This window comes from Lissotriton vulgaris, chromosome 2_1 (genome assembly GCF_964263255.1).
Source record: "Lissotriton vulgaris chromosome 2_1, aLisVul1.2, whole genome shotgun sequence".
NCBI lineage: Eukaryota > Metazoa > Chordata > Amphibia > Caudata > Salamandridae > Lissotriton > Lissotriton vulgaris.
This window is the reverse complement of record NC_141687.1, coordinates 1,656,088,089-1,656,160,177: the sequence shown is the minus strand read 5'-3', so window position 1 is coordinate 1,656,160,177 and position 72,089 is coordinate 1,656,088,089.

Here is a 72,089-nt window from a genome sequence, read left to right as displayed (position 1 = left end):
GTTGACTCGAGTGGTGGAATCGACCGCTAATATCACCGCAAGTGCCCTTGGTAACATTACAGCAGAGCTTTAGGCTGACAGGCTTATGACGTTACAAAATCGTATGGTTTTAGACGTTGTCCTTGCAGATAGAGGTGGAGTATGTAAGGTGATCCATTCGAGTTGCTGCATTTTCATTCCTGATAACGCTCCAACTGTCTATCAAGCCATCTCGAAGTTGCATAAGATCTCCGAGTCCATACACGTGGACGTAGGTGATTGGACGCTACTAGGGTGGTTTTGGGGTCTGATGTCGACGTGGGGTTGGAAAATTCTGATGATCATTGGGGTTGTTGTAGCATTTCTGTTCACGTGTTGTCTTTGTGTACAGTGTGGTCCTGCCTTATGTGGCCTCTGTGCTACGACGTGTATAAGACGGCCACCTGTTTCCAAGGAAGCACTGATGGATAGAATAATGTTGCAGCAACATCTGGATGGTCTGATGAATATCGAGATCGATTCTGATTTCGACTAGTGCTTGCCTACATGAGGGCAAAAGGAGCGTCTGAGGTTCCGTGACAATTGTAAGTGGTGTTTTCGACTCGCCCGAATATGGTCGAGTCTGGTATCTATGAACCGCAAATGACGAGTTTTGTGGGTGTGCGCGTTTTCGCTGTACTAACCTAAACCGTTCGTCAGTTTCGTGGGTTTCTTCATCTGAACCCACGGGTTCCATTTTAGATACAGCATCCATTTTGTCTCTTGCCCTTAAGTAGCCAGCGAACGGACACTGTCCGCTTCTTGACCCTGGGATTCCCAAACTCTTGCGGAAGACACGTGTTCCTTTGAGGACGTCTTTATGACGAGGGGGATGACACTGCAAGGCAGATGGCCCCGCTTGAGGCTCATCTTGCCGTGCCGGTCTATTGTCTCAGTTGTGCATTCATTAGGCGCATCTCCTTTGATCCTGCAATCGTGTTTCCGATATCTCCTCCTTACACTCTCTTCAATCTGTTCGCTATCCTTGTCTTCCTCTGCACCTGTTTCTGACTCTTCCTTGATTCGTTTACAGCCGAACGGAATGCACTAATGGTGGGAAGATGTACTTTTACAGTTGGGAACCGGTAATGCTACTGTAATTATGTTCCGGGCCCTGAATACATGAAAGCGACCCCCTATGAAATTTACTGTGGGAACCAGGTTGTAACCTTTTGTTTGTCATGTTGTCCTATGACGAAAAACTGTATAAAAGGAGCGATCCACAGATACAATTTGAAGCAGTCTCCTTGAACCTACATGCTATGTACTTCTCGTGACTTCTGTGTTCCCTGTAGTAAATAAACCTTGAATGTTTGACGCCGAAGGAAGTGTCCCGTGTCTCTGTCATTTGTACGCCGGAACAGGTAACCCACAAAGGTTTCAGGTGTTGTCCCTGGCACCGCTGGGTCTTAGCAAAACCCAGTCCTTCACCGGCAGCACCTTAAGCCGGATCTCCAACTTGCAGTGCAGCACTGAGACGCTGTTTCATGTGCCTGGTTCGCAGTCAAGGATGTGATGCCAGGTGGCCTCATGACTTGTATCACTGCTGTACATGAGTTGAGAAAGCAAAGTTTGTGATAAGTGCACTGCCAGAACACATCACATCCTCTAACCTCACATGCTGGAACTACATTGAAGAGACGCAGATTGTCCTAAAATTGAAAAATTCTAGACATATTGAAGGTTCAAGAGCAGGTGGCTGCCTCTCAACAATTAAACACTGGATGATAATAAATTACCTTGCACTCAGTTCTTTAAAAACTGAGATACTCACATTCAGAGATTGGAAAATTACTACCATTATATCTTCAGAAAATTAAGATATCCCCCAAAACGCCAACAGTGGTAGGAAACATGGGAGCCATCATGAACTCCCCCCTCTTCACGAACCCTCAAGTTAACCAAGAGATAAGAAATGTATTTCATACAATGTGGACACTACAATGTTTCCACATTTGGGATCCCCACAGAAGGTCCTGGCAACTACCTCCTTTGTTATATCATGTTAAATAGTCTTTATCATGTGTTCTCATGAGATACCTAAAGAATCCAGAATGCAGCAGTGAGACACTTCCACAAAGTAGAGATTGAAACCCCAGGAATTCAGAATGTAGCAGTGAGACACTTCCTCAACGTAGATCTTGGTACCCCAAGAATCCAGAATGCAGCAGTGAGACACTTCCGAAACGTAGATCTTGGTACCCCAAGAATTCAGAATGCAGCAGTGAGACAATTCCATAAAGTAGACCTTGGTACCTCAAGAATCCAGAATGCAGCAGTGAGACACTTCCTAAACGTAGACCTTGGTACCCCAAGAATTCAGAATGCAGCAGTGAGACAATTCCATAAAGTAGACCTTGGTACCCCAAGAATTCAGAATGCAGCAGTGAGACAATTCCATAAAGTAGACCTTGGTACCCCAAGAATTCAGAAAGCAGCAGTGAGACAATTCCATAAAGTAGAGATTGAAACCCCAAGAATCGAGAATGCAGCAGTGAGACAATTCCTTAAAGTAAACCTTGGTACTCCAAGAATTCAGAATGCAGCAGTGAGACAATTCCATAAAGTAGACCTTGGTACCCCAAGAATTCAGAATGCAGCAGTAAGACAATTCCATAAAGTAGACCTTGGTACCCCAAGAATTCAGAATGCAGCAGTGAGACAATTCCATAAAGTAGACCTTGGTACCCCAAGAATTCAGAATGCAGCAGTGAGACAATTCCATAAAGTAGACCTTGGTACCCCAAGAATTCAGAATGCAGCAGTGAGACAATTCCACAAAGTAGAGATTGAAACCCCAAGAATTCAGAATGCAGCAGTGAGACAATTCCATAAAGTAGACCTTGGTACCCCAAGAATCCAGAATGCAGCAGTGAGATAATTCCATAAAGTAGACCTTGGTACCCCAAGAATCCAGAATGCAGCAGTGAGATAATTCCTGAATGTAGACCTTGGAGACCCCATATTTTCTGCTTTCAAAGCGCATCACTGGCTTCTTGTCACCAGAAGCACCAGAGTCAGGATTCACTGCAATTAGGCTTAAGAGCATACATAGATAGCAATGGCCCAGTATTCCTCCAAATAAAACTCAAGAGATATTCTAAGAAAAGGACACTGCAGTGCAGATTAGCTCAAGACCTTATTGGTGGCCCGCACCACCATATCCATGCAAGGAAACTACAGTGGATCTCACTTCCAGCAAGGCTAAGAGCCGTTGACAACTACCCGCAATTCAGGAGGATGGTGAAGACCTGGGTTTTCCCTACATGAAACCCTCAGGAAATGGACAGAATAACCCTACTACATTACAGCTTCAGTAAACTAGAAACAATGGTGTCCTATATCAGCCCTGGTAAAAACCATGCTACACAGAACTTTCAGCCCCTCTCATATCCTCTAACCTAGAGAACAGAAGAGGCTACAAAGATATCATTTAGTTTGATCTCCCACAGAGAGCAACTTAAGGAGCAACCCCAGACATGGTTTAAAGAGTGCAAATCCTATGATTGGCACGAGCAAGACGAATGTATGGAAAGAAATAATTATACCACTCTATGAGAATAAGACTAATAGTACTGAAATGCAGTTAACTCTTCTATCACTCTGTGAGTGAATGTGAATTGTTATTACACACATTACACCCACATATGACCTTTGCGTATCCAAGCTGTATGATGACCCACAAGTTGACTACCTAAAGGTGATATGTTTTTAGATCTTCAGAAGAAAATATGACCCAGTTTTTGAAACACTAAACTCTCTGGTAAAGTGCAGGTGTTTGGAAATTTACCAACCTAAGCCAGGAGATCTAGTGGACTGTCACTCATGAACCTTTAACTCATTACTTGAGGATGGTGCATACAGGGTTCTGATCAGTCCTGTGAGACTACATGATTATTTGATGTATTTTGTGAGTTCCAAAACTACTTTCCCATTGATGGACGCAAACAAAAATTCCACACTGTGGGGGTTATTTACTAAGATTTTATGCCTGTTTTGCATTACAAAAGTCATGCAAATTTGCACAAAATCTTTTTTTTCCGATTTACTTTCCAGTGCAATATCTACTTCCTTTTCCGACTTTGTACGTATGCTGCACTGTACACCACACATAAAAGATGGAAAAGGCTTTAAATTGGACTAAGCATAGTATTGTATACTGGAAGGGGTCCCCTCTAGTACAAAACGTATGCTAGACTCATGGTGACACACTTGCGCCAAGGTGCAAAGGTGTCTCTGTGGCGCATGGCAGCTGATTTCAGCGCAGGCGCAAGAGGGGAGGAGCGTGCCTCATTTTACAAAATTGGGCACTCTCCTTTTCACGCAGTGCAGCAGTAGTGACTGCTGCAGTGCCCTATGTGAAAAAATTGTAAATCCCCCCTATACCTTTTTAAGCATTTATTGAAAAATGACTTAATTTACTGCAGATTATATGAATAGATGCAAATATATTATTTTTAAAACAGTGGCAATAAAAGTGAATTCATAAAAAATATATCAAATTGAATTGCAGCATTGTTGATAATATTCAATTCACAAATTACATGATGAAACCAGTCTTTGGTAACCGACTCCTCTCTTCTACCACCTAAGTAAACATTCATAGCGTCAAAGTGCCCATATGGCTTTTTTAGGTAACCTCTAACCCGCATATCGTATCCGAATAACAGTATTCTATTCAGTTGGCTTCTGTACTTTTGGAAGGGTGATCTCTGTACTATTTGTTGTGCTCCTCAAGCCCAGAAATGTACAGACAAGGAACAAGCTCCAGGGAGTCGAGGGCCTGCACTGAAGATGTTGTAGCACACAGCTCGCTCCACTCTTTCAAAGACAGCTGAAGATATCTCTCTCCGACTATAGGTCTGTGCTAAACTTAAATACCTTTTCTGATTAATTTGAAAATACCAGATCTTGTGATGAACGATGTGACATGCAAGAATTAGCATATGAATTCTGTTGCACCTTTATTAAAATATCCTACATGAATAATTGATGCACTATCAATCTCTACTAAAGCAAAAGGTAACATGTTATACATGTGCAAATAATGCTAAATGAAGCATGCATTAATAAATGAAAAAAGTGCACTTGAATACATGAATATATAAAATGCAATGGGGGTACATAAGCAGAAAACGCAAAGCACACATCCTACCAAGCACTATGAATTTAAATGACGGCATGAATTACTGCTCTACTGCAGTCTCCAGGAAATACAATTTAACTATGCATAGTCTAAATTACAGCTGGTAAGAGCCATATAAGGCTATCTTAATGGCACTTAATAACTTCCATGTACAACAAATTCCCCATAACAAATTGCATGATGAATGTTTACGAACAGCATGCCAACTGGATGACAAATAGCTCGCCAGACTACAATTTCCTTATGCATAACCAATTCAATAATACTGAGAGCATTTCCATAAACCTGCATGACGGACTGTAACTCCTTATGCATGACAAAGCCTCTAATACCTGGAGCAGCCCGTTGCCCATCCACAACACATTTCTGCGCCTTTTGAGTAAGGGAAAGTGCTATAAAAAAATCCCACCATACCCTGGGTGGTATCAAAGACCTCCTGATTTAGCAATAAAACCACTTTAACCGCATGAGCGCTAGTGGGTTTTCCCGCTGCGCACTGAAATTTGAAAATCGCGGCTTTCGTGACAAAGCCAGCTCGTCATGCGCGCAGCGCAGGTAACGCCCATGACAAGCTGGCTTTGTCATCTGCATCGAAGGGGTTAAAGGGTGAGGCGGCGTCCCTTGCGTGCCCAAGCTATAACTATAATTTTAGATTTAAAGTTGTAGCCAAATTGCTTGTGTTACAAGTCGGATCAGCTGACAGTGTATGCTTTTTAGTGAATGCAGTTGTATATTGAACGTCTCCTCTTTTTGTTATACAAAATTCAAGTTTTGCTAGTGATAGTTATCAAATCTTCTCAGTCAGACTGTACAAATTATTTTTTTTCTCAGTCCAATTGTTTCACCCAATTTATGTGCTTTAATAAAAATGCAGCGCCTCGAGGGCTTGCTGACCAAAAGTGTGACCCACTGGCCAGGAGACCTTTAATGGACCCACTTTAAGTCTGAATGGCTTATTAGTAAAGTATACATTTTCCCATTTTGCTGATTTTTTTTACACATACATGCAGACAAAAAACAATCTGTTTTCTTGTCTGTATTTAATTTTTTGAAAAAGCAAGTAATTAGGCATAAAAACAGAGCCTGCCAGTCAACAAGATCAAACGCTTTTTCTGCATCCATCATTAAGATTGCAACAGTATCTTTGTTAACTGAAAAAAAATCAGTCGCCTGCATGAAAAAAAGCATTAGCTGCCATTGATGTGCCTGGAAGAAATCCTGTTCAGCAGGAACCACGTGTTGTGCAAAGAAAGCAATCCTGTTTGCCCAAATTTTCATAAAAAGCTTATAATTAGTGCTCCTGGTTTTATGGTATTTATTTTTTTGACTTTTCCGTTTGTATTTATCCATATTTGTTTTTTGCTAAATTTATCTGTATTTATGTATATTTATGTGAGGTTTTGTGAAAAAATGTAGCTGAAACTAGTATATTTTCACATGGATGAATATTCACTCACGTATAAATGCCTGAGAGATTTCAAGGATATGAAAACCCAGACACGATAAATCCCACACCGGCGAATAAGCGGCTGAGGGCAGGTATGAATACGAGCTAGTAGAAGATCAATGTAACCTTATGAGACGCTTGTTTCTGCCGTTGAGGCATCCCTGGACAATATTTGAGGTTGTAACTACACGTATAAGTGGTCATTAACGATTGGGTTCAGATATACCACTACCACTCGCCTGATACAGGTCACATCAACAGGGTGTATTGTGTGACCCCTGATTCATGCTTTTTCTTTGCACTTAAACTTCTCCCGGTCCTGATGTGATCCATTAGGGACCAACAAGGCGTGAAACATGTCGACCTGATTATTACTTCACATCACCACTCACCATATCGAAAAAACGAACCAAACCTACTTATTAGCGAGAGGGTCCATGTGTTCCTTTTTTTCCTGTTTTCAACTATACCGAATGGACCCCAGAATAAGGTATACACCTGTTACAACGCAACTTTTACAACTACCTACCATTACAACGCAACTTTTACAACGCATACCATTACAACGCATTGCGCTGGGGGGCGCTCTAGGATAGGGAATAAGTTTAATTTACTATCCAACACCTTCCCTAGTGTCCACGGGGACTGGAGTTGGAATAGTAAATTATACTTACCACTATCCAGCACCTCTAAGCGCTATGCGTTGTAATGGTATGTGTTGTAATGGTCGCGTTGTAATGGTAGGTAGTTGTAATGGTATGCGTTGTAACGTCATACATCCCCAGAATAAACTCTACCTAGGGTACCGGCATGGTATTTTTATCCCACTTGCACTTTCCCCACATACCCACACTCACCATAGCGGTGTTCCTCTAAAAAGATCTCCATCAAAGAGCCCTCTCGCGGGACCCGTGGGGGACTGCAGCGCCACCCCCACGAGGAATATAACGCCTAATGACGAAGCCCTTGAAGGGTGTGTGAGGGCAACTCTTCAAATTTGAGGTTGTCCTCTGTATTCCACCGTCTTCCAGTGATTGAGACATGCTAATTCCAACCACTATTGCACTTTATCTACACGTTACGCTGCCGACTTGGCTAGCATTCAATCATAAGTACAGTTACCCTCTAGTGATTCAGACGTAATACATGGGAATATGGGTACTGGACCTCTTTTTCGAAACTCCTCCATCCCTCTCTGTGTATTGAACCCGACAGGGATGCCCATTATTTCCACATGTATTTCTCTCTTCATTGAGCCACTTGCAGTACAAATCAGTTCTAACCCATTAATTTTAGCCCCGGTAACTGGGATGAAAAAAATTAAACTCTTTGCAGATAACATGATTTTATATTTGAAGTCTGAAAGAGCAAACATTCAGGGTGCATTGGAGGAAATCCAGGCCTTTACAGACCTGTGTGGTTATGAAGTCAACCAGTCCAAAATAGAGTTGCTTTTGTTTAACCCTACAGAAGCCAAGTTGCCAGCAGGGCTATGGACTTTGCCACAACAACCCATACATTACTTTGGGGCTGTACTTAACAGCTGATTTTACTCAATTGTTTCATTTAAATTATGAGAACACTCTTAGAAAGATGGGAATTTGTATGGGCAAAGAAACAAGCTTGGGTAAATCTATCTATTCTTCACTTCGATACAGAGCAGGGGGTCCTAGGGCTATCCCATTTTCCCACATATTACCAGGCCTCTTTTGTTAGCCAGGCACTGCAATTAGCAGCTCCTTCATCAAAATAATTTTATTTTAAATCCTATGCTTAAAGAACGTGCAATTAATTTACTAGCTTTTCTTCGGTCAACAAAACTACCTAAGAAAACAAGATATAAGGTTATAATGACAATAGCAAGACGCACCCAGCGGCTCTATAAACATAAAATGTCCCGGCATGCCATGCATTTACCCCTCTCCAAGATGGTGGGTTGTAGGGCTTCCAGCTTTCACAAAGTGTGTTGCAGTCCTGGAGCAATCTAGGTTTTCTGAAGCTAGGTGACTTTTATAACTCTAGTAATCTGATAACTTGGGAATCATTTTTACAGCAATTTGGTAGCCAACATCAATATTAAAATGGTTAAGTTTTATTCAAATAATGTTTCCTTAAAAATAATTATACAATCATCAATGATGCGAGTGAGAATAATAACAATGGGGATTAATGCTATGAAAGAAAGTGGCATAGGAAACTGGTATCGGCTGCTACGCCAAGGTGTGAATAATAAGCTTACTGAGGAGATGCTTCCAAGAATATGCAGGAAATGGGCCGTAGGTTTAGCACTAAAGAATGGCAACTACTGTGAGAATGGTCATAAAGCTGTGAGAGTGGCTAATTTTAAGAGAATTACTTTTTAAAATCTAGATGGTTGTCATATTATATGCCTGATAGACTGCATAAAATGTTCTCATCCACTCTGAATCAATGTTTCAGATGTAAGATGGATGGGACGGGTGGGTGGGTACAAATATCTTCTTTACAGGCCCTTAGACAACAGCACTTTTGGGAGGAGGTTTTCAAGTTTATTAGTTATTGCATGGGTAGGGCCATTCTTTCATCTATTCTGCTGGTCCTATTTGGATTTTCGCATGCAGGCCTACAGCTATCAAAATATCAACAATAGTTAATTTTCACCGCAGTAGCGGTAGCTAGGTCCTTGCTGCTGCAGAATTGGAGATCATCTAAGGTAGCGACAATAGGTCAGTGGCTTCCTAAGGTGGATCAGACCTATTAGTTTGCGGAGGCATATGCAAAGAGGGTCGGGGCACTCCGTAGATTCAAGGCTCCGTGGGCAGATTACTCCTCTGTTTCTTCCTCAATATGAGTACGGTAAATCTCCGCTATCCGTGGAAAAGGGTAACATTTGCTTTATAGATTGCAGTAATGGCTCCATGCATATTTATTGTCATTGTCTTTTAAAGGAATTTGTTGAACTATGAGATTCGATAAAAAGTTTTAGGTGTTGCTATTATTTGTAATATGTATTTCTGGTATTGGGTGGTAAATGAACTAGATGCCTATGTTTTATAAAGTGCTTTGATCTGCCTTTTACTTGCAGCCTGTTCACTACTGTATTTATCTCATTTTTTGTGACCTGTCTCGTTTTCTTGCTAAAAAAAAAAGTAAAAATATTTTTAAAAAGTAAATAGGAATTTAGTCTTATATTGAAGTTCTCTCTATCATGTGAGTCTAGTCTGCAACGCCAGTCATAACTGCACAGAATGACAGCATGACACAGCAATGAACAATAAGTAAGAGATTTCAATTTAAAACCCAAATAGCTGTAGGATGAGTGTGCAATAAGGTCTGTGAATGCAAATATACGTTTTGCACAAGGACATCTACAGCACAGAAAACCTAAATGTGGAAAAAATAGCAGCTGCAAAGTATTATGATAAGCATAAAATAAATATACTTCAGTGCAGACCTAAATGTGAAAAATAACACAATGAAACATGGAGCCCTATTTACTGATGTAGTACATTGGAACCCTACTATTCTGGAGGAAAGTTTGCTTTACACTCTCTTTCACTGATTAAAGTCAGGTCAACAAAATCACCTTGTCTTGTTGTCTCTTGGAATGTAAACACCAACATTGTTCCATAGTTCTTCATTAATAAGAATGTGACTCGTTCAAAGAGAAGGCTTAATGCAGGGATGGCCACTGTCCACAAGAGGTAAATACAAGGCCAGTTTCAGGACTTTCTCAAAAGATACATGTCCAAGAAAAGAGCCTAAATGAGAATATCAGGCCTGGTCTCTGAGGTACAAGACTAGGGGACACTCATTGTGACAGGCATTGCCTGCTGTCCCTGAAACCTTACCAAAGTGACAAGGACCTCCCTTTTGGACTTTTCATTTCAGAAAGTGGCTTGCACTAGGATGTTGTTTATGGAGATGTAAACTCAGATGCACGAAACACTCAAACAATATACAATTAATAATGTTGCCCAGTCAGTTCTTTTTCTTCTAGAGGGATCATTTAGAGTTTAGCTGCACTGAGACGCGCAAGCGCGCGAACAAGATGGCCGCCGCTGCTTTACAGTAGCACGTTTTGCACCCGTCTTTCTTATAAAAACGCCGATTCCTGTCAGCATTTATCAACAAAGTGGATGGAGAGCCTTATGAATGCCTACTTGCAATAACTGGTGATTTTCTGCGATTTTGGTGCCCTGGAGGTCCTTCTTTCGACGGTATGGTTCCTGGTCCCAGTCCAGCTTCTGAGGTTCTGCAGGCCTTTCTGTCAGAGGGGCGGAGTGCAGTTCTAGGAAAGGGCCTGGCTTGGGCCTAGACACGCCTACAGCTCATTGTAGCTGCTGCACCAGTGATTTTTGCTGCATTCTCACAACATTTACAGTTTTTTGGGCTACTTTCTTATATTTCTACTGTTTTCTCCTTATTTTTTGACGACATGGAGAATAAAGCTGTGGTTAATAATAAAAGGAGGGAGCAAATTTCCCCTCCTCCTATTAAATCTAAAGTTGTGGAATCTTCAGAGCCTTCCTTATCTTTAATATTAGAAGAACTTCAAGCTTTAAGAGTCAACACTGATTCCATTGCATCTGAAATTAAAAATGTTCGCAAGGAGATGGCTAGTCTATCGATGAAAAGTTCAGATAATTCAATTAAAATTCAGGATAATAAGGCTAGAATTGACTCGTTCGCGCCTCTGGTGACAAAAATTTCACCTTTGTGTTCTCAGTTGCTGGATTTGGAAAATCGCAATAGACAAAACAATCTTCGCATTTTTAATTTACCCGAAGATGTTGAATGGGCCAGCTGCAGATTATACTTGGAAAATTTGCTCCCTGGTCTTTTGCAAATCACATTTCCTGAGAAATGTGAAATCAATAAGGCTCACTGAATTCCTTCACATCGAAATCCTCACCACACCAAACCACGACGAATGATCTTTAAGGTTCTGTGACACCACCACTTGGTCTTAATTAGAAAGGCAGCTCGAGAAATTCCTTCGCTGATGGTTAATGGAAATAAGATTTTTATTCACCAGGATTTTGCCAAGGAAACTGTCGCAATACGCAAAGAATTTTCTACTTTCCGTGCTCATCTTCGATGTCTTGGTTTCAAGTATGGACTTTTTGACCCATCAGCGATACGTGTCTGGAAGGATATTTTTTCCAAATCTTTTCAACGTCCTGATGACTTGAGAAATTTTCTTGATCAGCAGTCTCATCATTCAATGGATACTAATGATTCTAATACTTGAGTTATGATAATTCTGCCTTTTTTGACAGGATGCTGAGATTTTCTTCTGAGGGCTCCAGCGGTTCTGGCCATTCTTGTAACCGTGTGTGCGTTTCACATTTCACATTTATGTCTCTCGTTTGTCGTGTTTCCATGTTTCTTTCTCTCCTTCTATCCTTTGATCTGTTTTGGAGCTACTTTTTTCTTCTTTTTATTTTAGGACGATTTTTTCTTTGCTTTTCTTTTTCTTATGCCTGTCTTCTGGATCTCATTTCTTACCATTTTCTTTTTTTAAGTTTGATTTATTGAAGAAAATAAAGAGGGGGAGGGGAGGGAGGGAAAGAGAGGAATAACAGTTACAATAAGTACATAAATGAAATAAGCAATACATTAACGATTCTCATGAAGGCAAGCATAACAAGCATGAGGAATTATGAACATAGCATATGAATACAAATGAAAGGTACAATACAGTATGTTGAGACTTAAAAATTACAGCAATCGGGTAATAAGAAAATCATGGGGGTTTGCGTACTTCAACTGTGCTAGAAACTGGAGAGGGATGTACAGGAGCAGAGGAAGAAAGATATGTTACCAAAGGAAGCCAAATCAGGTCACGTTTAATGGCCAGGGAGATGGGAGACACATAATTGGTATCTAGACGATGATAAAAGCAGACCGCATTCCACCAAGATTGGTAGGAAATACTTGCAGCTTGTTTCCAGGTAGAAGTGATGGTATGGAAAGCTACAGCTATTAAAAGGTCGAGTAAAAGGTAGTGACGGGGGGATTGAGGAAGTTCTGGTGAAAGGGAGCCTAGAAAAACTTGTGAAGGGGAAAGGGGAACCTGGAACTGGAATTTTTTTGTATTTGCTTCCAAGCTAGCTGCCAGAACTGGGAAATAGGAGGGCAATCAAACAGCATATGTTTGAGATCGGCAGAGGGACAGGAGCATGACCAACAAGTAGAGGGAGTATTTGATGAAAAACGGGATAAAGCGAGTGGGGTAAATAAATTTCTCTTATAAATGAAATATAAAGTTTGGGTAGTATTAGCAGCTCTAGATGTCTTATGAAGTTTAGTCCAGATTTTATCCCAAAAAAGTACCGGCCAATTCTGAGAAAGATCCGATTCCCAAGCAGTCTCAATACAAGACTTTAGTCTATCGTTGGTATAACGGAAAGAATTATACAGAGCAGATGCAGAAGGAGAAGCCTCTAATAATAAAGAAGTGGATCTACGCTCCAAAGGAACATCGTTGGAAGATGATAGGGAGCGAAGATATAAGATCAAGACTGGATAAAGGGCAGCGTATTGTGACCCAGCAGAAGCGGGTAGTGAGAAACAGGATTGAAGTTTCTTGAAGGAGAAAGGAGTACCATGAGAAATTAATTGAGAAATCCAACAAATTCCTCGAGAATGCCATGTTTTCCAAAAGATGGTGCGATTGCGGATTTTGAGAAGTGAGTTGTTCCAGATCGGTTGTTCGTGAATAGAAAGGAGGGAGGGATAAGATGAAGATAGGTAGGGTAGAAGGAGATTACGAGAATGAGAAATAACAGGCGTACGAAGGCGAGCTAAGGAAGATGTAAAGGACAAGAATTTGCGAAAGGTAAAGGGAGAAATAAAGGAGGATTCCATACTCAACCAGACAGGAGGATAATGAGGAAGGTCAGAGGAGAACCAGCGGATTGATTGTTTCAAAGAAAAGGCTCGATGATACTCTTTAAAGTCAGGAAAGCGTACTCCAGAATGAGCCTTGTCCTTTCGTAAGGAGCCAAGAGCTATCCGAGGACGTTTACCGTTCCATAGAAATTTCAGTAATAAAGAATCAATCCTTTTGAAGAAAGAAATTGAAATGTGCAAAGGGAGCATAGAAATAGTATAAAGAAGAAGGGGGGATAACATCATCTTTATAGAGTTGAGCTGACCCCACCAGGACAAAAAGAGCGGGTGCCAACGTGTAATAGCCGTATCCATTTTCTTGGAAATATAATCAAAGTTTAGTTTAAGACTATCAGATAAGAAAAGAGCAAACCAAACCCCCAGGTATTTGATTTTAAGATGATTGCCATGAGAAACCCGTTTGAGAAAAAAGATGTTTCTGGCAGAGAGGATTCAAAGGCAAAATTTCACACTTATCGGCGTTTAAGCGATAACCAGAAACTGCAGAGAAGGAAGAGACCTGCTGAAGAAAGGATGGAATAGAGGAAATAGGATCAGAGCAATAAAAAAGAATATCATCAGCATAAACCGATAGTTTAACCTGACGAGAACCAAATTGGAAACCGGAAATACTGTTATCCAGACGGATTTTAGTAAGGAAAGGTTCCAAGGCTAAAACAAAAAGTAAGGGGGATAAAGGGCAACCCTGTCGAACTCCTCTATGTAAAGAGAAATAGTCTGAGGACATCCCGTTGACACACAAATGGAGGCCTGAGGATCGGAATAAAGTAAAGAAATAATAGAGATGAATTTGGAAGGGATGCCGATCCAACGTAAAGCCTGAAACATAAAGTCCCACCCAATCCTATCAAAGGCTTTCTCCGTGTCTAAAGAGATAGCCGCAAAAGGGAGAGCTAGAGAGGAAGCCTTGCTAAGTATGTTAAGGAAGACACGAGAGTTATCAGAGGAGAGATGTCCCTAGACAAAACCCGATTGTTCAGGACCAATTAGATCCGGTAAGAGGGGATCCATGCGTAATGCTAATATCTTGGCTAGAATCTTATAATCAGTATTGACCAGGGATATTGGTCTGTAATTCTTGCATAAAGAGTGATCCTTATCCTCTTTGGGGATCAAACAAATTAAAGCCTATTGAAAGAACCGCTTGAAGAACCCGCTCCGAGAAAGGATTGAAATAAGAGTAAAAGTTTAGGAAGAAGGAGAGAGGCGAAGTGGCTATAAAATTCAATAGTAAAACCGTCAGGACCCGGAGACTTACCGTGGCGTAATTTAGAAACAGCATGGGAAATTTCAGAGAGTGAAATGTCCTGTTCCAGGGAATGAAAATCGACATGAGAAACCGGAGGGGAGGGAAGAGAATGAAAGTAAGAAAGGAGATCTGCAGACTCCGGGACCTGTTCGGGAGTATAAAGGTTATCGTAAAATTTGACAAACTCAGTAAGGATGTCCTTATCCTTAAATGCTTCCATTTCTAACGATAATGGCATTACTCCTAGTCCTACTCCCTCGCCTTCCTTCAGTACAAATGAGGCCCCGCCTCCCACCCAGACCCACCCCCAGCATAAAAACTCTGCCCGCCCCCACCTCCACCTGTACACAAACAAGCCGAGCTAGCACTCAGTTGAACCGCACCGGGAGGGAGGGAGGGTCCTTGAAGGAAGGCGAGGGAGTAGGATTAGGAGTAATGCCATTATCGTTAGAAATGGAAGCATTACCTCCCGTCCCTCCCTCGCCTTCCTTCAGTACAAATGAGGACATAGCAAGCAGAAGAAAACAGGGACGGACAACTGAGTGACAAAGAACACAAAACAGTGCCCAAAACACAGCAGATCAACATCCCCGGCCTCGTAAAGAGGACAAGACTCTGAGGCCCGAACCCCCACCAGAGGAAAAGCCACCAAGACGGCGGACCGAAACCAACAACCCCACGGAGCGGGGGAAGGCAAACCCCGGAGTCGGACCAAAGCGAACAAACAGAGTCCACCACCCGGAAGGACACCACAACCAGCAGGCACCACAGCAAAAGAGGCCGGACAGCCAAACAGAGCAAACGAGACTCCACAGCCAAGGAAGGAGCAGGACAGAACACAGGCAAAACCACCCACTAACAGAGTGAAAACGCCGAGCCACCGGAGGGACAAGGGACGGAACCGGACCCAAAACCAGCAGAACCATACAGACCAGACAGAAGGGAACGCACAAGACAGGGCCCAAACACCCCCCAAGTGCCCCGCAGGGGCGGCAGCAACCAAAAAACAAGGCCCAAAAGCCGAGAGCCGCAACCCAAGTCCCAAAGGAGCCCAAAGGGCGGACCGGACAGGACATCCAACACAAGCAGCAAAGACCCCGAAGGGAAGGACACGACAGGGCAGGGAATCAAACACACCAGACCCGGTAAAGAAAACCAGGCAACAGACCCCAGGCAACATGCAAGGAAGCCAGTAGCACCAAGAAGCAGGAAAGCCGCCCCCCTGCACCCGCAGAGGAGCCACCGACAATCCCAGAAGAGCCCCAGAAGGAGCGAACCGCCACACAAAAAGGAGGCCAGCACCAAGGGAACAACACCAGAGCAGAACCCCGGGCCGAAAGGGCCAGCAAACACCAAGCATAGGACAGCCGAGAGGAGGACCGACGGGAAGCCCGCAAGCCACCGCCAGCCGGCCGAGAACCCCCAACCCAGCCAAGGCCAGCCGCACAACCGCCAGGCAGCAGGGGCAAGCCCCGCACAGAACCCAGGGGAAGGGCACGGAACATCAAAGGGCACGGAACCCCAAGAAGGAACCCACACTGAGCCCAACACAACCCGGACAGGAGAGGAAAACAAGGAGTTCAAGGTCAACAGGGAGCAACCAACCCCCGAGAACAGACCCACAGGGCCCGCACCAGAAACGCCCAGAGCAGCAGAAAAGCAGCGAGGGGGAAGGGGAAGGCACACAGAAAAACCCAGAGGCCAAGGAGAGGGCCAGCCGCCGACCACCCCAAGACCCGGGCCCCTGTCCCAGAGACCAGAAGCGGGCCACCCAGGCGCCGCAACAGGACCACCACAGGGAGGCCCCAACGACCCACCAACAGGCAGGACACAGGGAAGGAGTGAGAAACCCCAGGAGGAAGGAGGGACCCAGCACAACAGAACAGCCAGCACACAGGCCACCCGCCAAAGGCAGAGAGCAGACAGCCCCAATACCAGAGTCCACAGACACAGGACATAGGAAACCAAGGATCAAGGACCAGAACCTGGACCAATGCCAGCAAGAGGACCCCCGGGAGACCAGCAGGAACCAGAACCGGAACCCAAACAGAACCCAGCAAAGCCAAGGACAGGCTGGCGACCGAAGCCACCAAAAGCGGAGCCGGAGGAGCCAGTGAACAACCGGCCAGAAGGCAACAGCGGCCGAGCCACCAGGAGAGCACCCCCGGGGACGGACCGACAAGGGCAGCAGGGACAACAGACCCCGGAGACCAACCCAACAGGAGCCAGATGGACAGGCAGAGAAGAAGAAAACGAGCCCAGGCAACCAGAAACACCACAGAAGCCAGGCGCCCCAGCACCCGCAGCCACAGGACCGCCCAAGGAGCCCTGGGACAAAAAGGCCCAAACCCACGAAGGAAGAGAGACCAGGCACCCGGACAAGGGAACGGGGCCGAGTACAGCCCGAAGACGGCACCCCGACAAACCCCAGGCCCAGAGATGGGATCAGCGAAGACACACCCCGGGCCACCAAAAGCCCGATCACCAGAAGAACCACAAAGGATCTCCCGAACAGACCGAGCAAAAAGACACTCCAGCCGTAAGTCGCAAGAGGCCGACCAGAGAAGGAAGAGGGAACACCCCTGCCTTAAGATGAAGAGCCACGAGAGCAACCGGACATGCCGGAAGACCCAGGCTGAAGGCCCGAGGCCGAAGGGGAAGGACGCCACCCAGAAACGTGCGTACCACACGCAGAGCCCGCGGAAAAGCCGCCTGAAAGGCCAACACACGGAAGGGAACCGGCCGAAGCCAGGAGCAGACCCTCAGGAGAACCGGAACAGGCAGAAAGCCGCCGGACACCCTAGCCCCAGCAAAAAATCGGGCCGAAGCCAGGAGCAGATCCCCAGGAGAACCGGAACAGGCACAAAGCCGCCGGACACCACAGCCCCAGCACTAAAACGGAGCGGGCCCCAAACCCTAGCGCCACCGACAGGAACCCAGCAGAGGGAACAAAAGGCAAGCAAACAGGACACCCAGTCCAGGAGAGCCACCCAGCAGGAACCGGAGACGGGCACCGGCAGAGGAACCCCAACGAACCGGAGGAACCGGCACCAAGCTGACCCAGCCCCCATGAACCACCGCACATAGGACCCCGTCAACAGAAATGTCCCGCAGACACAGAGGAGGAAATGCCAAAGACGACCACCCACTGACAGGGAATGGACCAGACAGCAGTGACAGGGACCCAACAGGGCACGGCACCCAGAAAAGGAGGCAGCAAGCTAGGGTGAACAAAAGGCCAAAACCATGAGCACCCGAAAGCCAGAGGAGACACCCACAGCGGGGAGAACGGAAAGGCCCCAGTGCAAGGCACGCGGGAAAGGCAGAACTCCCCATCCCAGGCAAGGCAAACAGAGGGCCAAGGTGGCGACACCCAGCCACCACGAGCCGCCGATGCCAACTCCACGAAACCCAACATAAAGGAGGGCACAGAAGAAGCAGAGAACAGGCCAACCAGCGCAACAGCAGCAGTCAAGCAGAACATCAGACCCACCAAGCAGCACGGCCAGGACAGAGTCCGGCAGCACAACGGGAGGAAAAGGGCGACCACCACCAAGAGGCAAAGCCACTGGAGGAAGAGAGGGATGAATAGCACAGAAGCTAAACCCCAGACACCACCCGAGCGCGCAAAGAAACCCGAAAACTTTCCAGGATCAACACAGCGCAGAAGGAACACAGAGGACAGAGGAGAGACCGCCCTACGGCACGACACACAGGTAATCGCCAGCCGGGCAGGCCACAGTGGACAGAGCAGCGCACAACAGCGGGAACAGCATGGAAAACACCACGCACGGGCAACGCATGCCACACACCACACCGGGCACGAAGGTCAAGCCCTAACCAGAAGGGCCAGGAACAGCAAAGAAAGAACCCCACAGTTCCAGCCCGGCAGGAAAAGAGCAAAGCCCCCCCCAACCCCCGACCAGTGCAGGAGGTCAGCGAAAAAGTCATGACAAGAACCCAGCGCCCTACGCAACGCCAAAGGCGGCAGAAGGACCCCCCAAATCCCAGGAAACAGCCCCGAACAGGAGCCTCAGGATGAAGATGGGAGGGCACAGAAGCCACCCGCCGAACCCCAGAACACTGGACAGAGCAGCCTCATCCAAGTCAAGCAACAGAAGCAGACACGAGAGGCAGAACACCCCCATACGGAGCCCATGCGGTCAGGGCACCCCAGGGGGACCGGAGAACCAGCAGCAGGGAAGAGGCAGCAAGCCCCAACAACCCCCAGCGACCCAGGGGCAGACAAGCGCCAAGAGCACCACCCATTTCGAGCGCAAGCTTCGCATGTATGAGGCCCCGAGTTCAATCCCCGGCATCTCCAGGAGTCACTGTTCTGAATCTAGGCTAATTCCAGAAGGCAAGACTGCCATCATAAGGAAACATGGAGCAGCGGCCGGAGACACACCCCAGGCAGCCAGAGCCCGAGCCACCAAAGGCACGAGAACCGCCGCCAAGCCACAGCACCAAGGGCCGCACTGCAGGGCAAGAGAACCCCCCAAGCAGGAACAACAGAGGAAAAACGGGCCGAAACCCGCCCTACCTGGCCTCCGAGAAGACAGCACACCGGGAGGAGGCAGCCACACAGCCCGACCCGGAAACGCAGCCCCAGCCACAGGAGGACCGCCGGACACCGCCGAGGATTCCTGAGCCACCGCTCCGCCCCCATACCACGAGGGAGACGAGGAGAGGAGGCACAGCCAGGAGAACGCTGCAGAGGGCACCGCCGTAGCAGAGAACCAGACCGAAGACTCCCCGGCACCGCCACAGGGAGGAGCTGAAAGGTAAGTCCCACTAGGGAGACAGAAAAAAAACAGGTGGAGGTGGGGGCGGGCAGAGTTTTTATGCTGGGGGTGGGTCTGGGTGGGAGGCGGGGCCTCATTTGTACTGAAGGAAGGCGAGGGAGGGACGGGAGGTAATGTAGATTCTCCAGAAGAAGTCTTAATAGATTCAATCTTTGTAGGTTCCTTTCGTATTTTTAAATAATTGGCCAGGAGTTTCCCCATTTTATTTTACCTCCATAATATCTGGAGTTACATTTTAGCAAGAGATTAGAGGCAGCATCGGTTGTGAATTTGTTAAATGAGATTTTTGCATCAATAAGTGATTTAAGGGAAGTTTCAGATTTAGAAGCGTAATAGGAAAGCTCTAAAGCTTTAATATCAGCTAAGATTTTCTCTGACTTGGCCTCTCGGAGTTTCTTCCGCCGAGCCACAAAATTGATAATAAAACCCCTAGAGGCTGCTTTAAAAGAGTCCCAAACCATAACAAAAGGGGAATCAGGGGTATGATTTAGTAGGAAAAATTCAGTGGCAAATGCGTTAAATTCGGTACAAAAAGTGGGCTCCAAAAGCAAAGCATTATTGAAGCGCCATGTGCCAGAGTGGTGAGAAAATGGGAGTAGGTCAATATCCACAAAAACTGGAGCATGGTCAGAGAGCAGAATGGAGCCGATTTCAGAGCTAATAGCGCGTTGGGAAAGGGATTTACTAAGGTAGATATGGTCAATGTGGGATTGGGATTGATGAGGAGGGGTGAAAAAACTGTACTCTCTATATCTGGGTTACACAATCTCCAAATATCTACCGAAGCATTGTTTTGAAAAGAATTTACAAATTGAATGTGCATCCTAGAGGAGACAAATTTGACTTTTGAATGTCGATCAAGGAAGGGGTCAACAACCTGATTACAATCTCCTCCGAGAAGTATGTAATCCCCAGAGAGGGAAGACAGCTTAGTAGAGATAGAGGGCCAAAAGGACCTATCGATCCCAGTAGGGGCATACACATTAAAAAGGGTGAGAGGAATATTATCTATGAGTAATGTAACAATAACCCAGCGGCCATCAACATCACATTCATGAGAGATAGAAGAAACGTTGAACTTTTTATGTAACAAAATTACAACACCATTCTTCCTGGTTGCCGTAGGAGAGCAAATAACATGACCCACCCAACAACACTTGAGCTTTAGAGCCTCTACCTCAGAGAGATGAGTCTCCTGAAGGAGGGCAACATCAGTCTTAAGTCTTGCTAAATGCAAAAGAACCCTTTGCCTTTTAATGGGATTATTTAATCCCTTAACGTTCCATGTCATTACACGGAACGGAACAGTAAAGAAAAACAACTAACAGCAACATGCTTATTAATGCATAAGAAATAAACTGAGAAAATTGAGAAAAATTGGAAACATAGTGATGAGGAGAAAAGGATGAGAGAAGAGAAATAAAGGATGGAGAGATGGAAGGAAAAGGAAAAAAAAACTGCTATAGAGATAATACTGAATCCAAGAAGAAAGAAAAGAGGAGAGAAGGAGAGACCAGGGAAAGAGTGGGAGAGAGTTCAAGAATAAGAGAGAGAGAAAAAGAGAACAGAGACAAAAACAATCAAGGAGACAGTACAAGTCCGAAACAAACGACTGAAAGACATACTTACGAAATCGGAAAAACCCAGAACAGGGATGGGGATGGTGGTGGCGGAGACGGCGACGACAACAACAACAACCAGAGCGGACACCAAACCTCTATCACCATGAATCCAATGGGCAAGATAAGAAATGGTAGGAGACATCAGGATGAAGAGGAAGAGGGGAATATCTGAAGAAATGAGAGAAGCATTAGGGGAAATATAAGGGTCTAAAACGAAACATGAAGTAAAATTGGGTTGAACAGGAGATAAACATTAGGGTGATTGACAACCATAAAAGCAAACAGTAAGTAAAGCACATCAGCAGCGCCAAAGAAGAAAACAGCAGAACCACATTATAGTGAAATCAAGAAGATAACAGATAACAAAGCCTGTCAGCCAGGCCTGGAGGTGTCCATGACATCTGGACTCTGCTGTTGAAGGAAAGCTTGCAAGGCTGCAGGATCTTCGTACGTGGTTGTTCTATCTTTATAAGTGACCTTGAAGAGACAAGGGTGTAGGAGACCATATCTGGCATTAAGGGCTCTAAGCTGCGGCCTCAGGTCCAAAAACTTTTTCCTCCGGTCTGCAGTGGCCTTGGAGACATCCTGCGAAAGATAAAGGCGGTGGCCTTCCCACATGATTTGCTTCTTGAGCTTGGCGGCTGAGAGGACCTGCAAGAGGTCAGTGTACTGCAGGAACAGCATAATAACATCCCTAGGCTTGTTAGCAACCTTAGGGCCGAGGCGATGAGCTCGCTGAAGGTTGATGGAGGATAAGGCCGGAGTGTCTAGGATCTTTGCAAGAAAGGACTGGAAGAAGGTGGTAGGGTTAGACCCCTCTGTGAGTTCCGGAAGACCATATAAACGTAGGTTGTTCCTGCAATTTCTGTTTTCCAAATCCTCTGTCTGACGCTTAAGTAGAAGGATCTCTGCTTCCATTGATGGAATTCGGGAACAAGAAGATTGCAGAGAATCTGAGGAATGCTCTAAGTTTGTAACACGTGAGTCCAGAGATGACAATTTCTCCTGCATGGCCTGCATATTTTTTGTGGTGGCCTCCATAAATGGCTTGAAAGCACGCAGTTCCTCCAAAATGAGATCCATAGAGGAAGAAGAATAATTACTCCCAGGAGACGGCGGATCTTTCTTCAGGCGTTTGAATGAAGTTAATGAAGGTGGCACCTTACCTCCATTTTGAGCCTTAGGAATGGCCCCATGAGCTGAGTCAGACTTTGAGGGCCTGCCTTCCTCCATGACCTGGGCAGGAGAGTCGGAATCAGAACCAACAGGCAATTTCGATATAGTGGTAAGCTTCTGATTACAGAGTTTCCCCATAAAAACCAGCAGAAGCAGTTGAGTGAAGGCAAGAAGTCAGTGGGGAGTAAGCAATCCTCTTGACATCAGAAAGCGCATGGAGAGCAGTGACAAGCACATTAATAGAGAAAGAGATAAAAGTTCAGCCCTAAATCATGGTCAAAGGGAGAGAAACATGCATCACAATAATTAAGTATTGGACCAAGGAGAATATTATCCCAGCCTGTTAAAACAAATTAAATGAGCCATAGAACAAATTGTAATGTGCTACGAGGACGCTGTGCAATAAAAGTGTGGAGTATAGTACCAGGATTGAGTCAGGTCAAGTACAGCACTTCGGGAGCTTACAAAAGTACACTGTTAGACTCTCAGGCAGGGTCACATAAGAGAGAAGCTGGGAGGAAGTGCATAAAAAGTGTGACCTGAATTCCTAGGGTCAATCTCTGAAGGATTATTTCCTGGCGATGTGCATCAATGCATGATATAGCAAGAGAACGTTGTCACAGGCTGGGGAGTGCTGCAAGAGTACCTTTTCCATAGCCGTAGCCCACAGAGGCAGAGATAACAAGATAGGCAGTTTGTGAGGAAATGCGCAGCAGCCGCAAAATGGCTTCCAAAAGCCACAAAGATGAAGCGTTAGAGAGAAAACGCCTTAAAAATAAGTCCAACACTCAGTGGGGCTCACCAGTAATATTCATTGTGGGTGAAGTCCTCATATGGTCTGGGGAGCATTCCAAGGAGAACACAGGCCGGCCGCCTCCAAAATCCGCGGCCGCGCACAAAATGGCGGCTGCAAGCACCAAAGACGGGACCCTCAATCGGCCGTCATAAATGTCCGCGAAAACTGGGAAACAATGAGGGCGCTAGGCTCTCCTTATGTTCCGGTCCACGGAGCAGGGTTCATTTCACCTGAATTCGCGAAAAAGCTGCCCAAACAAAGTTATAAGCGGAGGTCGATGTCGGAGCCTCTGGGTCACGCCGCCATCTTGGCCGGCGTCCAAACCACGCCCCCCCTTCATACCATTTTCTACTATGGATAATGCTCATAAGTTGAATGTAGTGTCATTAAATGTTAAAGGATTGCGCCATCCAGTTAAGCGTACGGAAATATTAGATTATTTAGGAAGGTATAATGCTGATATTTGTTTTATTCAAGAGACTCATATTGATGACAACATTTTAGATTATATGAAAAAGAAATGGGTTGATAGCATTGTCCCTTCTCCTGCTTCTGGAAAGAAAAATGGAGTGGCGATTTTGTTTCCAAAAAGATTACATTGTCAGATTTTAAGTAAACACTCTGATGCTGATGGTTCATAAATACTAGCAAAAATTAAAGTTCACGATACATTCTTATTTTTATTGTATGTTTATGGTCCTACTGCTGACGATCCTACTTTCTGGTCCACTCTTGCTACAGAGGTCTTAAAGGTTGGAAATGTTCCTTTAATTGTTGGTGGGGATTTTAATATAATTTATGACCCCTTACTGGATAGAATATCTCGAACCAAATTCCACCCTTCTAAAGTGTATTTCGCTTTCAAAGCTTTTCTTCAAACCACTAAGTTAGTTGATATATGGAGATTACACTTTCCCACAGAAAAAAGTTTCACTTTTTTCTCCAATCCTCAGTCAGAACTCCCATTCCCGAATTGATTTTTATTAATTTCTAGACACTTAATCAATTCGGTTTCAGATCCCCGAATTGGTAATATCGATGTTTCTGACCATGCCTTGGTTTCTTTATTTTTAAATTTACAGTCAACATACACTAAACAATCTAGGTGGCGAATGAATACTGATATTGTATTGAACGAGAAACATAAACCAAAACTTTTAACAGCCATAACTGAGTATTTTTCATTTAATAACAAAAGTTCTACCTCTTTATTAATAGATGAGATGCATTTAAAGCTTATATTAGGGGGACTACAATTTCAATTATGGCACAAGAAAATAAAACCTTCAATGCATCCATTTTAGGTTTACAAAAATAAATTGCAAAAAATGAAAGACTCTTTATAACTTCTAATGATCCCCAATATAGGTTTACGCTTCAAAAATTACAATATAAATTTAACTCCATTCTTAGTAAGAGAGCAGGGTTTCAAATTTCAAATGCCAAAGCCAGATTTAATTTTAATACTAATCGCTCTGGCCGACTGTTAGCTAATTATTTACGCATTAAACAAGACAAAACTCAAATCAATTCTATTCACAGCTCTCATGGTAAAATAGCTTTTTCTCAAAATGATATAGTCAAGGAATTTTTGAACTTTTGTTCTACATTATATAACAAACCTGATTTTCATGATGATCTTTAATTGACTCCTTTTTATCTTCCTGTGATTTACCTAAGATTTACCAATCTGATAAAATTGGTCTTGACTCACCTAGTACTAAAGATGACATTTTACTTGCCATTAAGTCCCTTAAGAAAAATAAGTCTCCTGGTCCAGATGGGTTGCCAGCAGAATTTTATAAAGAATTTCGAATACAATTGCTACCCTTTTTATATCAACTTTTTACTTTTTTTGGATCCAATGGTACAACCTCTGGGTCATTCACAGAAGCATTAATAATTGTACTCCCAAAGCCTGATAAAGATCCCACTCTTGTTTCTAACTACCGCCCTATTTCTTTGCTTAATCAAGACTGTAAATTATATGCAAAAATACTCGCGTCTAGATTAGCACCTATTTTGGATTCAGTTATCTCTCCCGACCAATCTGGTTTTATGAAAAATAGAGTTTCTGCTAAAAACACCAGAACTCTACTTCACGTTATTGAACAAAGTTCTACTCTATCATCCCCCTCAGGTATATTAGCCTTAGATGCTGAGAAAGCCTTTGATAAGATTCATTGGCAATTCTTATTTCATACATTATCCTTTTTTAATTTTGGAGATTCCTTTATTCGTATGGTTTCTGCCTTATATTCTGCACCGACTGCCCGTTTATTCATAAATGGACACATTTCTCATCAGTTTTCTCTTTTTAGAGGTACAAGGCAAGGTTGTCCGTTTTCTCCTCTTTTATTTTTAATTGGCATTGAGCCTTTTCTTTCTTCAATTAGAAAATGTGATGAGATTAAATGTATCAGTATTAAAGGTGTTCTTGTTAAAACCCTTGCATATGCTGATGATGTGCTTTTATTTTTAAGTGATCCTGTGTCCTCTTTCCCACCTTTAATGCATATTATAACACATTACTCTACAATTTCTGGTTATACTTTAAATACAAATGAAACAGAATGTTTCCCTTTGAATGTATATTGTTCCCCTGATATGCTTCCCTTGAATGGCTTCATTTGGCAAAACAATAAACTGAAATACCTTGGGATTTTATTTTCTACCTCCATAAAGTCAACCATCACGTTAAATTGTGATTTTCTTTCAACTTATAGTAAGGACAACATTTCCAAATGGTCATCACTACATCTTACATGGTGGGGCAGATAAGATTCTATAAAAATGACTTTAGCGCCTAACATTTTTTATACACTTGCAATGCTTCCAATTCAATTTCCTTTGAAGTTTTATAAAGATGTTGATAAAGTTTTGTCTGAGTTCTTATGGAATAACAAGTCACCTCGTATTAGTTATAAATTACTAAAAATTGCCAAACGCAATGCCGGTTTTGGCATTCCTGATTTTTTTCTTTATCATAAAGCCTTTATTTTGAAAGAAAGTTCTCTTTGGTTTAATCACTCTTTCTTAATTACTCCACCTGCTTGGTTATCTATTGAGAAATTGTTAGTAAATCCTCACCCACTTTTATCTCTAGTAACAATGTCTAATACCACAGCATTTTTCCATAAATCAACCATTATTAAATCTACTAAAATGATGTTTAATGATTTAAACCTAATTTTCCTTTCCCCCATGAATACTACTGGAGATATTTCCCTTTGGTATACCACTGTTATCAAATTAAATAGGAATGTTACTTTTTGGTCCTCATGGATTAAAGCAGGTATTTTTATCTTAAAGATGTGTACACCAATAATAATTTCATTTTGTTTGAACATTTACAATCTCGATTTGGTTTACCTCGATCCCATATTATCAAATACCAATACTTATGTAATTCAATTTTATATTCTTTTCCAGATGCTATTCCCTCTAATATTGATGTTGATTTGGCTCGCTACATTCAAACGTTTTTTTCTTCTTCTCATGGTGTTTCTATTTTATATAAAACGTTATCAGACACTCTTGGTGATAATATTGATACGCTGTCAACCTTCTGGAATAATGAGCTATCACTTTCTTTATCAAATGACAATTGGAGAGAAACATGGTGTAATGGTATATCTGGCTGGCTCCCTGTTTCTCTCTTTTAAACTAACTCTTATATTTTACTTAATAGATTTTAGACCCCTTGCCGTTTGTTTCATGCTAAACTTCTCCCATCTCCTGAATGTTGGCATTGTAAAGTTGAATCTGGTACATTGCAACATATGTTATTTGATTGATTGCCCTTCTATTTTCAAGTTTTGGTCTGATGTTTGGGTCGTTATAACTAAGATTTTAAATATCCAAGAAGATATTTCTTATAAATTGTTGATTTGTAAATTGCATACCTTATTACATGATTTAAATGTTTTAGAATGTAAACTTTTTAATTTTCTTATTTCAGCAGCATTGAAATCAAATACTTATTGTTGGAAAGACTGTGATTCTTTATCTGTTCATGCATGGTGGTCTTGGATTCTTTTTACAAGAAGAGGTGCTCAATTATCTTTGAAGGGGCTTGTTTATAATTCGCTTTCTTTTCAGTCATTCTGGTTACCTGTTAATTTATAGTTGGATATAAAGTAATGTATGAATTTTTGTTTTATCTTGATGACATTCATTTTCCCTTAATGTTTGTTCTCTCTTTATTACAGTAGCTCCTTTCAATTTATTCTTATCCTAATCATATATTTTCCCTTTCCTTTCCTCTTTTAATTTCCTTTAAATAATGCTTTATCTTTACCTTTTGCAATGGTATAATGTATTGTTTGCTAGTTTTGATAATGTTTTAAGGTATTTTTGCCATTTAGTAATATTTTTTGTATTGTCTTTCTGTTTCACCTGCATATACAAATTTCAATAAAATATTTTGAAATTAAAAAAAAAAAAGAGTTTAGCTGCACTGACCAAAGCACATTCAACAAAATGATTTCAAAATGTGACAGGAGGTCATTAACCAAGAAAGTAAATGTGATTTTCTTCACTAACCGGATGGCCTGGCAAATGACCTGCAAGTTTCTAAATCAGGGATCTCCAATCATTCACTCGTGAGCTACTGGTAGCTCGCCAGCTCCTTGGAAGTAGCTCTTGAAAGGAGGTAGCCCAGGGCATTAGAGCATAGAGAGGGTCTGGGCATATTGAATGAAGCAATGAAGCTCGTGTTCCTACCCTTGCAGTATCAGACAATCACACAAATGGCAGGTCTCAACTCTAACAGATAAACACAGAGTGTGACAGCCTGTGGCAGTGGAACGGCCTGCAATATGACCACCTATCTGTCCTTACAGCCTAGCAAAGGTGCATAAAGATTGGTCATATGCAGGCCTCATTTTTTCAATCATACTGTTTAAATTAATATTCAGCCATAAAAGAATAACAGTAGTGTTAGACCTGGTATCTTGTATCGTGGTTTTCCTGTTTTATTCCTTCTGACCTTCTGTTTTTGACTCTGTGTTTTTAGGACACTGGGCCCTTTACCTCTGCTGACCACTGCTAAAATGCATGTGCTGTGTGTCTAAAGTGTGATGGTATTTGGTTCCTCCATGGTTGGCATATTTCATTTATTAATATGTCCCTAGTAGAGTGCACTACATGTGCCCAGGGCCTGTAAACCGACTGCTCCTAGTGGGCCAGCAGCACTGATTGTGTCACCTACATGAGTAGCCCTTCAGAACAGTCTCAGGCCTGTTGCTGCAGAGATTGGTGTGCAATTGTAAACTGCCATGTCGATGTGGCAGGTTCACCTACTTGCCAGCCCCAAACCTTCCCTTTTACTATATGTAAGGCAACCCTAAGGTAGGCCCTAGGTAGCCACATGGGCAGTGTGCAGTGTATTCAAACGGTAGGACGTACTTTTGAATTTTACATGTCCTGGTAGTGAAAAACTGCTAAATTTGTTTTTCGTTACAGCAAGGCCTATATTTTCCATATGTTAACATTGGTGCCGTCTTGTAACACTTTACAAGTGTATCTTTCAAGTGGGAGTGGTTCAAAAATTGGAGATTGGTCTGGGGCTCACAGTTTAAAAACACATATTTTAGTGACGTTGTTTTTTAAATTTTAAGGCTGAAAAGGCCACATTTAGAAAGTTTGATTTTCTTACTTTAACCATTCTGTGCCCGTGCCTATCCCTAGAATACCAGTCTGGGCTTTGTGAATTCACTCTAGGCAGTAACACACAAAGGGAGCTGATGTGGGCTCTGCATATCCTGATGGCCCATCGCCAGCCTGATGGGTCTTCCTTAGCTAGAGTGATGGAAGGAGATGACACTTGTACCTAAATATGGGCTGGGCCTGTCTCCCCACAAAAAGCTGCATACCCCTCTGTGGTGTGTCTGAAACCAGGGCAAAGAAGGGCATGGCCCTGTGCACTACAAAGGCCTTTCTTGGAAGTCTCTTTCCTTCAAAGACTAAGATGGGTATACATGCTGGACCTCTGGCAACATATACACAGAACACTTCTGGACTGCGGACATTCTGCCAGAAAGAAGCACTGTTGTGCTGCCAGGAGGTACTGCCACTTTGATATTAGCTTTGATGTGTTGGCCTGCTACCTGCTGATTCTGTCCTGGGAGTGAAAGGACTGGACTTTGCTTTCTGCATCCTTCTGTCTAAAGTTTCTCCAAGGTCTTGAGATGAGCTTGCCCCCTGTTGGAAGTCTCAGGGGCATCAAAGACTTCACCTGCAGTACCTGGGCTCCTCTGCTGAGAGCCCTACTCTTCTTTTCAACGAGATTGGATATTCTTTTATCCCAGGCTACCTTCCTTTCAAGGACTCAAATTGTGATATATATGTAACTAAATGAGGAGTCGTTCCATGTGTCCAAATCATTCTTTTTAATTCCTTCCTCCATGAAAGACAGTTGGTCAATGATAACTGAATGATTTCCATCACCAACTGATTTATCTGTGCCACTAAACCATAGGCCTGTGGACGGAAAAGAGCAAATCCCTCATGAACTATTCCCATCCTAGATAGATAATTAGCCATTTCTATGGATACAACCTGCACCCCATTGTCCGATACAATTGTTTTTAGGATACCTTAATACTTGAAAACCTCTTCCAAGAATTCCAAGATTCCATTCACTTGCTCCATTGTTTCTACCACAAACCATTTTGTATGATAGTCTGACAATACTAAGGTGCACCTTTTCCATAGTCCCAATCTTAACTCAGGTCCCAGGAAATCAATGGCCGACTTTTCCCATGGTTTCTCTAGAAAATCTATGGCCTCTAAAGGGGGTTGTCTCACAATTTTAGTCTTGACACTTGCAACACAACAGTTTCTCACTTTTTTATCAATATCCCTCCAGGCCACCGATACCACTGTCTCGCTTTTCTTTTCGTCACCCAACATTCTAGGTACCCTTCATATGCAATATTAATAATGTGCATTTGAACATCACTTGGGAGGAACACACTGATTTCTCCTCATTCATTTTCCATTGATTATGCCTAATTCATCCTATATTTTAAAATATTTCCACACATCTGTGCTAACTTCACTTCCCTCCTTCCAGCCACTCACAACTCTCAGTTCGACATCCCTCATCACCAAATCTCTTTCCTTTGTGGAATTCCACTCTTTCATTTTTATCGCTACTTGTCCATCCACAGCACTTTCTTCCTTGGTACACACTTCATCCACCCCTACTGGCATCCTTAAAACATAATTTGCCACCACCTTTCACTTCCCCTTACAAACTCCACTTCAAAATTATATTCCATCATTTACAACAACCATCCCGAAATGAGTGGTGTAACATTCCTTTCTAAACCTACACCCCCTTTGAAAATATATGTCAGTGGTTTGTGATCACTCTTCATTTTAAAAAGTATACCCCACACATAGAATCTAAAGTGGTTAATACCCCAACACCAGGCCAATACTTCTCTTTCAATCACAGAATATTTTGTTTCAGCCCCCTGCAGTCTCCTGGACGCAAAACCCACCACATATACTACATTGTCTTTGACCTGCATCAGAACTGCACCATTGTCTATACTACTAGCATCTGTTGTAATGTAAGCTGTTTGTGTCATACCTAAATGTGCCAATGTGGAAGCTTTAACAATGCACTCCCCATTGTCAAATGCACATTCACTCTTTTCCCCACTCAAACGCGACTCCTTTTTTCATTAATTTCCTCAAAGGTTCCACAACCTCCGTGAAATTCCTTACAAACTTCGAGCAATATTCTGCCAGTCCTAGAAATGATTTTAACAGTTTTTTAGTACTTTGCGTTGATGCTCCTTCAATTGCCAACCCAATACTTTTCATTGGTTTAATTCTTTCCCCATTTATGATATGCACTAAATAGGTTACTTCACTCTTTCTAATTTGACATTCCTCTTTCTTTACCATCAGCCCATGGTTTACCAGTCTCCTTCTAACTTCTGCAAACAATTGTTCATGTTCACCTGCACACCCGCCCACAATGAGTATATACTCCTGGAAACATAGTATTTGCTCCATATTTCCCCTCATATTTTCCATTATTCTCTGAAACTCCACTGAGGCTGATACAAGCCCAAATAGCATCCTTCTAAAGCGGAAAACTCCCAACTGAGTAATAATTATCTTAGATATCTGGATTGCTCATGTAAATTAACTTGATGATATGCAGCCGACATATCCAAAAAGCTAAACACGACTCACTTACTCTTCACAGTCAGCATTTCAGATATATTAGGAAGCAACTACCTTTCTACCCAAATGATCTTATATACATCACAGAGATCTATGCATAGACGGATCTTCCCTCCTTCCTGTGGTACTACTAGGGGTGGGCGGTAGACTCCCCTCTGCCGGCAAAGTAAGCAGAGTTTTTGAAACTCTGTGCTTAGCTTGGAGTGCGGAGTTTAGCAGAAACTCTGCGGCGGAGCAGAGATTACCCGCACACTCACCCTTTTGGCCTTCAAAACCTAATATCTAGTACACAATGGTCTAATGTTCCTGGTATCAACAGTGATATTTATCCCGCAAGCGAAAGAACAAACTAATTTAAGAGATGATTGTCACGTCTTGTGTGACATGAGCTGCAACAAACCCATGCCTTATTGACGTAAGTGCCTCGTGGCCAGTTGATAGACGGCGGTCGTGCCACTAATGCCCTCTGGAGTGACTCCATTCCTTGGGCAGTCACAACCCTAATGAATCTTAAGGGCACCTCCACCACCTGGAAGCCCTGACACAGGCTGCCAGCCAGGACTCAGAGGTGCTGAGGCAGCGACGGCTCGTGGAGGGAGTTACGGTGGGGCAGGAGGGTGGGGAGGGGGAGTGGCAGGGTGGAGGTTGCTAAAAACCGGCATATGGATAATTGCAGGTAAGTAAACAATGTAATTAATAAAACGAATTTCGTAGTGCGCCTTGCATCGCAAAATGCAATGCAGTGCGAGCTACGAAATTCGTTTTATTAATTAAATTGTTTACTTACCTGCAATTATCCATATGCCGGTTTTTAGCAACCTCCACCCTGCCCCTCCCCCTCCCCACCCTCCTGCCCCACCGTAACTCCCTCCACGAGCCGTCGCTGTGCTGAGGCCAGCAGAGGAACAGCTTAAGGGCTGGTAGTCCCAGTCCAGTTTATACCCAATGCTGTTGGCACTGTATGCCGAGCAAGTGTTGCCTCTCAAAGTGTGTTGGCTGGCAGCACAGTGCCTCAAGCATGGTGTGGGTCAGTACTGGCGCATCCCTGCCCCCAATCCCCTGCCTGAGGATGAGTAAGCAGTGCTTCAAGCTGTCCTTTTGTCCTGCTTCCTGGATGAGCTGGCACCGCAGATTGCTATGCAGATGGCTGAGGTTATTGCCAAGGTAGTACGTCTGGGTTATTCACAATACTGACCTGAATGTGCACCTTCTCTGCTAGAGGCTGTGTGAGCTGATGAGGTACTGCACCAGCACCAGGCCCTGCTCACCTTCTACAATGTAACCAAGACCCTCACTTCCAAGCATCTCACTTCTGACAAGAAGCTGTTGACCTGGCAGGTGGTGTCTACAATTTTTTTGGACTTATCATGCAAAGGCTTGTCCTGGTGCAGGCAGGACAGGGAGTTGAGGAGGCAGGCAGTCCCATAGACCATGCTCCGTGGTCCCTGAAGGCGCTATGCAGGCTGATTGTACAGAGTTTCGAGGAGCCTCCGGCCTGCCCCTCCGTCATGCACTTCCTGCAGGGCCTTCTCCCTTGCATGCAACAGCTACTACAGTGCAGCAGGGCACTGGGCCCTGACCACCTATGCTGGACTTGTTAGGACAGCAGCCTGGCTCCTTCATATTGGCCAAACCGCAAAGCTTGGAGAAATAGTAGAGGTCATCCTGATTGAACTGTTGCAAGCCTGAGGTGAGAATTAAAAGTGATTGAGTTTATTTATATGCAGGAGTATCTTAGCAGGTGGCGTGTGGCTTTACAGAAATCTTCTGCTTGTGACCTTTGTACTGTAATTCCGGGCTTGCGCTGGACACTGAGCAAGAGAAATATGCTCCTGCTTTATATGTTTCAGATTTGGCATGGTGATGCATCACCATTTTACTCCATTTTTCAGCACTGTGTAGATGATGGGGACAGCACCTGAAGCTGGTCTGGTCTCTTCACACGAGAGCTGACGGCCATCTGCTTCTGTGCAGGACATCTAGGGTGGCTGAGCAATACTCTGCCCCTGCGCAGAACTCTGTGGAATTTAGCAGAGTTTTTCGGGCACTTTGCAGGAATCCGTGCAGTGAAACTCCACAAGCTCTGCCCATGCCTCAGTGCTACCACAATTGATACAAGCCATTCAGAGACTTCAATAGGTTCAATAATGTGTTGTTGTAAACGTTTATACAATTCCTGCTTCAAAGGCTCCCTCATCATGTTAGGAATATTAAGTGTTTTGTGAACCACAAGTTTTGCTCCATTTTTCAATAATATTTGGTGAGAAAATCCCTTTTGTAGCCCCCTTTCCTCTGAAAATAATTTAGGATACCTCACTATCAAACTGTGTTGAACATTCTCGTTCACTTCTTCCAGTACATGCCTTTCTGCCAGCATTACTGGTTCCAATACATTTGGATTTATTATTATTCCTAAATCTCTCTGATGATGCCATCCTAAAAAGTCTGACCCATAGTCTGTAATACATACTCTTCCATAGACAGTTTTTCCTTTAAATTTGATAGTCATCCACTTCATTCCTAGAATTCCTATTCTTTCCCAAAATCACCAGTGGCTTTTATATCTGGTTTGGACAACTGGGAATCTTCTCCATGTCTAAACCCGCTCTCATATGTTTCTTTAATAGGAGGGTAAACAAACTTCCTCAATCCACCAACAGCTTTATGGATATGCTGTTCAGAAATATCTGACAATGTGGCTTCTCCAATTGGTTGTGACTCTCTAATTTCACATTTCATATTCCTGACTTAATTTCATTCTCTGGGGCAACATTCACTCCAGAACTCCCCAATTCCTCTTTGTTCGTTAAAACTACATCTTCAATGCTTTCACAACAGTCTTGGACTTGTTGATCAATTACCTGAATCTTCTGACTATCTCTTGCTTCACTTTTAGTTCTGCACTCTTTTGCAAAGTGCCCCCACCTACCATAACTTCTGCATATCACGTTCCTAGCTGCACACATGGTACTGGATGCAATGTGACCAGGTGCACCACACTGAAGAAATCTCACATCTCTCCAACTGGGAATCTTTTGCCTCACATCACCCTTCAGTTTAAGTTTCGGCACTTCTAACTTCCTCTTTACATCACTATATCTATCATTACTTCTTGCATAATTCCAAACTCTTTAATTACACCTTCCTTATTCTCACTCCCTGTGTTATCCATTTCTTTTATCCACAGTGCTGTGTGTTCTATTCCTTTGGCTACTTGTATTGTTTCTCGCAAGTTAGAATTTGTGATTAGGAGTCTTTCCTTTATCTTCTTACTATTAGTTCATCTCACAATCGGATCCCTTACCAATGAGTCTGTTAGTTGTTCAAATCAACAGGACAATGTTAATCCTGTCAGTGCTGCCACATATGATGCAATGTCTTCATCTATTCTGTGTACCCTTGAAAAGAACTTGTGACGTTCTAGAACCATATTAGTTTTAGGTGTAAACTGAATGTCCAACATCAGCATGGGCATGTCAAAAACATTACTAGGTTGACCATTATCCATGCCTAAAGAAACTTCTGGTAGATCTTCATACATTTTCCTCCCTTCAATACCCAAATGATGAAGAAGAATGGCTTGACGTCTAAGGGGTCCATAAAGGACAAATCCAATAGCTGACATATATGTAAGAAAAACTTTTTTTCCATTGCTTCCACGGAATCTGGGACTTTCCTGGTGTTGATAAGTAGGGTGGAGGTGATGCTATACTTCGATCTGCCATTTTCCTGTAAAGTAACTTAATATGACAATCTAAAATATAAATGTAAAATAAAAATGTAATATAATAAATTAACACAATCAATTGGCATAAAAATCTAAAATAACAATACTTAAATGGTCGAATTTTAATTCTCACAAAAGTTGCAATATCTGTTCTTTTCTTGTCGATAGGCAGGCTAGGCACATTAAAGTCGTTCTTCTATGTCTAGTGCACTGCTTGCTAATCTCTTTCCTTCAACAAGGAAGTCCTTCCTGTGCAGACATGTCATACATGAGGTTATGAGTACAAAACACATAAGTATTTGCACTTATTTATTATTAAAAAGAATGTTGATTTTGTTAGTTAATTGCGCATGTCTGGCCAGAAGATTGCTTTAATTCACTCTGATCCTCCGATTCCCTCCTCACCCTGGTCTCTCGTGCTGACATCAAATTTGGGGGCCCCAGGGGGAGCAGAGCGCGAACGGTCTCCCCCTGGGGTCTTTCGCCCAGTGGACCAGCCCAAGGACAGCAATAGGCAGGTAGGTAGGCTCGCGCTGTGCAATGTCACAGGGCGCGCTGAGGGAGGTTGTGAGGCGGCAGCTGGGCGGCGGGAGGTGTTATTCTTTGTAAGTCCTACCCTCCCATCCCAAAAAAATATATATATATATATATATCATAAATAAAAATTAAAAAATACATAAATAAATAAAAAAAATACAAAATAAAATAAAATTGTGTTGCATATAGAATGTCACTTTTAGATAGGTAGCTCCCAGGCGTAAGAAAAGTGGAAGCGTTGGTTTGGGGTGGGTAAGTCTGGAGCGGGCTTGCCCACCTCGCATTTTGGGAAAAAGAAAGGTGAAAGGAGTAAAGGTAACAAATGAAGAGAAATGAAACACACGTTTGGAAAGAATGTGATAACATAATATTTGAGGGTTTCGGTCTGAAAATGCTAATATTTTATACCCTGGAAAATATTGAAGGTTTTGGCACGTTTTACTAAATTGTTGATCTTATAAACTCAATTGCCTGAATTTTGAGTTACCTGATCTAAAATAAAGGTGACCATTAAATCAATGGGGTATCACCCATAGAATCAAAGGACCTGGGTATGAATTGGTATAAAGAAAAACAATGGTCCTTGACTATTGATCAGAAAAGTCCTTATGTGAAAATCATTTCTAATTTAGGAAATGCAATTAAATCTGCATGTTTTGACTCAAGCAGGTGGGGGAGATATATTCGATTTCACACTGATTTTGTACACATTGAATGCAAAAAGGAAAAACAGTACCCAAGATTGATGAATAAGAGCAAAAGGAAAAGGATTGTAACCACACTTCGGATACTTGTACTACCAAAATTTACATATTTATTTACAGTTTCATAAAACAATTGTAATCATGAACGGCGCAAGGACTATAAGGTATAGTCTGTGAGGAAGAAAAAAGGGGTGCTCAAGTGTTTAGAAAGAAAAAGGAAGGCGTTTATAATGTACAATTCCAATATTTACAACAAATAAAGCGGGAAACCTTCCGCTATTAAATTTGCCTGTCCACACGGTTTAGAGGAGAAAAAAGGTGGGACAATATAGGTACAGGCATACAAGTTGAAAAGCGTCGACGTTTCGACCCTGGTGCTCTTGGGATATTTGGGGCCTCGGCTGCGGGTCTTCTTCAGGACAATGGACAAGGATGGGATAGGAGGGGAAACTTGGCTGTGATCAGACAAGTAGTCTGGTTGGAACACCAAATGAAGCTGTTTTTTCTTTATACTAAAATAAAGGTGGCCTTTTCTGCTATTTAATAAACATGTGTCCGAGTCTGCTTATTTTGGGCGAATGAGCATTATGAGGGTCTCACATGTCTTATGCGCTACTGTTTTGTGATGAAGGTCGCACACGCTACTGAATACGAACGCATTTTATTGTCATGCTTTGCTCCATCAGGTTGCTCTGCTCATGCTGGTTCACGTGCCTCATGCGCTATCAATAATGCGATAACAGCCTCATGTGCTACTGAACATGAGTGTACTCCAAAGCTTCACTCTACCTGCAAAGGTGTTAGGTAGGTCTCCTCGGGCTGTCCTCACGCGCAACTTGTCTGAACATTCAGTTCTCCAACCGTTAATCTTGGTACCATACCAAAAGACATAGAAAACTTGAAATGGCAATCAGATGGAGAAAGAAAATTATCGGAAGACTTAAGGTGCACTTCTGTACCCTTTTGCATTAATATTAGTAGCACATGCCCCTTGCCTTATGATTTTCACAATTGGACCCATTCCACATCAATAAATCATTGGTTTTCCTGGGGTGGAGTTGCCAGGCTTCTGTCCCTCACATAGATGTTCTCCTCAGCGCCAGTGTAGCGATCACAGAGAGTCAAGCAATTTAAAGAGAAAAATGTGCAGTATTACAACACAACAATGGGTGTGAAGAAGTGTTGTGTACAAATCAGAGAATGGGTTGCGGTGAGAAAGAGTGGTTTTGTCCGCAAAGGAGAGAAAGAGTGAGCTGTGATCTTTACACATTTATATTAGGAAAAAACAGAAGATACTCTCACTACTTTAGAATGCTGGTAAAAAGGCCACCTTTACCCCCATGATTACTTAGAACCTGCTACTAACCATATTATGTCGTGGTCATGTTGATGGTAGTCACCCATATTAAAAGGAGTTCCCTTGCTGTGGATTCCTCATGTCCAGTAGATTCTAGAGCTCTTCTGGGGGCAACATCAAAATCATGACGAGCACCTACCTAAGAACTAGTGACAATGTTGAGCTCAGCAGAAACACACGACTTGTGTGTCAGACGTGTAGTTATGATGTCTGGAGGAGAGGCAAATAACCTTTGTCATGAGGCACCTAACAACCCCACTAGTGGCTTGAGTTCTCTACATCTACCATCAGAATCGACTTCCTCCATAATAGTTCCATCAAATGTTCCAGTGGGGGCAAAATTAAGAATTCTGTCAACTTAAGAACAAAGTGGTGCATTGGCTGAATTCCAAAACCACCCCAGGATTGAGGGTGTAAAGTCAATTCAATTCAATTCATGAAGCTTTATTCGGTACATACAAGATGACCATAAAAGCACAACAGCAAATAAAAAACAGATAAAACATGATTACAATCAAGGATTAAAACGTGATTCTTAAAATAACATATTCTTACGTGCCCTATTAGACTGATTTAAAAAAGTAGCAGTAAAAAACAAGTAGCAGCAGTTTCCAGATTAAATAACAGACTCATTGCCTGGTTCACTGTACATACACCATGATTTAAAAACAAGGGCTTCAGGTAAGCTACCCTAAAATTCATATACAATTTACAGATTAGTAAAAAGTGCAAGGTGCTTTGTTTGGTGATACCATCACATTGACACAGCCCTGTTGGATGTTTCTTAATACTTGGCTGGGCCACTAAGTGGTGTGCTACTCCAAACCTCAGTCTGGTTAGCACAAACTTGTGGGATGCTCTTGTCACCAAACTTAAATATTTGGGAAAACCTTCATTGATTTTGTATTTGCTAAAGAACTTGACTGTGGACAGAGAACCGTTTACTGACTCCCGTTTCCCGGCCTGATGTGCCATGAAAGTTACTTTCAGCTCGGCTTTTGGGATCAAAGAAGCGGCACCCGGGTCAGTCAATACATTTAAACAAAAAATTTCTAGGAAACAATCAGCCACATATCTTAACCAAGGAATATTGCGATATTTATCCAAAGATAGACAATCCTCGATAACTGATCTATTAAACAGCTTCTCATCCTGTAGCCAGTTTGACCGCCAAATCATAAGTGGCCTCAGGGATAAGTGGTGTAAAGTCAAAGTATCATGTTGAGGAGAATAAGCTGGGTGGGAAGGGCCAGAAAGGTTTGGAATGGTGACTCTATCGTCATTAATTTTAACAATCCCCATTTTGTGGACAGAATACTTGCTTCGACCTTGCAGCCCATCAGTATCGGACCCACTTTGGTAATTATGACCCTCCCCTTAGGTTACTTTCAAAGGTCCACTATCTACCCGCTCCCTCCCAGAGCCAGAAACTTGTGTTTACCCAATGGCTTGGGCTGGGGGAAGCAGCAGGAGGTCGCCTCTGGCATAGATACATACAAAACGTTGGGTTTGCTTGATTGCTGAGATTGACTGCCAGATAGAGCCCCATCAGAATCCAAGACCCTTTTAATCCAGCAGCCAAACAGATCCTTGAGGCAGGCCATCCCGGCTTCTCCTGAATGTAAATTTTTCTCCTGGAACATTGCAGAGTTGGTGAGCAAGTTTCATGACCAAGCTGGATGCTTTATATAAAATGGTACAACATAATATGCCGGCAGGAAACATGGACTACCGCCAACAGCTTCTTCTTGGAAGGTTTTCAGACGTTTTTTGTACCAGCTACTCCCTGTAGTATGGGTAGAGCCAAGGAGGGGTCTAGTCAGTTTCGTCACCTTGGCCATTTGTACTAGTCTTGTTGTGGTGCCCACTGATCTTTCCACTTTGCAGACTTTGTTGTTTTCCACAGGGACCAATAAGCTGCTGGTCTTGAATATTTATAATGCTGACCCTCTCTTGATGACGGCTGTAACATCTCCTGGATGGGCTACTTCCTGAGAAACTTGTGTTTAAAAAACAGAGCTACACTAACCTTGTGATTGCAGGAGATTTTAATATTCACATGTGTGGGGACTTGAGGCTAGAAGGGATCAAACACATGGGTTGTGCACAACTGTCTGGCTTGCATATGGAGCATACGTTACAGGGTAACTTACTTAATACCATTGTAAATGAGTATGACTTAACCTTAGCCATGATCTTTACACATTTTTATTAGGGAAAACCAGAAGATACTCTCACTACTTTAGAATGCTGGTAAAAAGGCCACGCATCGAACGGGAACTTCTCGCATCCCCGAGAAGCGTGCCGCATCTGGAAGATCTTCATGTCTTTATTGCTTTGTATTTGAACTTTGCTGCATTCCCATTGCTGCGACATAGCTTGTCGAGGAAGCGCAACGCAACCTAAGGTACATTGACGCAAAGAGTCGCATCTAAGAACTGAACTGAACTAAGCTTAATCTACCATCCTAAAGTAACAGTATTGTGTATTTTTGTCGTTTATGGTCTTGTGGTAACTCTATATAAAGTATACTTATTTTTGATATACAACTTGTATGGTGTCCATTTGTAGTGTTGTCACTGGGTTACTGTATGTGGTCACAAATGCTTAACACAACGCCCCTGAGATAAAGCCTGTCTGCTTGTGCCAAGCTACTAAGGGGGTGAGCAGGGGTTATTTTAGGAGTGTAATCCCCTTATCCTGAGTAGAGGCGAGGGTCCCTATTTGTCACAAGTACCTACCTGTGCCAACTAGAGACCCCCAAATTTAACAGCAGGGTTGACAAAAAAGAAAGCTCCAGGCCACAATGGGATACCACAGGACCTTTACATCTCAAACATGGACATCTGGGTACCAGCTTTTACCATGGTCATTAATGCTGCAGCCGTGTCTGGATGTCCAGCCTCTTGGGCACCATCTACAATTGTACAGGTCTTCAAAAAGGGAGACTGGGATAGCACCTATTGTTATAGGCCTATTACTTTACTTGATTCAGTTGAAAAGGTGGTAGGCCGCGTTTCCTCAACAGCCTCTCTAGTTGGGCAGATGACAATAATATCCTGTCTGATGCCCAGTATGGTTTTCACCCGGGTCAATCCACATTGGACCAGAGCCTAAACCTCTACATGCTACTTAATAAGTATAATGTTGTACGCCCCAACACTGTCTATTTAGCTTTCATAGATCTGTCCACAGCATCCGATCTTGTTTACAGATCGAAGCTTTGGCAGATCATGTTGTCTCTAGGTGTTATCCCAGACCTTGTATGTTTTCTGAGGGATCTAGACAAAGACACCAAGGTGGTGGTATGATATTCTACAGAACTGAGAGTCACTCGCTAGTTGTCAATCGAGAGAGGGGTACGACAAGGGTGTATCCTGTACCCCTTCCTTTTTAATCTGTATATCAACAACTTGGAGCAGACCCTCTTGAGATAAAAACTGACTTCCACAGGTGGGCCGGCGGAGTCCACCAGTACTATTGTATGCAGACGTCGCCGTCCTCATGGCTAGGACAGCCAGGGGATTGCAAATCTTACTGAACTCATTCGTTTACTTTATGGGCTAGACTTTGATTTGTTGGTGAATAATAACAAATCCTTTGTAATGCAACTATGTTCACGCCCTAGTAAACCTTATACATTCATGGTGGGATAGAAGCTGGTTCCAAAGACTGATGTCTTCTCATATTGACGTCCCTTATCAGCAGGAAAAAAGGGAATTTTGTTAGAGCCGAAATGCCATCTTCGATTTTGCATCTAGGTTGAGCAATAGACCCATTGGGCCTCTTGCAGATCTACAAGGCCAAGTGTACCACTAAGGTGGCCTATGGTAGTGAAATATGGGGCTATATGGAGCACAAGGAACTCCACATTATTGGAAAAAACATTTTTAAATGTCTTCTTTGATTACCGCAGTGTATCACCTCTATCATAGTCCACGAAGAATTGGGGATTTTTTTTCTTTCTGACCTGCTGTCTTATCACCCCCTATCACCGTGGATGAACTTGTGGCTTAGGGAAGGAATCACCCAAGTAAGGACATCTTAACTGACTGCCTTTCCCTGGATTTTTATCACCTTATTCCCTGGCTCAAGTACATCTGGGATTGTCTTACAAACCTGGGAAGGGTTGACCTATCCACCAACCCAGAGAACATGTGTCGAAGAGATCGTTGGGTAAAGGAGAACTTCTTTAAAAAACAGCAGCTGGATATTGAAGATGGGGAGCTGAAGAAGCCTAGCATGCGTGGGAACTTTTTATTGAAAACTGTGCCATCAGCTGAGCCCTATCTTTTATGGTTTAAAAGTACCCACAATCGATTCTTACTGACAATGTTCCGTCTGGACCTTTTCCACTACTTGCTGGCCACACGGGTGGGACAGTTTTCTCAGGACATGGTGCATTTTTTAATGTTAGACCAGCTTTTATTTTTTTACAAATGCTTACTAGTAGTTCTGATTCTGTGCTGTACGTTCCTAGCTTTTTTAGGTCTGCGGTCAGGCTTAGATCTAGCTGTGACTAGCTTATACAGCTGTAGGCACTAAGGAAAAGTTGTGAACGTTTTATATGATCGTTCTAGTCTGTGTCTGCCCGTTTTTAGGTCTCGCACCTGGCGACGCAGTGTGAAGCGCTGTCACCAGCTAGACCTATAGTCATCGGTTATGCTTTCAAGGGCTTAATGGGAGACAGGAAATAGGCACGCGCAGGCTGCAGACCCGACTGGGGCACTCGCAGGCTGCAGGCCGGACTGGGAATGTGGACGCGCTCGTGAACACGCACTTAGCGTGATGTGCCCATCTCCTGTCCCTCTTCTGTCCTCACCAGGCTCACGTAATTTCTTTGTTTTAAAAAGCCCGCGCGCGCTCTAAATGTACATCACGACCTCCTTACTAGCTCATGTGGGGACTGTGCGTTGGTCTTGTGTCGTCAGCGGCTTACTGCACCACCGCGCGAGGCTCCGTCTTGATCATAGGAGCCCCGAAAGAAATCCTACTTTGGCCTCAGCATGCGGCATTCATGAAGGGGGGGTAGGCTCCCGCCGGACTTCTAATTTGTTTTTCCTCGGGCGCTTTGGCGGCCCGCTCCCTCGGCCGCATGGTCCGCGCCGCTCTCACTGAAGTGCAGCGGCTTTTCATGTCTGCACGCGCAGCCACTGGGCACGCGCCGCCCGCAGAACATGCGAAAGATCCACGTACAGCGCATGCGCGGACAGCCCTCGGCCTCCCAGCTCTCCTCCCAGCCCGGATGCTTTCTGTTTCGCATTTTTTTTAAGTGTGCAATGTTGCACTTTAGTAGACCCCCTTTCTGCCTTGGGAAGCAGGCGCGTGGGGTGTAGTGTGTTGTTTCACAGTTGTGAACAGGACACGTCCCCTCCCTGCACACAGCCTATATCCACATACACATAGCAACTCTCTACACAACAGCCTGGCCATGCGGGTGAATAACTTCCTCCATGCTTCTCTTCAGGAGTGACGCGATCCCGCCTCTGAGGACACGGTGCAGTGTCGGCATGCAGTAGGTGCGGAGTTGTAGGTTTTTAATGTATTTATTTTATTTATTTATTGTATGCGTTTTTTATATAATGCGGACTTTACCCGAAGGTGTCGGAGAGCTTCACAATAGGAAAAATAATGATACATGAGGAGAAAAATTACAAGTGAACAAATTACAAAAGCAAACGTTAAGTTACATGAAGCAAAAAGTGACAATCGTGAGCAAACAGATATAAGAGGTAGCAAACGGTACATTACAGGAGGAGAAAGTGACACGTGTGAAGGCATGATATTGTACCTTGTATCAGTTAAAGATTCTTCACCCAGAACACATTTGTCACAAACTTGACCAGATTCGTCGCATCTTTCTATCAGTATATGTGGAGGTGGTGCTCTATGACGGCTCCTGTGGGAGCTGGAGAGGTCTGTGACGACCTCAGAGGATGAAGCAGTCCTAAGCAGCCTCCCTGTAATAGAGACCTTTGGAAGCCTTAAAACCATGATTGGGGAACGCGTTTCTGTTTGAGGAGGGGGGTTGGTGTGATAATGTGATTGACCTCATGAGTTGGTTCAATGCCTTTGTTTGGATCGAAGGTGTGTGACCGCTCCTCTGGACAGAAGTCTGACAGATGTCATATGCAGGGGTCTTTGACAGACTTTTGATAGGATTCTGCTGATGTGTGATCATAGATTAAGTACATTTCTGTGACAACGTCCGTGGACATGGAAGTGTGACAGCCTCTATGTGTGGGTCCGTGACAGGCTTTGTATGTGCTTAATATAGACATGTGGCAGCCTCTTTGGTTGTCTGTGTGACTCATTCAATACGTGAGACACTCTTTAACAAGTTTTGGGGGGTCCACCATTCAATGTAATGCCAAATTAACCCAGTAATCACATTACTTAAAATCCGAATAAAACCTAGAACTAAAAGAGGTTAGTGTCACTGGATGTTTGTAAACCTATTTGAGCACTTTAGCTCACTGTCTTACTGACCACTGCATATGCTTGTTAAAGGGTGTCCCACATGATGAATGAGTCCCACAGGACTGTGTATGCGTTTTTATATAGCGCAGACTTTACCAGAAGGTGTCGGAGCGCTTCACAAAAGGAACAGTAATGATACACGAGGAGAAAATTCCAAGTGAACAAATTACAACAGCAAACATTAAGTTACATGAGGCAAAGTTGACAATTGTGAGCAAACAAAATTGTGAGCACTATTTTATTTATCCAGTTTCTCTTACTGCAGGGGCAGCGTGCTTTGGTGCCTTCTTTACAACCCCGCCCTCCCTGCCGTTATGCGTGCCTCCTTTACCCCGATTCCACCCCGCCCCACCCACAATGCAACAAAAAGTACGTTAGATGTAAGTGGCCAATAGAAACCTCCAATGCCCTCAAACAGGTGTCAAATTCGAACTACAAAAAGCCAAGCCGGTGCCACTTCAAAATGTGCTAACGGTCAAAGACAGACTTCGGTCCCCTGAAGACACTCTACTAACTGCTCACCCTAGAATGGGGCACACAACTGCTTGTTTATATAGGTGTGAGGTGTATTTATTCTTGACCTAGTTGTCTGCCTTTTGGCCAATGAATATAAGCTGTGCTTCATAAGAAGCCCAAAACAATATTGCCTCTACCACTCAGAGTTTTCGAACATTGAACAGGACTTCGAACAAGGATTCCAAATTAGGGATGAAGTATGGACAATTCTAGCCACACTTCAACGTGGTTTGTGTGTTTATAACAAACGACCTGGCAATCTTGGTCTCATCCTTGGTCTTGTTTGGGTGGGGAGCAGTCCTGTAAACTGACTATGCAGCAAACTCCTCATTCGGCCATCCCTAAAAGTGGAGTGCTGGTATCCTGCTCAAGTACTTCACAGCTCACTCAAACTAGCCCTTGGTTACATGCTAACCAAAATCAGGTTCGATTTCAAGATTTACAATGCAATATGTCTCGCATTATTAAAGTTTGAGCTATTGGCATTGTAAATGACAATGCCTTTTATTTATTTGCATCGGTGCGTAAACAAGCACTTTGTACTTATAGTCCATGCTTATGAGAAGCAAGGCTGGCAGTCTCTTTTACTGCCAGCCTTGCTCATCGAAAGCAAGGACTATACGTTCAAAGTGCGTGTTTATGCACCGATTACAGGTTTCAAAAACAAATGAATGAAAGGCATTGTCATTTGCAATGCCAATAGCTCAAACTTTAATAATGTGAGACCTATTGCATTTTAAATGCTTGTTTTTTTACTCCTTCATTTTAGTAGGCCAGGGTCTATGAACTGAAGGTACATTATGTGTTTTTTAACTAAATATACTTCTGTTTGTTCCCATTGTGAACACTGCACATAGTTTTAAATGAACATTGGTGATCTTAAGAGAAATGTGGGTAGGCTGGAATGCATAGCAGACCCATAATTTAGGTTTTTGCCCTTCCTCCCTCCCTTTAACCTTCTTATTAAACGTAAAAACTGTGGGGCAGATTTATGATGCCCTTGCGCCGCAATTGCGTCACTTTATTTGACGCAACTGCGGTGCAAACAATGCGCATTATTTACAACGTGACGCATCTAGGAGATGCGTCACGTTGTAAAGCCCTGCGCCATAAGGAGGCGTTCCTGCGCAGGGGGGGGGCGTTCCTGCGCAGGAACGCCTCCTGAAAGTGGCTGAGTGAAATCTATGAGATTTCACTCAGTCACTTTCAGGCCAATGCTGCGTCAAAACCCTGCGCCAACTTGAAGCAGGCGTAGGTCTTGATGCAGCATTGTGTAGATGGGGCACCCCCGAGCCTTGCTGGAGCTGCGTCGCGCTTGCGACGCAACTCCAGCAATGCGCCACATTTCCGGCACAGATGCATCACGCATCTATGCTGTTTTTGCACCATGGGTGGCGGAGCTGTGGCGCACTGTGGCGCACGTTAACTGGCGCATCCCTGGGGATGCGCCAGTTAACATAAATCTGCCCCCCATAATCACTTTTAAAATGTACCGCAAACTACTTCATTGTTTTGTAATTCCTTTTTTGGTTTTCCTAGTACTTTTATGGTCTATCCTGATAGATCGAATAAAGTTTATTATGATCATGTTGTGTCAGACGAATGAAATGAGGAGCAAGCTGGCCCATGGCTTCGGCCTCCAGAAACCATCGACCTCTGGTGGTGTCATTTACATACTCTGGGGTAGATTTACAAGCCCCATGCAACACGTTTGCGTCACTTTTCCCATATTAAAAGTGACGCAAAATAGGCACAAGGGGCTTGTAAATCTGCCCCAAAGTGTTTGGTACAGCGCCGCAAGACCCAAGTGAATGTGCCCGCTAAAAGCACATAACATTACCAACAATAGCTCTCTGAAGCAGGACTCCAGCGCGTTACAACACAGCACCATCCAAATGGATGGATACGTAGAAAAGCACAGCTTGGTTCTCCCTAATCCTGAGCATTAACAGGACAGAGCGAGCGAGAGAAGGGGAGATTGAAAGAATATAGGCCGGGCAGCAAATTGAGAGAATTAAATGTATTTGTAACCTGAAATATTGATGAAAGCCTGGCTTTTAAGCATCAATAAACCAACACTCTGCCATTCCTCGTCAGTGAGTCGCCAACGTTTAATAGGCTGGGTTTGGGAAACTGCCACGTGCTTCCCCAGCAGTGACCCGGCTCTAGGCACGTGCGACTGTCAGCAAATCAGATTGGACTGGGAGGAATATCAGCGTCAGCTGGGTCTCTGGAATAATCACTGCTTCGAATATTCGCTCACGTCTACAGTCCCTCGTTCTCCTACCCCGGTTGTGAATGTGAAGTGCTTTGAAGCTAGCACCTGCAGGTGCAGAGGGAGTGAGTGGATTTTCTGCCTGGATTGGGTCGGGGAGAAAGTTCTCGTCGTCATAGCTGCCAAGGTTTCAGAGTGCTATGTGTGATATTTTCATAATTTCAGTGTAATTATGAGTGACATTCAACGACTATGAGTGACATGTTCTGGCAAGCAAAATCAAGCAAAATGAAACCTACAAATATCAGAGAAATACATACAATTTTGTCTACAGTCCTGTTTAGCATCACAAACGTGCTTTTAAGAGACTTAAAACAGCAACAAATAGCGTTTTTCTTTTGGAAAGGTGGCAGCCCTACTGTCAAACGTGGGGAGCCCTGCACTTGTAAATGTGCTCTCATGCCAGCCAGGCCCACTGTACATTTCAAGAGGTGAGAGCAGGCTTACTCACATGTTGTGGACACATTCCAGTCTGAATAATCTAATTAATAAATCACCATCGGGCTCACACGTGTTAAATGTCTGGCGTGAGGAGTATCTGGGGCCCAGGAGCAAGGGCAAAGCACAGCAAAATGCATCAATTGTAACGCCAGCAATGACTACTATATAAAAAATGAACTGAGTATCCAAACTGTTAATATTATAATCTTTCAATAAACCAAAGAAGACAAGTCTAGGTGAACAAGTAATAGTTGTTGAAAGTACATCACCCAAAAAGTCCATTATCGCTTTCCAGTAGTCCTGAATAGCTGGACAGTCCAAGAAAATGTCAGCTGCATAATGGTTACAACGGGGACAATAATAGTTATTTCGTGTAATCTTGTATAATTTGGCCGGAGTCCAATAAACTCTATAGGCCGTAAACAGATGGTTGCGTCTTAAGTTGGCTGGTTTAATTAGCCTCTGAGAAAGAAAAAGAAAAAAGGAGTCTAACCATATTTTGCTGACTTCTTCAGGAGGATCAGATATACAGTTTCCCCATAAATTTATCACCTCCAAGTGCTGTTTATTCTCCTCATCTTTAATTATCAAGTTATACCAAAACGAAAGTTCTTTTAACCATTTCCCCCCTCTGCCGATTGCATCGAAAATGTCTGTATCTTTCTCCCGTTGCAAATTTTGACTTGACCACCAGGCAGATAGTTGATAGTATTTGAACCTAGTCAACTGACCGTTAGTAAGTTGTACTAAAGAATTCCAATTCACCAGGCCTGAATCTGCCCAAAGATCTCCCCATTTTTTTAATCCAGCTGTTTTCAAAGTTTGTGACAATTGTTCCTGGAGGCATTGGGGTGTACCAGGAGAATCCCATATTGGGGTATATGTGTGATAGTAAGGGATATCAAATATCTTCCTGATAAACCCCCAATTTTTTAATGCAGTCTGTAGAATTTTAAGGCAATTTTTAAAAAAAAAATTCTGGTCTCCGAACTTAAATAGAAAATAATCATGGACGTAAGGTAAATCATTTAATAAAGCTTGAAACAGGCGGCCCTGTGATGAAGCATCTAACTTATTTGCAAGTAGCCTAAAGTTTTTAAAATGAAACGCATGACAGTATGACAATAGATCAGGGAGGGCTAAGCCTCCTATTTTTAAGCCCCTTTTCAATTTTTTCCATGCAATTCTTGTTGACTTACGGGCCCATAGGAAAGATCCGATTTTACCCTGTAGAATATTAATATCTTTCGGGGAAAATGATAAGGGGATACAATTAAATAAAAAAATCAATTTCGGAAGAATTGTCATTTTAATGAGGTTGACACGACCATATATGTTCAGAGGCAGGTTCCCCCATCTTATTAAGGTTTTATTAATATCTTTAACCACCATTTGCCAGCTGAGTGATGTTATATCTTTTAATGATTGAGTTAAATAAATTCCCAGGTACCTCATTTTATGTTTTGCGCCCAATATATGTGTGTTATTGTTCCATCCCATAATCTCCGTTTTATCCTTATTAATCTGGTAACCTGACAGTTTCCCAAATTCTTCCGATAAAAGAAACAACCTCGGTATTGCCACTGAATGGTCAGAAGTGTATAAAAGAAGGTCATCTGCGTACAAAGCCACTTTCAGGGACAAATTGCCGAGCTGAAATGGTTGGATTATGTTATCATCTCTGATTCCACAAACAAAAGGCTCCATATAAACATATAAACATCAAAGAAAAGAGGGGATAAAGGGCAGCCCTGTCTAGTACCTCGGGATATATCAAACCAGTCGGATAAGATTCCGTTGACTAAAACCTTTGCCCTTGGATTGTGATATAATGATCTGACCGCCTCTATAAAGGTTAGAGGGAACCCAAATGCCGACATTGTGGCCCATAGATACTTCCAATTAACCTGATCGAAGGCCTTAGCCGCATCTATCGCGACCAGGGCCAGCGGGAGATTTTTGGCGTTAGCGTGGTCTATGGCCCCTATAACTTGAAATGTTAATTCATTTAGCTGTCTCCCTGGGATAAAGCCTCTCTGATCGGGGTGAATTATAGATTTTATGACCTTCGATAATCTAGTAGCTAAGATTCCGGAATAGATCTTCATATCCGTGTTTAACAATGAAATTGGTCTATAAGACTCTATTCTTTTTGGGTCTTTATTCGATTTTGGTATAAGCGTTATAGTGGCTTCTGCCCATGAGGGAGGTACAGAATAACCATGAATTAATAAAAGGTTGAAGAGTTCCCTAAGTGAAGATATTAATTGATCTTTATTGTCCAAATAAATCTCCACTGGCAACCCATCTGAACCTGCGGCTTTCCCTCGTTTCATTTTCTTCAATTGACCCAATATTTCCCCTTCTGTGATCTCACTTTCCAAGTATACTTTATCCAGTTCAGACATTTGCGGCAAATTTTTCATTAGCAGCCAGGATTCTAAATCCTCCCCCTTGGGATCTTTGTCTTCCGTATAGAGACTTCTTATAAAGGACCTTGCTTCTTCTCTGATCTCTGCGTCTGTTTCCATCAAGTCTCCTGTCTGCCTTTGTAATAGGGATTTGATATTGTTTCTCGTTCTTTCTTCTCTAGCTTTCCAGGCTAAGAGGGCTCCACACTTTTCTCCATATTCAAAATTTTTTAATCTGCTAGACTCCCATTTTTCTTTAGGAATTCTCTCATCCGAAATTTTTAACTGAAGTTGTAAGTCAGTAAGTTCCTTCTCTAGCAGATGTACTCTCCTGGAGTTGGTTAGGATTGCATTTTGTAATTCAAGATCCTTTCTTATTATTGCTGCCAAGTCTTCCCTTCTTTTTACTTTCATGCTCTTTCTCTTATGATTCATTAGAGAGCTTAAGACTCCCCTCAAATAGGCCTTATAAGTCTCCCATACGACTTGGGGGGGAGGAAGTTCCTGAATTTATTGTAAAGAATTCTAATGTTTTATCTTTAACTTCTGCTTTTATTTGATTATCTAATAAAAGTGATTTCTCCAGGGTCCACCTTAGTTTTAGAGGAATTATATTCAATTCAATTACCATTTCCAGAACAGCGTGGTCCGATAAACCTGTAGGCGTAAAGGAAAGGTAGTTGATATCCTTGAGAAGGTGTTGATCGACTAAAAAGTGATCTATCCTAGAATAGTTCTTATATTTCTTACTATAAAAGGTGAAGCCTAGTTGTGTTCTATACTTTTTTCTCCAGACATCTAATAGAGTAAAGTCTTTCATTAAGGCGTCTAAAGTAGCGAGTGATTTTGAGGGAGCATGGTATTTAGCTTTAGAGGTTCTATCTAATTTTTGGTCAAAGACCAAATTAAAATCACCACCTAAAATTAAAGAGCCGGTTGTCGCTAATAGTGCTATTTCGAGTTTAGATAGAGGGCCCGGATTGTCCTCGTTTGGACCGTAGTACACTGCAACTGTGTAAGGGATGTTTTGAATATATACTACTGCAGCTAACCATCTTCCCGAATGATCTGTCTCATAACTTCTTAAACTTATCCCTCTGTTCGCTCGAATTATGATGGAGACTCCCCTTGTAGCACCTGATTGCCTGGAGCTAATTATTTCTTGAACCCACCTTAACTTCTTAAAGAGAGAATTACATGAAGCTGCCTCTAAGTGTGTTTCTTGTAACATTATAATTTGAGCATCTGAGTTTTTTAAAAATTCACAGATTCTGTTCTGTTTTATTTTTTCCCCTATGCCATTAATATTCCATGACAGGACTTTAAGCTTATATGGATTACTCATGAGTCTATTATCCACTCATACTCATCCGTGCCTATATACAAAGTACGTTTGTTTATATATGAGGATTTTTTATTTTTCCCCCTTACTCCCCCCACCCAGTGAACCCCCTCCCCCCTGAGGAACCCCCCCAACATACCTGACGATGACTTCGCCATTCGGAACAACCAGGTGATTCCCGTGACCAATTAACTGTATTATAAGGAGACAAATTAAATCACAAATAAATCATGTCCCCTGTTTTGTCATACAGCATATTCGTACATTAATTTACTTTATAAAGTTTCCCCCAACCTATTTTTTTTTTTGTTTTATTTTTTTTGTTCCCTTTTCCTTTTTTTTTCCCCCTTAAGATAGTAACCAGATCTGCCCATTATTATTCCTCCTGCTCGCTTCTCATTCGGTCTAAAAGATTATCAACCTCTTCTGGCTGTGTGAAGCTATAGGTCTTATTCTTCCACATAATCCTGAGCAAAGCCGGGAATCTCATCTGCACGTGTGCTCCCAATGACCTCAGATCTGGCATTCTGGTGCCCAGCTCCCATTGTCTTTGTGCAGTTCTTGCACCTATGTCAGACCTGATGAAATAAGGACTGGACTTGTAGCGGAGATCTGTTTTTGAAAGGGATCTCCCCAAAATAAGCTCCTTGACACTGTATGTTTGGAAATTTACTAATATCTTTCTAGGTGCTTTCCTATCCGTGCGTCTCTTATAAGGATCTCTATGCACCCTTTGAATTTCTACCTCCAAATCTATGTCCGGGCGATCTTTTAAAACACCTTCTCTCAGGAGTTTACAGACAAATCCCTTTATGTCCTCCAACTCTTCCCCTTCTGGTATTTTCAGGATCCTTAAGTTATTCCTCCGTGCTTGAGTCTCCAGTCGCTCAATGTCCATAACCAATGATCTATTCTGGGCCTTTAGATTGTCTATATCCTTTTGATTTCCATGTACAGTTTTGTTCAGAACAGCTGCTTCTGTTTCAAGGTTCCCTGTACGAAGAGTGACCTCCTCTAACTTAGATTCTAGCAAATCAAATCTATCCTGTATTGTTCTTTGATTAGAGGTGAGAGCAGGCTTACTCACATGTTGTGGACACATTCCAGTCTGAATAATCTAATTAATAAATCACCATCGGGCTCACACGTGTTAAATGTCTGGCGTGAGGAGTATCTGGGGTCCAGGAGCAAGGGCAAAGCACAGCAAAATGCATCAATTGTAACGCCAGCAGTGCTGCGGCTCTCTACAAGCACCGCTTCGAACAAGCACTGACAGCAGCGAGTTGGGCTGCATCTGAAACCAGCTGCTAAAATGATTAGCTTCGAAGCGCAGATTTGCACATGTACGCTCAATAACACACAAATCTGAGCAGAGCACAGCACCAGCAGTGACACTGAATGTGTGAGCACTCTACACATTCAGTGACAGAGTGCGGCTGTACTGTAGGCAGTGCGGCCGGAGATGGGTGGAGTGGGCAGTGCCTGGAGACTTTATCATATTTAAGGCTAGAAGCACCCTCTGTGAGATCATCACTGGGAGCAGTTTAAAGTCTGTGGCCGACCTACCGGGCCAAGGGGTCTGCTCACTGCACAGCCCACATCTGGCTCAGTCCAGTCCCAGTCTGAGCCGCCCTGCCACACAGCCGTGCGCATGGTCTGGGACTACCGGCCACCCCTTCCCTCTCATGCAAACACCGTATACCATCCCCATAGTAATTTAGCAGGCGAGGGATTTCTTTGGAAGGCAGGGGGTCTCGCGACCCCCCGGCCATATTTATTAAAATATGAAAACAAATAAAAAATTGGTAAAATGAACATTTACATAATTATTAAATGCAAAATTCTGACATTAGATTACAGCAAGATAGACAGGTATGAAGGGCTAACCTTAACAAATGTCTAATACAGCATGTTCCTAACCAAATCTAACATCCTACACATAAAATTTTGCATTCAAATTTCTGAGGCCTACGGCAAGGCCGCTAACCGGTGTCAGATCCTTTTCCAGCTGCAAGTCTGCGGCCGACCTACCGGGCCAAGGGGTATGCTCACTGCACAGCCCACATCCGGTTCAGAACAGTCCCAGTCTGAGCCGCCCTGCCACACGGTCGTGCAGGAGTCGGAGACGGCTCTCTGCCCCAGCCCTGCCCCTATAAAGCAGAGTCTCTCGGAGGTCGCCCTGCTGTACCCGGCGGTCACGGTCAGTATTTGTTTACTTCACCATGACCAGGCTCAGCGCGCCTAGGCAGGAAATAAGCGCTAAAAATGTTTGATAATGCATTTTAATGCGGGGATGCGGAACACCACATTAAAATGTGTTAGTTTAACGCTTGATGCGTGGTACTTGGCTGCGCTGATTTCTGAACAGATCAAGGCTGCGTGGACAAACGGAGAAATTTTGAGATAGACAATGCTTTTGAAAGGCTGACTCAATGATAGACCAGGGGATGCCTGTGAACGGCTGGCCAAGACAGAGTTAGTAGCAACATGTCGGAAGGTGCTTCTGAAAGGCAGGTCAAGTGGCTCCCCATGAAAAAATTGCCCATTGTGTAGTTCAGTTTGTGACGTGTCAGGTGGGAACCCCAAAATGAGATGTCAAATAGTGTCTGAGAAAGACAGATAAGCAGTGCTTAATTTGAGTCGCTGGTTGCCGGTGGGACTTGCCTCACTCATTTTTGAGGACCGCACTTATTTTTCTGCACCCGACATTTCAGAGAGCAAGAAAGGAAAAAATAAAGGGGAAGAAGTAGGAAGAGAAAGATGGAAAAACAGTGACAAAGAAGGAAAGTATGGCTGAAAAAGAACACGAAGGAGGGAGATAAAGGGGCAGGAAGTGTCTGGTGGTGACCCAAAGGCATGTGGGCGGGGATGTAATCAAGGCTAAGCAGCCTGGTATTCAGCTCGCCAATCCTCCACTCTGGGCTTTTGAAGAGACTTTGGGCCCTGGCACTTATTATTTTGCAAATTAAGCACTGCCGATAGGGCTGTGGTAGATCTGTGACATGTTAGGCAGTTCCTCCTGAAAGATATGTAGGATGGAGCAGGTGAAAGGCGTGCAGCCATGTTGTAGAATTAGGTAATGTTTGGTTACTGAGGTAAAATCTTGCAAAACTTTTGATTTTTTTCAATTTAGCTTTATGAAAGATTTGTGAAATTTCTGCTCTGAGGAGATTGGTATATTCGGGAAATATCTCTGATGAAGTGGCAAATTGTGGGTGAGATATTTTAGGCTCAAAAATGGGCTCAACCTGGTAGCAGATATAGAACAAGTACTTAATTTGTAAAACAAAAGTAAGTTGCAGTGCCCTTATCTGAAAGCCTCTGCAGCTTGCACCACCCATTCCCCCTGCCAGCGCTGCCAGTGACAGTACATACACAGCTACTAAGTATCGCCCACCCACAAGTGTGACAATTCGATTTCAGTCCACACAAAGTTCTAAGAATTTTGTGGGTGGTAGCTAATGTCCATTGTTAATATATATTGAAGTATTAATCAATGTGTTGCGCTCACCTCGAAATTAGACAGACAGTGCCACCATGTGTTGGCCTGTCATTATTGTTGGTGTTAAGAATTAAGTGCAGGTGCCGAGCACCAAAAAGCACAGGCTCAAATTAAGCACTGCGATAGAACCCAAAAACCTAAGAACTGCTGTTAAAGTAAAGACTGAGGGTAAACTCGTCAAGGTCCGGATTACCTCTTTGAGAGAACATGAAAGGGGTCAAAGTACTGGTTTATGGTCTTCTCCTGACCCAAAGTAAACCAACGGTGTTCTTGGCAAGCACTTTGTTTATCGGTCGATGATCCCTTAGCATTAAAAACCCCTCATACGAAAAGGCAAAAAACTAAAATTCAGAGGAGCATTAAGAAAAAAAGAAAGCAGAGAGGGACAAGGCAGTTGGTATTGTCAGCCTCATTACGATGGAGGCGGTTGTAAAGTGAACCTGCCGGTCATTCCGGATGGCTTCCGATGGGTTTGGCGAGCCTGTCGGCCAGTCGGAATCCAGTCTGCGATCCCAAGGGCGGGCCTTTCAACCCTTGAGATTACAATGTCAGGTTTCAGCAGCCTTTCTGTGCGGGCCTTTCTGACATGGAAAGGCTGTCAGAACTCGACTTTGGGGGCCCCCAGCAGTGCCACCTTGGGTGCACAGCCTCTAGTTGGAGGCCAAGGGGGCACCTATGGTGCCCCCCTGTTGATCCCTGCAGCCGCTGCCACGGGGTGCAGGGATGAACTGCACCTCCCATTTTATTGTGGGAGTATGCATTCTGGCCGGTTTACAGGCGGAAAGCATGCTCTCTTACTAAAATGTATAAATGCAACCGAACAGTGTTCGGTCGTATCATAATAGGGCTGTTGGGACCGGCGAACGGATGTCGGTCGGTCCCATGACCAATGTGGTGTTGGGCAGAAGTGATTCCGCCTGACATTGTAATGACCCACTTGGTGCTTTCACCAGGGGCACGAGGGAGGGGACATCTGCAGTGCTCCTCAGATTGCACTGTTTGGGGTGCTTATCTCGGCTGCCCCCTCCCACATTCACAGTCAATAGGCATGGCGCATGTGTCAGAAGCAGCACTATTATTTCCTGGATATGAGCCTTCTAGGGTGCTGAGGCCAGTGCTTAATTTGAGCCGGTGGTTTCCGGTGCTCGGCACCAGCACTTAATTGTTAGCACCAGGCTCTGTGACAGTCCGGCACAAGGTGGCACTGTCTGGCTAATTTAGATGACCACAACAACAGGTAATTATTAACTCAGTATATATTAAATATGAATATTAACTGCCATCCAAACCATACTTAAAGCTTTGGGTGTCTAAAATAGTTCAAACTGTCACACTTGTAGGAATGTGAATGTGAGTACTTGCGTTGTTTTTAATATTGGAGGCACTGACATGGGCAATACGTGGTACAAGGTGCAGTGGCCTCCTGACCAGAGCCCTGACACTTATTTCTTTGCAATTTAAGCACTGACTGAGGCCCCAGTCCTATCAGGGAAGACTGGGGGTGAAGTAGTGTCAGCTTCAGGCCTACAGTCAGGAGGAAGGCAGCCTAGAGAGCTTGGGGAGAGGTAAATATCAGTTTGTGTAAAGTCTTATGTCCTTAGCGAGTGAGAATTTCCGATTGCACTCTGGCAGCTGTTATGCGCACATGGCTTCCGTAGCGATATTGAAGAACAGTCGGATCACTTTAGTCCTAGTGATCCTTCTCTCTTGAAAATGCGACTTCAGACTAGCTATTGTTGCACTGGTATCAATCATTCACTCTTGTGCAAGCACCTGGGCCATTAGTTTCCAATATACTACATAACTTTGGAACAAGCCATTATAAGCACTGACATTCCCAGTGCTTCACAAGAATCCAGGATTGCCCTGCACCTTTGCCAATAGCCCTGATTAATATTGATCAAATATATTCTTCCTGAAGATCTGTAAAAGAGGCAGACATTTCTGAAGAGACTGCTGTTGGTACAGATGATTGCACTACCTCAGCCAAGAATGAAATGATGTCCTTGGGTCAGAGGTGCTTGGTGTTCTTCCTGTGTTGGCAAGCTCCTGATTACTCTTTTTCTGGACGAATTGGTATGGATTCCTGCATAGGAGACTTGTGTCACAGCGCCTGGAAGTTCTATCCTTTATTATGGTTGTGCTTCCACCCAGCAGAGTAGTCAGCCATGCTGAAAGTAGGGGTCCATTCAAAGAGAATCTCCTTTTTAAGTCGAACCTGGACAGCACATGCGCTGCTCTGCAAGACTTGCTGTATTGATGTACGCCTTTGAAGCTCCAGCCATCTTTTCAATTGGCTCCTGTTATTGTCCTTTTGAAATCGTTGCTTTTCATTTGTGAATAAGATTAGTAGTCCTTCCTTGGTACTGCCTTGTCTGCATTTGTAACCTCCCATAACTACTGGACTTTTTACTTGTGTTGTTATACTGTCTGCTTTATAAGTTGGTGAGCACCATTTACTTTAATGATCTTCCCCTATTCCACCCACGGCGTTGCAGCAAACTGCCTGCTTTTATATTACTTGTATTTAAATTTTAGCATGGTCCGCTTTAACTATCGCGGCTGCGCTTTTTAAATTATTTAATTTGCAGCGTGGGCCGGTTTCACTTTAGTGGCCGCACTTATTTAGTTATTTAATTTACTGCGTGGGTCGCTTTCACTTAGCGGCCACACTTCTCGCAAATGCGAGACCTATTGCATTGAAATTGCATGTTATTTCGATGACTGCTGCCACCATGACCAGGTAAAGACTGACACTTGGTGGCAGCTTATCAATAGTAGTAAAGTAGAGACCTTTGTATCGGCACTCCCAGGGTGGGTAGGCTCCTTCCTGTTTTCCCCGGGTACGTACATGCAGTCTGGTATAACTGGGAACCCTCAGCAGCACCCTTCATGTTTGCCCGGTGTGTGTCAGAGTTTGGACTAACCTCAGGTGGGTGTCCTAGTGCGTGTGCATGTTAGCACATGTTGGTTACTATTGACAGATATTTAGACCTTGCTGGTAGCTCTCTCCCATTTTTTCCTGTGCCTTGACCTGCACAACCCATGCCCTCCCTGCTCAGGCCAATGTAGCTTAGGCTGTTGAATGGCTGATTGAAATCAACATGCACTTCAATTGAGCAGAGAGTGGCTCTTTGTACTGATTCCCACAATACTGACCCAGTGTGGGGTGGTTTGACTACAAGATGCAACATCTACACAAAAGAGTGGTCCAAAGCTGGGCACTGGCTGGGAGGAGGATAGTCAGAAAGAGATACACATTACTGGATTGTACTGGAAATATGTGCTTGGATATAGTGGGCTTCCTCCCTATTTCAAGTGTTGCATCAGACATGAGTGGCTGGTTGCCATGGTTTAAGTGTAAATATTTCTTAATATTAGTTGGCCAAGAAAATCATTCAGGTTTTGAATTTTGCAAAACTATGTGCCAGGACACTATTAATTAATGAATTAATGAATGAATGAATTAATTAATTATTTAATCAATTCATTCATTCATTCAAATAGGGGAAGGAATCCGTGGCAGCCCACCTAGAGAATTCATTAACAGACTACTAAGCGAAAAACAAAAGCCATCTGATGCTTGCTCATGGGAAGAAGGTGGTAGAGTGCCTTTTGAACTATGGCCTGCTTGAACTCAATTCAAGGACCTCCTAGGCTCATCAGCTGTGGAAACCGTCATGAGCACCACTGGCGGAGGACAAAGAGCCTCTCCAAAGGCAGAACCTGCTACCACAGAAACCGAGACGCATTGTAGTATCATGAATGAGATCAACTTTCCCTACCTCGCTTCATATTTCCCCTGCAAAGGATATCCCAGTTGTGTGGTCAGTATTTTTATGATCTGAAGCTGTCCCCTCCCCAGGGATTTCCACCACCTTTTGACAGCATTGTCAAATGTGCTTCTTCTCGCCCTACAACCATGTCTTCTTTGTCCCAAACACTGCAGTGTCTGTGGACCTTCCCTTGTTTTGCTGCTGTGCAAACATCTACTGCCAGTCCAACTGTGAAGGTTTTCTCAACTCCGCCCCAGTGGTGGCTCCTTCGCTAAGGCAGAGAGGCGCCACCTCACTGCTTTAAGAGCAGTGCAACGGAAAAATAAATGATAATAACCTGGTTATTATCATTTTCTTTCTCACTACTGGCTGGGTTAGGGTGGGGCTGGGGTTCCAGGGAGGGGAAGTGGTTTCCGCTCCCTAAGTTCACATGACTATTTGGTCGTCCCTCTTGCGCCGGCCAAGCAGTCATGCACACTTTGCATCTTTCTCACCAGGCTGTAATGCACAACCTGGTCAGGAACATGCCCAGCCTCCCATACTCCGTCTGAGTGCCAAACAATGTCACTCAGACCAATCACAATGTTGCATTGCAGCGTTGTGATTGGCTTAGGGGAGGGTGCCTATGTGGCTCCTGCTTCCTTCCGCTACAGAAGCAGAGGAGAAGGCGGTGTGTGAAGTGACCGAATAGGAGAGACGGCAGCTGGCAAAAGGTAAGTGGATTTGTTTATTTTATTTTTGTATCCCCCGACCCCGCCTCCTCGTCACCCTGTTCCCTGCCAACCACTCGGAATAGTATAGCGGTACCTCTCACCCTCTTGTATTGTTACTCAACAACATACAGCCTGCCCCAGCAACATTTGTCTTCCTTAGGACTGGGAACCCTCTTTCGAACCAGATGAATCACCCCATATTCAACACTCCCCAAGTGCTAGTGTGTTGACCATGACTTGCCAAAAACCTGAATCCAAGATTGTAGGGTACTCTTACAACATCAACATGCCATACAACGCAGCACATCAAGGAAAGCAGGCATTCCACCAGTGCTTCATTTAAGCCGGTGGCTTCCGCTGCGCAACACTGGCACATAATTATCAACACCAGCATTTAAAACAGTCTGCCACATGGTGGCACTGTTTGTCTAATTTACAAAGAAGCGCAACAACAGTTCTTTATTAATTTAATATACATATAAATGACGAATCCCTGCTGCCCAAGCCATGGGTATAGCTTTGGAGGTCTGGAACAGTCTGATTGGGCCCGTTTGTATAACTGTGGTGGTTATTATTTGGGTTGGTACCGTCAATGGCAGCGCTGGCCGGGCACTGGGTGGTGCAAGCTGCAGTGGTCTCCTGACAAGTAAGCACTGCATTCCACATAGCTTGTAGAATGCTGTGATCTTCTTAACATCAGACCAGACAGCACCATGGTTGGAGTCAGCTGGAGCCAGACCCCACACTAAATGCAATGTTTCCTTCTGCAAAGAAAATGACTCACCCCAGATACGTGCAGAAATGTTCAACTGTACAGCTGTCACACTAACAGCAAAGCCTTGAGCTTAATGAGAACAAAAGTATATTTTCCAAATAGGGGTTTCTGTAATGTGTATTGTATTGTTGTATTGTGTACGTGTTCCCTGTGTTTAAACATCTAATCCTACATCGTCTGCCAAGGGTGAGCACGGTTTGACCACGCTATTCCCCGAAAGTCGAAGCCTAAAAAGTAGGTTGGAGGGGTGTGTGGTGCCAGTTTTTCAAAATTCGACATTTAGTGACATTCTAGAAAGGACAAGAGATGCAACCCAAACGTAACCCCAGAGTACAGAGTTTGCAGTACTTTGAGGTAAACAACACCCTTGTAAGGCACCTTTACCCGACACAATGTGCACTGCCTGTCTCCTCTGTCTTCCCTGTCTGCGGCTGTCATCTCTACGCCTGTCTCTTGGTATATGACGAACGCCCCCTCCCCTGTCACCTGACGGTCTTTAATGGGATCTTCATTACTTCTTCACTGACAGAGCTCACCGAAGTCTCCATTGTTATATGCGGGTTGGAGCATAGGTAGGCTGAGCTGTCATAACATGGGCCTCCTCATTAGCCCAGGTGATCGCATAAGCTGCAGATGTGCCGAGTGACACCCGCGACTACTTACGTCAATGAAGTACCACGAAATGCAATGATACAGTACATTGACAGTCCCATGCAATCAGTGCAACATAGTGACATAATACACTGTAATACAACAATACAATCCAATGATCTAATAATTCACCACACAAGCAAATTTAATTAAAAAAAATGTAATACAATAATATGCACTAATACAATACATACATATAATACAATTCGGGACAGTGCAATACAAGAATGTAATACAATGCAATAAACATAATCTGTTGCAATAAAAAAAGCAAAACTGCAGCACCATACTGTACAGGAGAATGAAATACAATACTATGAAATAATACCGTAATACAATGCAATGAAAGGCTTAGCAATACTGGACAACACACGGAAAGGTAAGATATTAAAATGGATGTATGACGTTACAACGCATACTTTTACAACGCATACCTTTACAACGCATTTTTTACAACGCAACATCCATTACAACGCATTCCATTACAACGCATGCCATTACAACAAATTTTTAAAAACTACCTTTACAACACATTCCATTACATCGCATACTACCTTTACAATGCATACCATTACAACGCATAACATTACATTGCATGTAAGGTAAGTATTGGATAGTGTGGGGGTAAAAATTACTATTCTAACTCCTGGGGGTGCAATAGTAGTGTAAGTGTTGGATAGTGTAGAGGTAAAATGTATTATTCTAACTTCAGATGGTGCAACAGTAGGGTACGTTTTGGATAGTGTAGGGGTAAAAATTACTATTTTAACTCCAGGGGGTGCAACAGTAGGGTAAGTGTGGGATAGTGTAAGGGTACTATATGTTGTAATGCTATGCGTTGTAATGGTATGCGTTGTAATGACTGCGTTGTAATGACATGCGTTGTAGTGGTATGCGTTGTAGTGTCATGCGTTGTTATGGTTGCGTTGTAATGGCATGCGTTGTAATGGATGTTGCGTTGTAAAAGATTTGTTGTAATGGTAGTGCGATTGTAAAAGTTGCGTTGTAAAGGTTGTTTCCCTATTAAAATTCACGATATACATTGCAATGCAAAGTCTTTCAATGTAGTAGAAAACAATGAAATGTCGTAGTCAGTTCAAAGCTATATATTTCAATGCAATACCATGGAATGTGACACAATACAATACAATACCATTTAATACAGTGCAATCGAGAACTGTACAATATAATGTAATACAACAACAAACAATAAAATGCAATTCAATGCTGTGATGTGACACAATGGAATATAAAAGATCACAATGCAAGCAGGGCAATGAAATAGAAGACAATACAACACTACAATTCAACAAAAGAATACACCCCATATTATGACAACAATACAATAAAAGAATAATACGATAAAGCACAATACATTACAAAGCAATATAAAACAACGCAATTAAATAACTATGCAATAAATTGCAATGCAATAAACTGGAATGCCGCACAGTACAATAGAAAGCAATGAAATGCACCACATTACAATGCAAAGTCTTGCAGAACAATGCAAAAGTAATAAAGTGAGACCATACAGTAAAACGCTATGGTCTCATACAGTAGGAATGCAATGCAAGCAATGCTTTGTTCTGCAGTGTTTCACAATGCACTATTGCAATACAATATGATTTAATCCATAATACAATGCAATGCAATGAAATATCTTGCAACTGAATACAATGTCATATCAAATGCATTTATCCTGCAGACTCTTTTGACAATCTTAAATATTATAACCTTAGAATATTTTTGGGGCGACTGATCTACGGCGGCCTCTTCTTAGCCTTCTTTCACTGAATAAATACATGTGGTGCGATGCATTTTTCCCAGCAAATTTTAGGGGCTTGTTCATTGGCCATGTGCCTGCTGAGAGCTTTCTCTCGCCTCCCCACCATTAGTTCCTTGGTTATTCATGATAATTTTGCCACACGGCTACCAATGGCAGACATTTCTAGGTTTCCAGCACCACTTCTGATAGAAGACAGTTTATTGCGCACAGCAGGGATGGTTCTTTAGGAGAGCATTACTGGGCTGCAGATGATGTCTCCTCCAGCTAGAGGACTATAGAGTGGGAAAGGTCTCCTGTTCCCGACCAGTGTTTTCGTGATGTCATATTGATGGCAGAGAAATTAACTCTTGTTTGCTACAAGGAACAGATGTGCAGTGAAGATGAAGGGTTTAGGCAGGTGGGTCTCTAAGAGTTATCAACCCCACTCTGGGAGAGGGCAGATGGCAACTACAGAGTGTAAGAACCGGGGGCTCCCACAGTCATCTGCCTTGCATATATCAAATATCACACAGTAACTGGAGTACTCTCCCCCCTCCCCTCCTCTCTCCTCACTTCCTCTCGCCTCCCCCCTTCCCTCCCCTCCTCTCCTTCTACACAATGCCCCTCTCCCTCCCCTCCCCTCCTCTCCTCCCTCTCCCTCCCCCTGCCCCTCTGCCTCTCCCTCTACCGTAGGATGCGGGGGACAGCAGCGAGGCCGAGGCTGGCGGAGCTGAGCTGGCGGGTGAGGGTGTAGAAGCTGAGTCTGCTGTTCAGGTAGGCTGGTCTGGCGTTGTGGAGTGCTTTGTGTGCGTGGGTGAGGAGCTTGAAGGTGATCCTCTTGTCGACGGGGAGCCAGTGTAGGTCTCTCAGGTGGGGGGTGATGTAGCTGTGACTGGGGACGTTGACGATCAGTCGGGCGGAGGCATTTTGGATGCGTTGTAGTCGACGTAGGTGTTTGGCTGGGACTTCTGCGTAGAGTACGTGGCCGTAGTCCAGTCTGCTGCTGACGAGGGCCTGTGTCACCGTTCTTCTTGTTTCGGTTGGTATCCACTTTTAGATCCTGCGGCGATGCAGAGGGTGTTGTAGCAGGATGAGGCGGCGTTGACCTGTTGAGACATGGAGAGGGAGGAGTCGAGGATGAATCCTAGGTTGCGTGCATGGTCGGTGGGTGTTAGTGCTGCTCCCAGTGTGGTTGGCCACCAGGAGTCGCCCCAGACTGAGGGGGTGGGTCCAAGGATGAGTACCTCCGTCTTGTCCGAGTTCAGCTTCAGATGGCTGCTCCTCATCCAGTCGGCGACGGCCTTCATTCCCTCGTGGAGGTTGTTTTAAGCGATGTGTGTGGGTCCTTGGTGAGGAAGAGGATGAGCTGGGTGTCGTCGGCGTAAGAGATGATGTTTAGGTCGTGATAGCGGGCCACTTGTGCGAGGGGGGCCATGCAGATGTTGAACAGTGTCGGGTTGAGGGATGAGCCCTGGGGGATGCCGCAGATGATTTACGTGGCTTTGGATCGGAAGGGTGGGCGGACACTCTGGGTTCTGCCGGAGAGGAAGGAAGTGGGCCAGTCAAGGGCCTTCTCTTGGATTCTGGCTTCTAAGAGGCGTGTCTTTAGAGTGCGATGTCAGACTGTGTCGAAGGCGGCCGACAGGTCCAGGAGGATGAGGGCTGATGTTTCGCCATTGTCTAGTTGGCGCCTGATGTCGTCTGTGGAGGCGTTGAGGGCTGTCTCGGTGCTGTGGTTTTGTCTGAATCCGGACTGGGAAGGGTCCAAGATGTTGTTGTCTTCCAGGTGGCGGGCCAACTGTCTGTTGACGATTTTGTCGATGACCTTTGCCGGGAATGGGAGCCGGGAGATGGGCCGGAAGTTCTTGAGGTCCTTGGGGTCCGCCTTGGGCTTTTTGAGGAGGGCGTTGATTTCGGCGTGTTTCCAGCTATCCGAGAATGTCTCTGTTTTGAAGGAGATGTTGATGACCTTCCGTAGTTGGGGTGCGATGGCTGTGTCTGCTTTGTTGAATACGTGGTGTGGGCATGGGTCTGACGGAGATCCTGAGTGGATGCAGTTCATGACCTTGCGTGTCTCGTCGTCGTTGGCGTTGGACCAGTAGGTCAGGCGGATGGTGCTGTTCACAGGGGAGGTGGAGTCTGGCGTAGTCGGGGCGGTTGTGGTGTTAAAGCGGTCGTGGATGTCAGCAATCTTGCGGTGGAAGCAGGTGGCTAGTGAGTCGAACAGTTCTTGAGAGGGCGGGATGTTGTTGGTTTTGGCGCTGGGGTTGGAGAGTTCCTTTACGATGCTAAAGAGCTCTTTGCTGTCATGTGCATTGTTATCCAGGTGGTCTTTGAAGGAGGATCTTTTGGCTGATCTGATGAAGTGGTGATGTCTTCGGGTGGCATCCTTTTGGACTGCGTGGTTGTGTGGTGTGCGTTCGTGGAGCCATATTTTCTCCAGCTTCAGGCATGCTTGCTTGGAGGTCTGGAGTTCGTTGGTGAGCCAGGTGGCTCTCTTGCTGGTGTGGTTGTTTAAGGGTTTCTTGAGTGGGGCCAGGGTGTTGGCGCAGTAGTCAATACACTGTCTGAGTTTGCGGGCTACGGCGTCTGGATTGGTGGGGTCGGTGGGTGGGTTCTGGGTGAGTGTGGTGATCAGCCGGTCTTTGGTGACTTTGCTCCAGCAGCGGCAAGGCAGCTGTTGGGTTTGGTGGTGCATGGTTTGTTTCTTGAAGGTGAAATGGATGCAGCGGTGGTTGGTCCAGTAGTGTGGTTGAAGATGACATGGGTGCCTGTGGAGAAGACGGGGTCCAGCGTGTGGCCGGCGGCATGGGTGGGTGTGGTGACGAGTTGTCTGAGGCCGAGGTTGGCGATCAGGGTGGCGGAGTTGGCGTCGTTGGTGTTCTCGAGATGGAAGTTCATGTCCCCGAGGAAGATGTAGTCGATGGAGGCGAGTGCGTGGGTGCTGGCGAGGTCGGCAATGGAGTCCCTGAACTGAGCCTGGGGTCCAGAGGGTCTGTAGATGAGTGTTCCTCTGAGAGTGGTGTTGGGGTCGGTGTGGATCCAGAAGTGCAGGTGTTCGGGGGCATTGAGGGTGTCGTCTGCGTGGGTGGTGACTTTGAGGGTGGACTTGTGGATGATGACTATTTCTCCTCTGGTTCCATTGGCGCGATCCCTGCGGGTGATCTTGTAGCCGTCCGGGATGGCTATGGCGAAGTCGGGTCCCGAGGAGTCATTCCACCAGGTCTTGGTCAGGAAGGCCACGTCTGGGGCGGAGGTGTCGTGCAGATCCCAGAGCTCGGCGGCGTGTTTGCGTGCGGAGCGGGTGTTGAGGAGTATGCACCGGAGGTGGTTGGGTCCAGTCCTTGGAGGTTTGGTGGTTCTGTCGCAGGTGAAGCTGCAGGTGCGGCAGGAGAAGGGTCCGTGGGTCCGTTTGGGGGGGGCCTGGAAGCAGGTGTGGTTTCGTCCGGTGTTGAGTGCGTGGAGGGTGCTGGCGTCGTAGTGGAATCTGGTGTTGTGACGTTCACGGGGTCGAGGGGTTCTCGCGCTGGGCGTGGTCTAGGCGCGGACGTGCGCAGATGGGCAATACACAGCTGCCTCCATTTAAAGGGAGCTGGGAGGGAGGAGTAGCTGGGAGGCGGGAGGCATGGGTTTAGCGGGAAAGCGGGCTGTGGGCAGGGGAGGGCGAGGGAAAGAAAAAAACGGCACCCAGGAATGGGCAGCATGAGCAAGGGTCAGGCACAAGGGCTGGTGCAGCTGCAGCGGGGGAACGACCTACCTGGCAAGGTCAGGTGTCACTCTCCTCACTGCGTGCTGTCGCCAGATTTAAAGAGAGCTGGGAGGGAAGAGTAGCTGGGAGGCGGGAGGCAAGGGTTTAGCAAATGGGCACGGGGGGCAGGGCCGCAGGGGCAGCAGCGGCGGGAAAGCGGGCTGTGGGCAGGGGGGTAAAGGAAAGAAAAAACGGCACCCAGGAATGGGCAGCAAGAGCAAAGGTCAGGCACAAGGGCTGGTGCAGCTGTAGCGGGGGGGAGTGGTCTACCTGGCAAGGTCAGGGGTCGCTCTCCTCACTGCGCGCTGTCGCCAGATTTAAAGGGAGCTGGGAGGGAGCAGTAGCTGGGAGGCGGGAGGTAAAGGTTTAGCCAATGGGCGCGGGGTGGGGCCGCAGGGGCAGCAGTGGCGGTAAAGCGGGCTGTGGGCAGGGGGGGCGCGAGGGAAAGAAAAAAACGCCACCCAGGAATGGGCAGCAGGAGCAAGGGTCAGGCACAAGGACTGGTGCAGCTGCAGTGGGGTGGGGTAGCGATCTACCTGGCAAGGTCAGGGCTCTTCCTCTCCTCTCCTCCCCGGAGAGTACACAAGCCAAACAGTTGGCTTTAGAAAACATTCTAGTGGGAGTAAGAGGGGTGCAGGAAGTGCGGAGGCATCAAACTTTGACTACCACTATTCCTATGAAGCACTTTAAAACCTCAGTAGTTCCATTATTAGGGGGGCTTACATTGGTGCCCCCTCCCTCCACGCGGCCTTGTACACTTTGGCCCATAGGTGCGGGTTGTCCAGCAGGGCCCAGCCTAGCTGTATTTTAGATCTGGCTCCACCAATTCCCAGGCACTAGCTGATGTAATCATGCATTATGTGAGAGTATGTTTACTTCCACCTCTTCCTCCTAATCTCAGCAAAATTGTCTCCGTAAGGTCAGACTGGTGCAGAGAGGCCCAGGAAAGATCCATGGAAGTATCGGCACGAACACGTGGAGTGACGCGTGCAAGTGCCATGAATCACCTCGAGGTCATGACCTGGGATTAGGCTGAATCTGGTATTGGTGGTGAAAGTTGCCTGTGAGACTGCTGCCAATGCATGCAGCCACATGCCTGTGACAGACAACAGGGAGGACTCGACAAGTGACCATCCAATCAGTGTTTCTGGTTGCTTCCTCACCTTTTCAGACCTCAGCACTAGGCTGCAGAATGATGTGCTACTGCCATGCCCTACAACACCAGTGACTGATCCTTACCACTACCTACCCAGCCTAGGAGCCTCTCCCATGATCTGCCCTTCCTGCTTGCAGCTGAGTCCGAGCATCATTCGAGAATGGATCTGGATCATCCATCACTCACCACTACGGGTGGGCCAGCGAGACAAGGGTCTGACCATCCCATGGTAGGTTTGGTAACAAGAGTTACTGGTATCCACTCCCAGCGCATGTCACCCTTAGCCTCGGGCATATCAAGAAATACCACGGTGCATCTTAGCCCTTTTACCAGTCTTAGTAGGGAAAAACTATTCCTAAAAGTGCTTCCAAACGTGGTTTACACACCCTGCTGCTTTGGAAAAGTCACATTTGATTTTAATTGCCTCTTTCTGTGCCCGAGTAAAATTGATTTGTGGATGGAGAACAAACTTAAATCACCAGCTTTTGATTACAAGTTGGCTTGCAGTATTATTTCTGTATTTTATACATGTAGAAAGGAAAATATTTGGAACTCATACAAATGGTTCTCTTAAAAATGTCTTAGAGGCATTTCAGTATGTGGATGAAACATGAAGCGCTGTAGGAGGCTGCAAGTGCTTTCAGTTTTTACTTCTTGAAGTTCACACTGTTAAGATTAAAACATGATTTGCAGAAGAAATTCTTGAAGTTAATCCAACATAAGCCCACATTGGCTGGATACTTTTCATACCAAACGCGTTTTTTGGAAAATCTAGGTAGTGGAGCAAGCGATTTTGGCCTGCAAGTGAATTTTTGAATATGTGGGACATTTGACAACTTAGTACAGTTTGCAACGTTTGTAAAACTTAACCAGCAAAATTATTATGAGTTTTACACTATCAGTCCCTCCAGTTCGCAATACTCACCCCAGGTTAATCAAACTAAGGAGTATTGTGAACCCCTTATTGTTGGTGATAGTGAATGGGTAACACGCACCCGATTTTCTATATTTTATCTGAATGGGCGCTTTAAAGATTTTGGGAGGAAAACTTGCAGTGTAACTTGTTCCTAAGAAAGTGTAATAATTGGAGTGTATTCAAAGGTTCTTCTTTGTGTCTGGTGTACTCATTTCACTTAGCCCTCAAGATAGATCTACTCCATCAATGTGCAGATACGTCTTCAATAACCTGAATTTGGTCTCTCCTGTCGAGTGAATGCGTGAGGGAGTAAGTCCTGTTGAGTGAGTGCGTGAGAGAGTGAGTGAGTGTTAAAGAGTGTGTAAAATATTCAGTGGGTGATTAGATGGGTGAATGAGCATATGCGTTAATTAGTAGAATAAATAATGAGCTTGAGTGCAGTGGCGTCACTAGGGTTGGTGTCACCCGGTGCGGGTAACTCATGGTGTCATCCCCTCACAAGTTACCAGATATACCAACTCACCCTCTGCATGCACCATGTCCCCTCTGCCTCCACCATCTCTCCCTCTGTCCGTACCATCTCCCCTCTGCCTGCACCATCTCACCCACTGCCCACACCCTCTCTCCCTCAGCCTGCACCATCTCACCCTCTGCCTGCACCATCTCCCCTCTGCCTGCATCATCTCCCCTCTGCCTGCACCATCTCTCCCTCTGCCTGCACCATCTTCCCTCCGCCTGCACCATCTCTCCCTCTGCCTGCACCATCTCCTCTCCGCCTGCACCATCTCTCCATCTGCCTGCACCATCTCCCTCTCTGCCTGCACCATTCCGCCCCCTCTGCCTGCACCTCTCCCCCGCCTGCTGCTCCTTTAATCCATTCCTCGTCGCCTTCTCCAACCCCCATCTCCCCTCCGCCTGCATCATCTCCCCCTCTGTCTGCACCATCTCCCATCCGCCTGCACCATCTCACCCCCTGCCTACACCATCTCTCCCTCTGCCTGCACCATCTCCCCTCTGCCTGCACCATCTCCCCTCTGCCTGCACATCTCTCCCTTTGTCCACACCATCTCCCCTCCGCCTGCAACATCTCTCCCTCCGCCTGCAATATCTCTCCATCCGCCTGCAATATCTCTCCCTCTGCCTGCACCATCTCTCCCTCTGCCTGCACCATCTCTCCCTCTGCCTGCACCATCTCTCCCTCTGCCTGCACCATCTCCCTCTCTGCCTGCACCATTCCTCCCCCTCCGTCTTCACCCCTCCCCTGCCTGCTGCTCTTTTAACCCTTTCCTCGTCGCCTTCTCCACCCCCATCTCCCCTCCGCCTGCACCATCTCTCCCTCTATCTGCACCATCTCCTATCTGTCTCCACCATCTCACCCCCTGCCTGCACCATCTCTTCCTCTGCCTGCACCATCTCACCCTCTGCTTGCACCATCTCCCCTCTGCCTGCACCATCTACCCTCTGGCTGCACCATCTCTCCCTTTGTCCACACCATCTCCCCTCCGCCTTACCATCTCACCCCCTGCCTGCCCCAACTCACCCCCTTGCCTGCATCATTTCTCCCTTAGCCTGCACCATCTCACCATCTGCCTGCACCATGTCCCCTCTGCCTGCACCATCTCTCCCTCTGCCTGCACCATCTCCCTCTCTGCCTGCACCATTCCTCCCCCTCCGCCTGCACCATTCCTCCCCCTCCGCCTGCACCCCTCCCCCGCCTGCTGCTCTTTTAACCCCTTCCATGCTGATGACGAACCCCAGCCGTCATGCACTACGGTGCTCGTGTGCTGATGACGGCTGGGGTTCGTCACGGCCCGCCCCTGTGCGTGTTGTTTACAGCACACCAGGGGAATCGCGGCCGCATGGAAGGGGTTAACCCTTTCCTCGCCGCCTTCTCCACCCCCATCTCCCCTCCGCCTGCACCATCTCTCCCTCTATCTGCACCATCTCCTATCCGTCTGCACCATCTCACCCCCTGCCTGCACCATCTCTCCCTCTGCCTGCACCATTTCACCCTCTGTCTGCACCATCTTCCCTCTGCCTCCACAATCTCCCCTCTGGCTGCACCATCTCTCCCTTTGTCCACACCATCTCCCCTCCTCCTTACCATCTCACCCCACTCGACCCCTGCCTGCATCATTTCTCCCTTAGCCTGCACCATCTCACCATCTGCCTGCACCATGTCCCCTCTGCCTGCACCATCTCTCCCTCTGTCCGCACCATCTCCCCTCTGCCTGCACCATCTCACCCACTGCCTGCACCATCTCTCCCTCAGCCTGCACCATCTCTCCCTAAGCCTGCACCATCTCCCCTCTACCTGCACCATCTCCTCTCTGCCTGCACATCTCTCCCTTTGTCCACACCATCTCCCCTCCGCCTGCACCATCTCTCCCTCTGCCTGCACCATCTCTCCTCTGCCTGCACCATCTCTCCCTCAGCCTGCACCATCTCTCCATCTGCCTGCACCTTCTTCCCCTCCACATGCACCATCTTCCCCTCTGCCTGAACCATCTCACCCTCTGCCTGCACCATCTCCCTCTCTGCCTGCACCATTTCTCCCCCCTCCGCCTGCACTCCCTTCCCCGCCTGCTGCTCTTTTCACCCTTTCCTCGTCGCCTTCTCCCCCAATTTCCCCCTCCCCCCACCATGGTTTTTCCCTCATAGTTCTCGGCTTTTCTCAAAGTGACTGAAATAAACTCATGAAATGTGCTTTGAATTCGTGCACGCGACACTGAGGATAAGTTTAAATAGACACAGAAGACACACTCGCCCTCACTTTCGAGCGCAGCAGGGACGAGGGGGTCAGGGGGGAAGGGGCTGGCCAGCAGGGTGGGCTTGCATCAAACGTCTAAAATGAGGGTTTTACAGTGAAAACGTAACCAAAAAACATAGTGCGCCTTGCAGTGGATATAAACACAGGAGAAGCCTATTAAATAACCAAAAGTCAAACTTAGTTTGCATTATAATTCTGAGTAAGGTGTTTGCATTGCTGCTCACTCGGCTCTCACCTCAGGAACGACAAGCTTGTTCTGCAGCGACATTAGTTGTCTGTCGAGCATGCTAGAGGGGCTCCGAGTCCAGGGTGGGCAGGCAGCACAGAGCTCACATGAAGAAATCCACTCGTGAAATGTAACATAAGCACGGCCGAGAGTCGAGCGCGCGCTACCTTTATGGACCACTGTGGGGACTCCGAGGAGGAAGGGAGACAGACCATGTCTTAAACCTAACTCATGTTCTGCGTATCACAGAGAGGCGCGTGGCACAAGCCCTAGGACCGTAAATCTACAGTGTTACACAATGGATTCGGATCCGCGCTTAAAAGCACCAGCAGCTCCTGGCGAGGCGTGCAGCCTTGAACACAAAAATACAATTACGGTAACTGGGCACTGGAAAGCCAGTCAAATCGTCTGGTATGTTACTGCACCGGTGCCAGACATTTTCGGCAGGCCATACATTTAAATTATAATAGAAGAGGCTCCTTTCGTGACGCAGAGAACGATGAAACCAATGCCAAATCTGGTATGGAAAACAGTTTGTTTACAAACTTTGTAAAGTGTCTAGATACTCTTGAGGGCGTATTAGGCGCTACAGAGCATTACTAAAATGCATGTAGGCTCAGCACTGTCAACAAACATCACCACACGCCAAGTACAACATGCGGCTTAATCATGGAACATTGCAAACCCCGACAAGTCTCGACTTCCCCAGAAGAACAACGATTATTATATTTTTGAGGACCATCTGGCCAGAAAAGTGACCAGAAGCGCAACTTTACTGATGCACCTGAGGGAACCTAACAGTCACCTTTGCACATCTTCCACAGGGGGGGGATCTCTATCACCCGTGTCTCCAGGGGGCGCTCTAAACGACACCACCCCAACCAGGTTAGGTCTGCACCTGACAATAGGCCCGCCCGGACACCGACAACAAAAG